The 72,089-nt window shown below is 40.4% G+C and overlaps 2 long non-coding RNA genes across 5 annotated transcripts; one reads left to right on the forward strand and one right to left on the reverse strand.

Annotated features, from left to right (window-relative positions):
• The first annotated feature begins 4,203 nt into the window (after window positions 1-4,203).
• On the forward strand, window positions 4,204-37,478 carry LOC144288223 (uncharacterized). 2 transcript variants are annotated; one of them, XR_013356191.1, is made up of 5 exons: window positions 4,204-4,307; window positions 4,562-4,644; window positions 5,344-5,448; window positions 33,105-33,271; window positions 36,401-37,478. It is a non-coding gene; the product is annotated as an uncharacterized LOC144288223 (long non-coding RNA). The 2 variants fall into 2 exon arrangements; XR_013356190.1 differs by lacking the exon at window positions 4,204-4,307 and having other exon boundaries at window positions 4,351-4,644.
• LOC144288483 (uncharacterized) lies at window positions 12,920-29,596 on the reverse strand. 3 transcript variants are annotated; one of them, XR_013356339.1, is made up of 8 exons: window positions 29,324-29,596; window positions 28,644-28,808; window positions 27,543-27,658; window positions 25,752-25,887; window positions 24,472-24,589; window positions 22,552-22,653; window positions 15,449-15,722; window positions 12,920-13,254 (listed from the first exon to the last, which is right to left on the reverse strand). It is a non-coding gene; the product is annotated as an uncharacterized LOC144288483 (long non-coding RNA). The 3 variants fall into 3 exon arrangements; XR_013356340.1 differs by lacking the exon at window positions 27,543-27,658; XR_013356338.1 differs by lacking the exons at window positions 25,752-25,887; window positions 27,543-27,658; window positions 28,644-28,808 and having other exon boundaries at window positions 29,324-29,593.
• Window positions 37,479-72,089: the final 34,611 nt, after the last annotated feature.

A 72,089-nucleotide genomic window follows, 5' to 3' on the forward strand; every position in this document is an offset into this window, starting at 1 on the left:
CAGTGAAAACAACGCTGGTTTCCTCTCACTTCAGCCTAACACATCTTCCTTTCCCTTTTGACTTAGCCTCAGGCTCTTCACTCACCGAGGGCCCTGTAGATTCTGGATTTCTGATTGCTAACATTTCCTCAGATGCTTTGCCAAGTGAAGACTCCAATTTACTTCTTCTTTCAGGAGGCTTTTCAATTTCCTCAGTTCCATTATTGTTTCTCCCCATGCTATTTTCTTAAGTGAAGGCACAGGTAAAATGAGTAAAACCAAATGCTTCAGCAACTTTCAGAGGATTTGCTGGGAAATCAACGGGGGGTTGATTTTCCCTGTGGCCTTTGGACACTTAGGGCAACAACCGTGGTCCATAGGTTCTAACCTTTCTGGAATTGACATCCGTGTCCAATTTGCTCCCCTTACGTAAACTCTGTGACATAAAGAGTTTCCAAATGCATGCCTTCCATAAGACTGATTAGAGAAGGAAAAATATATAGGGCACTGAATGGGGTCTCACTTCCTATGATAGACAAGATCCAACTTCCACTGCAAGGTCACCAGAGCAAACTTGCTTTGTCAAACTTATTGATGCCATAATCTCTTTAGAATTGTGGTCAGGACAGAAGAGCCTAGGTTTCTTTTACATCAAACTCTTGTCCCTGGGCAATCAGTCAACCTCTAAGACTTGGTTTCCTCCCTTATAAAATGAATATAATATCTACATCAGCTATTTTACCAATTGTTCTTAAAATCAACTAAGATAACATATGACATTTTATTGAAGAGATGTTATGGACCAAGGTGTGTAGTCTTTGGGTAGGTAATCTCCTACCCAGGTGATTTCCAAACCAGTTAATCTCCTGGGGGCAGTAAGGCATAACAATGAATAAGGCTCAGCTAGAGAGTCAGACACATAAATAATGGCTGCTTATCACAATAAGTACATAATAGAGATACAACAAAAATCCATTTACCCATTAGACTCAGACTGATAAAAGGTTGGTTATCAAAATATAAAAATATACATTTCTTGGTCAATCTTTCAATATTTTGTGTAATTCCTTTGAATATGGCTCCACTGATTAAAGTTCTGACTTCCCCCTTTTCCATAAACCTAAGCCATTCTGTATAACTCCTAGAAATTACAATTTTCTTAAAGTAGAATGAAATTTCAAAGATACTTGGAAAACAGACAAGCTCACAGAGACACTTATGGAAGTCTGTCATTTTTTTTAATGATTTTTTCTTTAATTTTTTATTATTGTCTAAATGAGATCTCACTCAATAGAGGTTTTATGATTTGGTTTTCATTTCATTCATATTTTATTGGCTTACATGCTATATAAATAAAGTATTAAATACAAATGGCATAAAGAAGTAGGGGAACAAGTCAACTGCTTCTTGGTAGGATACACCTCCTAGCAGAGGCAGAAGGATGTCGGCACATTGGAGAGAGATTACTCATCACGATCTTTGATTAGGCAGTGGACAACTGTCCAGAGGCTGCAGAGGGAGTGGAGAGGATATTGATGAATTCAGCCCGCTGCAAAAGCTTGTTAAGTATGGTTAAGAGACCTTCACCATATGTACAAAGTGCTTTGAGAACACAGCGAGCTACTGAATATTTCTACTTGGTTTGAGATAGACGCCACAGAAAACATGTCATTTGTGGTCAGATCTTAAAGGAGCTCCACAAGTTACAGAAAACACGCAAATGAAGGGTTGGAGAAGGGCAGGAGGACTCTCACAGCACAGAAGTAGTATGTGGAAACCAGAGAGGGATGCACCATGGAAAATATATTTCAGTCACCCTTTCCTGATGCCCATTGGGAAATGTGGCCAAAAAATAGAGTGCCTGAGAAGTGAGCAGATAGGTGTGATTTTAATCACTAGGTTCAATTTTTCTTTCTCTCATTTTCTTTTTCTTTCTCTTTCTTTTTTTTTATTTTTTTTTTAATTTTTATTTATTTATGATAGTCAGAGAGAGGGAGGGAGAGAGAGAGAGAGAGGCAGAGACATAGGCAGAGGGAGAAGCAGGCTCCATGCACCGGGAGCCCGACGTGGGACTCGATCCCGGGTCTCCAGGATCGCACCCTGGGCCAAAGGCAGGCGCCAAACAGCTGCGCCACCCAGGGATCCCCTCTCTCTTTCTTTTTCTTTCTTTCTTTCTTTCTTTCTTTCTTTCTTTCTTTCTTTCTTTCTTTCTTTCTTCTTTCTTTCTTTCTTTCTTTTTTCTTTCTTTCTTTCTTTCTTTCTTTCTTTCTTTCTTTCTTTCTTTCTTTCTTTCTTTTTCTTTCTCTTAATTCATTTATTTGAAAGAGAGAGAAAGAGCGAGTAGGAGGAGGAGCAGAGGGAAAGAATCTTCAAGCAGACTTCCAGCTGAGCACAGAGCCCAATTCAGGGCTTGATCTCATGACCCATGGTATCATGACCTGAGCTGAAACCAAGAGTCAGATGCTCAACTGACTGAGCCACTCAGGTGCCCCTCAGTTTTTCAATGACTGAACTATTCACACTGGATCACCTAACATCTCTGAACATTCAGCTCATTTTCATGTCATCGTGCTAAAAATTTCCTAACAGGTTCATCTACCAAACCTCCTTGCATTGATGATAAAGGAGGAGGGATATCAAGAAAAACAAGAAAGGTGTATTCCTTGCTTGTAGGACCCAGGGAGCTCCACTCACAGACTGAGAAGGTCAAAAGCCCATTTGTCCTCAGGCAAGGTGCACATGAAAGCTTCCAGCAGTCATCCTGCTGAGAAAGATGTTGCAGGAAAGGTGTCATATAACACTAGGACTGTTAGAAGGCTGACCTTTACCCACCGAGCCTTCCTTTAGGGATCACTCATTACCCAAGTGAAACTTATTCCTTTCTAACACAGACTCAGATGCCACCTGTCCATAGGCTGCTTCCTCTGTCCCTTAGTCCAATGTCAGTGCTCATGTCTTTGCCCACCCCGGGCATATTTCTTGAACCTCCGGTAGAGCAGTTATTTCATTCTGTCTTGAGTCAAGAGCTATGTGGTATGTATCTATATCTGCCAAGAGATTGTGAACTTCCTGGACACTGGATTTTTACTTGCAGGACTCTCTATTTCCCCCACAGCTTCTCCTACAATTAATCAGTGGTTTCACAGCAAGTACTTATGTGCTCAACTGCAGAAATCGAGCTATGAAAAGAGGTCTTGTTGCCCAGAGGAGGAAAACCGTTGCGTTTATGAAACATGCTCCTAGAAATGATTGCAAGAGTTGGAAAGAAGAAAGAATTTGGAGGAGTTCTAGTGTTCGGATACAAGGAGATTAGAGATCTGGAAAACGAAGACTTAGATCAGGGGAACTGGGATAATTTAGCATGAAAACGAAAGGATTTAGGGAAGTTTATGAAAGGCTTTAGTTATGTACATCAAGGGATTGAGCAAAGGAAGATTCCCAGCTCTTTTCTGGTTCTACTGAGGATGAAATTAAGGAGAATATAATATAGTTTGTCCAACATTCCTTCGCTTAGTTTTCAACATCAGGATCTTTTCTTTGTCCACAACATTTCTGTGTAACTTTGTAGAAACAAAGGGAGTAATGATACTTTATAGACCATTAGGATTTCATTAAGCTGATACGTGAGAATAGAGAGTGACCAGCACGTGGGCCACTGTCCTCATGTCTGAAATTGATTTAAACATTAGTCGATGTTGACATTGCTTTTCAGGGATCTCTGAGAGTATTGTTCTCTGGTCTGTGGCAGGGGCCCCTCCCAAATCTGTGCTCTTTGGGTAAATGTAGCTAATGATCATGATTAGACTGGGCCAGGAGTGGTGGTACTCTCTCCGGGTGACACTTTATGGCAGTGCTGGTCTAGATGAGGACAAGAGAAATCCAGCAATGTATTGCACAATTATCCAGGATATGACAAAGAGGGCCTCAGAACCTGCTCCACCGGTCAGAATGAGAAGCCTGGCCAAGCTCTTAGAGATCTAAGAGAATGGAGAAGAAGGTGGGGTCACCATGTATTCACTATTCGGTGGGCCTGCTCTGGTACCCATTGAAATAGATGTTATTTGAAAAATCACTACGACCATAACGTGAAAGTTATTTTTCACAGGAGCATTAATTCTATCTTAAGGAGCCATAACTGGTAACAAATAGTTTTGCTATTGAAATTGGACCGGTGCGGGGGGATGTGGGGGACCCAGACTTATTTGTGTGGTTGTTGTCCGCAGGTGTGTGAATTGCATATTTATTTGTTGTCTGAAGACAAAGCTTCCTGGATGCAAAAGGGATAGACCGTCCCCAGAGTTGGCTGAGCCCAGAGAGAAATCCTTGACGTAAGTCCTCCTCCCTCCCCAGGGCAGCTTTGCACCCCATCACTGAGGCGCTGTAGTGGGGGGGGGCGAGGAGAGAGGATTATTTCTTTCACTTCCGCAGTAGCTTGCCCTCACTTTTTCCTTGAATAAGTGACTCTGTGGTGGTGCCAGCATTCATGGCTTTCCACAACCTGAGTTGTGCAGGGAACCACAGCTATTTCCAGTAGAATCAGACCCCAGCTGAGTAGCATCCTGCCCTTTTCCTTTTTTCCCAGAACTGCAGAAATGCCAACCGGCCTGGCACCAGGCACGAAGGATGCACGCACGTCTCCTCTTCCCTGGTCCTCCCAGAAGCAAGGTAAGCATGACAGCAGAGGCAGCGCGTTGTTGCTCCCCTCCCTGAGGACTCGTCGGAGCACACCAGGTACCACCTGAGTGCTTCACGGATTATTCTGGTTCCTCAGATGGTGATTAAGGTCAACATTATGGCAATTACTCCCGTCTACTGGAAGTAGCCGTATCTTTTTAGATCTCAATAACTGGAAAACGAATCAAAACAAAACACAACAAGACAATCCTCCCAAACACCCTAGAACTAATTAAAGCAAAGGAAAATTAGCAGTGAGGCCTTCTTGATTCCATTTGCGTTTTCAAATTGATGGACGGTGTTCATGAATGTTTTAGGGCTCACTTTAATGCATATTTTATCAACTTTGAATGCATCACAAATTTCTCTTTTAGCCATTTAAAAATAGTAAAACTGAAACCGTCTCGCCCATATTTAAAGGGACATTAGCTCTCCCCTCACATCTCCCGTCTAGTCTTGTGAGAGGGGCCATTGTGCGGCGGACAACGGTTCCTTTGCAGAGCGGGGCCTTCGGCACTAAAGACAGCCTCTCTTCAATGGGGTCACTACAGGGGAAAGAGGAAAATGTCAGTGCATCATAGAAGGGACAATCTAATCCTCTTTGCTAGTACATCTGCTCTGGCAGTTTTGCTCTGCGAATCAAAAGACATCCCATTAATTAAAGTTCCTTTTCCTTTCATTTTTATTCAGCTTGTGAAATGTGACCAGTATTCACAAAAAAAGAAAAGAAAAAAAAAAGAAAGAAAGAAAGAAGAAAGTTTCAGGCCACTTTAGTCACAAATATCTACCCAAAGGGTGAGCACTTTGATTTGTTGTCTGGTTTCCGCTTACTGTTCTTCTTCATTTTTTTTTCTTTCTTTTCTTTTTCTTTTTTTTTTTTTTTTAAGAAGGAGTCCTTCTTCTTTGGCAGAGTGCAATACATTCAGAGGGCTTGACAAAACAAAGCTTTCAGCTCTGAGTCAGCAACAAACTCATCTTTGTTCGTGTGGCTCTATTAAGGAAAGAAGGCCAATTTTCTGCAGGTTTCTATGGCGGGCTCACAAAGGCATCTCTCTGTATGCAAGCTCTCTGGCAGGAACCACCGACTCTGAGATCATCGCTTGCAGTAATGACCAGCTGCGATGGTCGGAGAAAGAAAATCATAAACTAGTTTATATAGTGATTTTATTAAAGAGGCTGAAATATAGATTCATTCACGGGGAGGCACTTAATAAAGGCAGCCCAGTGGCTGTGTTCACATGTACAGCCCAAGGCTTCCTCGCTTTCCTGTATGGCCCAGCACACTCTGGGCACGCACGTCATTTGTCTTGAGGAGGAAGTGAAACTTATTTGCATTTCCTTGGGTTTCCCAGGAAATTCCCAGAAATTCTTGTCCTTCATTCCATGGTGTTTTCCTGTGTTTGGGATCACATTGAATTATAATCTCATGCTGTGTCTCCAGGTACTGAACGTTTGTTGAACAATAGAGCTAGGACACTGTTAAGCTTTCCAGTTTGCCCACACAGAAGTGGATTAAGACTTCTAGGACATGGGGAAAACATTTAGAATCAACAAAATAGTCTCGTACTCCTGATGCAAGTGTTTAAAAAGACACCAACATATTTGTCATGAAGTTTAGCAAGATGAAGTTGGGAGATACAGAACTGCATAAAGCAACCTGTGCTAGCGCTGCATCCGTAAGAGTGTTCTATGACAGGTGTGTACAAGAAAATTACCAGATTAAACAAATTTGGGTTGGAAATGCTGGTCTTAACAAAAGGAAAATTCTCCTGACTGTAGGACTTTTCAGAATCTTAATATGCTAATGTTCCTCATCATTTTTTTGAGAAAGATTCCTTCTTCCTCCCCTACCCCATGGGAGCATCTGCTTGGATTGGTGACCCAAAGATCTCGCTTCTGGGGAAACGCTGCCCCAAAGCAGTGGGATGATTGACAACCAAACACTTCAAAAGCTCAGGCTATCCTGGATAAAGTTTGCAAGAGAAACTTCAGACATTTGTGTTAATACGGATACATCAACTATGTATAGTCCGACGTTCCCTGAGACTAGCTGTTCAGAAATCAATCACGGTGTGAGATAAGAGAGCACGATTCCTTTTTTCCCCAAGATGCTGACTCTCTTTTTTTACAAGTGGAGCCTTAGGAGATCCTTACTGGTTTATAGATGTACTACTGGTTGTATGACTCTCATTTCTGAGGTTTTATGGCATCGAAAAAGAGCCACGATGGAATACCGATGGGACATGGGGTCTGCTTAAGTACATGGAAACCCGGCAGGTACCATGTTGGTCCTTCTCAACTCGTGGCTACCAATTAAAGATGCCAGAAAACACATTTTTTCTCACATTTAAGTATGATTTAAATATCTCTGTTGTTATTATAAGAGAACTGCTAGCAAAGACTTTTGCCCATTAATCCTTTTAATTATTTTTAACAAGACACATTTATCTAGTGCTCGCTTTATGCCAGATACATCGTAAGTAAGAAAGACATGGTCCCTGCGGTCCTAGAACTTGCTGGCTAGAGGAGAGAAAGGAGAAATGCCATGTTTTGTAACTTCTAATCATGCTGTGACTTGTTCATTTTCCCAAAGGGATTTCCATGCATTTTGAACTGAACGGGTGAGTAGAAATTACTGATATTTTGAAAAATTAATGCATTGGAACCTGAAGCTTGCCTGACCCAGGAGGGTTCGTTCTTGTAGCATCAGGCCTGTACTTTGTTGTTGCGAACACCTCCTGTTTACTTGGACTGTACTTTGGGGCAGAAATTGATGATGGATAATGATGGGTCTTTTTTGAATAATCTGCCAGAAGTCCTGAGCAACTGTTTCTGGTTTTTAGTCACGGATGAGTCACTGTTCAGGGGAGATACAATCAGTGTGCCAATTGATGTAAAAAAAAAAAATGAGGATGATTTCTACCTTGGAATCCCTGATACAAGTCTAAACTTATCTCAGGTTGGAAGATAAATCCTCGAGGCACATGCCTCGGTACTTGATATACTACAGCATAAAGGATCTTTCCGCACTCTCGAAGCAAGTTGGGGCTTGGCTTAAGAGTGTTTTTCTTATGAAAGAGGGAAAGATAATGGCTAAACTCTGGAGTAAGACAGTGATAGGGAAGCTGTGGTAAAAAGGTTCTAAGTTATAATACTTGCAAACGTTTGACTCTACAGGGTTGATGATGGCCACCTCATGAGGAACCTGTGCAACCTAATTAAGCAGGGCAAACTTAAAAAGTCAAGGAAATATGTTGGTGTTAATTCAGAACGCAATTTAGAAAAAAACTATATAGGGATCCCTGGGTGACGCAGCAGTTTGGCGCCTGCCTTTGGCCCAGGGCGCGATCCTGGAGACCCGGAATCGAATCCCATGTCGGGCTCCTGGTGCATGGAGCCTGCTTCTCCCTCTGCCTGTGTCTCTGCCTCTCTCTCTCTCTCTCTGTGTGACTATCATAAAAAACAAACAAACAAAAAAACTATATAAATATAATTGAGGCCTCTAGCTCATGACTATGGGTTTTAATGTGTGTTTCTTCACCCTTTTCTATTGTTGTAATAAATAAAGCAGTCATTTGTGTGTTTCCTCCTGTAGTTTTCAGTGTCTTTCTGTTACTGTACATTTGTCCCTTTTTTTTTTTGAATCCAGATCTAGTCAATTCAAGTTCATTTATTTATGTTCAATTTAAGTTCATTTAGTTTATTTATTTATTAGTTCATAATATTTATGAAGAAGTGCCTGCTGGCAGCTAAGCACTAAGGATAAATGTTAAAAAAGAAAAGGATGTGTGTGTGTGTGTATGTGTGTGTGATACTTGAAAAACCAGAGACAGCTTCACATCATCCGTCATAGATTATCAGAGGGGCCTGGAAAGCAATTTGATATTTCTTTATGTTCAATATTATTTCAGTTGCCATATGTTCCTTGGGTTTTAAAGTCCTGTACCAAATATCTAAATTATCTCAACTGTTTATGTGCATGTTCTGGATATTATGCATATTGGAAATGTCACAAATACTGTAAGTAGTGTCATGAATATAATAAATAACATTATGACCTCAGATTTTAAATGTTATATTTCAAAGTTTGATCTCATATAAAATGTACCCTATTTATTTTGAGGAGGAGGAGGAGCAGAGGGAGAGTGAGAGAGAGAGTCTCATGGTGGAGCCTGACATGGTGCTTGATCTCAAGACCCTTGAGACCAGGACCTGAGCCAAAACCAAGAGTCAGATGCTTAACCGACTGCCCTACCAGGTGCCCCATAAAATGTATCTTGTGTTAAATTTATAATATAGGAATTACAAACATGAAAATTAAAGACAACAGCCTCTGATTTTTTCTGTTTTTATTTTACATGTATGTATATATTATGATATATATATTTTATATGATGCATCAGGTAGAGACTGTTTTTCCTCTCGTTTTTATGGCTTCAAGTCCACCCACACACTATATATTCAGTGATAACAAGAAGTCCATGCAAATGCTCCTTTTCCCTCACTCATCGATCTCTGTACATCTCTGAGAAACTACACTGTTGGTTGTTTGAAAGATTTTAAATGGATCAAAAATAAATATCATTGAGGTTTCTGGGTGGCTCAGTTGGTTAAGATCTGACTCTTGATTTTGGCTCAGGTCATGATCTCAGGATCCTGGGACCCCATCCTGGGTCAGGTTCCCTGTTCAGTGGGGAGTCTACTTATCTCCCCCTCTTTCTGGCCCTTCCCCAGGTAGCATACACACTAAGTAAAAATGAATAAATCTTAAAAAAATAAACATCACTAAAAAAATGTGAAATTCTTTGTATTATTGCCAATGAATACACTTAGAAACCAACCATAGTTCACCTTTTAACTGCTCAAAGAGAAAACACTTTTAAAAAGTTAAAGACCATGGCAACTCATTCTTTCTGCTTCACTAAAATTGGTGTCTTGAGCAAGTCACAGTTCGCTAGTATTTTGTGTGAGTGTGTGTGTGCGCGTGTGGTGGAAAGCCGAGTACTTGTCATGAAGTGTATGAGCAGCTGGGTTTATGGCAGTAAATAAAAAGATAAACTCCCTGGCTTTAGGGAACTTAATTCTAGTGGAGGGAAGACCAACAACAAATAGTTATTTGATAAAAGGCCAGGTAGTGTTATGTTAAAAAAAAAAATGCTGTGAAGAGAGTTAAAGTAGTGTAAGGGCGTAGAGGACAATGGGGAAGGGGTATTTGATGTGGTGAAGGAGGATGGCCTCTCGACGGAAGCTATATTTCTGGAGAGATTTAAATAAGGTCTGAGACCAATGTTTTTAGTTTTCTAGGGAAGAGTGTTTCAGACACAAGCACCTATGAGTGCAAAGACTCCGTTGATTGAGTAACAGGAGGGCCACTCACAGGAGCAGGGTGACGAGGAAGAGAGGAGGTGGAGGAGGGGCACTAACTATGTACAGCTCTCACTTAACATGTGGGACCAAGGGCCAAAGCACATGTAGGCCCATGTATGACATGTCTGAATATTTAAATGTTATAAATCAAGCCATCCTCATAAATAAAACATGTTCTAACTTCCTTTTTTTTTTAACCTTTATAACAACCAGGAGGCCAGGTTTAAATAAAAAGTTCTTGGATTCATTACTCCAGGTTGATGAATAAGGAATTGGCCCCGGTCCTCGGTCTGCCCCTTTCTCTCTCCCTTGTCAGCTCTATTCTATATCTTGAGATATTGTACATATACACGGACATCCCAGACCATTGCTTCTAAGGTCCACTCTCACTCCTGCAAACAGCTGCCTCTCAACTCCCTCTTAGGTCTGCATCTTGGATCACAGGCAAGAATAGATTGAGGACTTGGAAGCAGGCTTATAGATGTCTGGGCTGGGAATTCTGGGCCTCTGGGAAGCCACAGCATATTCTATAAGTGGGCCATGGAATCCAGTTGTGCACATTGCACTGACTTTTAGACTCCTCAGCTGGTGGTGGGTGGGTGGAGGCAACGGGTGATACAGTTAGAGAGAAGCCAGGACGGCCCTCCTAAAGCATACACTCCAGGCTGGTTCTAAGGATGGTCCAGTAGGCTTTGTTGGCCTTGGTAAGGGTTTGGCTTTTAGCAGAGATGGGAAAACATTGAAGTGTTTTACTTTGCATATTCAAAGTCTCACTCTGGCTGCTGTGTGGAGAGTACCCTGGAGTAGGACGAGAATGGAGGAGGGATGAAGATGCTATTGCAGAGTTTTAGACAAGAGATGGCGATCTCTCTAGGTTCCTGTGAACACCCATTAGTAACTGATAAACAAAGTGCCCTCCAGCTCTTCAAAGCTCTTGGAGGCGAGAGAAAAAAAATCCTTCTGTGGGAGGAGAATTAAAGTCAGAAATGAAAACTTCTAAACTATACAGTTTACCATTACGTTAGTGTGTCTTATTATTCAGCTGTCCTCACTAACATTTTACTGTTTCACAGTTTTTATCAACATGACTTTATTATTTCAGGAAACTCTTGCCCAAGAAATATAAATTGCAAATAGCTTTATTCTTTGTTCCAAAAGCTACCAAAAACCCGAAATTAAATTAGGTTGCTCAACTTTTCATTGATAGCATCAAATAATTCTTACTTGTCAAGACTCTTTGAAACTCTCCTCTAGAAAACCTCACCTTTTGCATGTTCACCAATTCTAACCAATTATATCATGATCCTTCCACAATGTCAATGAAGTTCTTTGTGTTGAAAGACTGTCTTAAACTAGTCTCAAAGTCTTGTGTATCTCCAACCATGAAAACACTGCCAAAGTAGGGTTCTCCTATATCTCGTGGGGAATAAATTCAGCTTTGTCTCATCAAGAGATTATTTTGGTGATGTTAATAACAAGCCACTCTTTGACAGTTTTGGAGGCCCATTGAGATCTGATCAAGACATCACATTTCTGCAACCCAACTCTCAATCTGGAAATAGAGCAATCCTCTGAGACCTCTGGAGCATTCACCTTGGGGTATTGCATCGGGCCCAACTTCCTGTTTCTCTTTTTCTTTTCTTTTTTTCCCCTTTAGCTCCTCAAATGGTAGCTTGACTAATTGTCTTTTAGGAATAAGCCAAATACCCTCCCACTCCTGATAAGCCTTTAAAGGAACTCTCTGATCATCTAATCAGACTTGTAGACCTCCTATTCTTTCTGGAACTCTGCTTTATTACTACAACATTGTAATATATAAGAAATATAGGTGTGGTCATTTCTTTATATTTGGTCATTTTATATATATATTTAGTCTTCACCCACACTTCCTGGATCACAAAAATGCAAACTCTTGGAATTTCCTGAGATATAAGAGCAATGGGAGCATCTTTTGTTATATTTGGTCTCTTGCTCTCAGTTCCTGAAAATGTTTCAGGGTCATAAAGGTGAAATGGGTATCTCGTTATTCATAACAAGACCTTTTCCACTGCAACTGGTTTATGCTCGTGAGGTGACTTTCTAAAGCACCTATGGATGGAGGTTGATAGCTCAGGGGACCAACCATGAATAAAGATGTGGCTAACGTACATATAGAACCAACCAAGTTGACAGAAGCCTCCATTAGTTTGTGGCTGTTGCCCTTAAACATCATAGGTAGGTGTTTGCCACTGAATCAAGAGGGATATATGGTAAGCTATTGATTCTGATGATTTTAAGTTGAATCAGAACACCAGGCCAACTCTAGCCCCTCTCCCCTCCCAGGAATCAGGGGTAGGACTGAAAGTTCTAAGCATCTCTTCATGGTTGAGGTATAATTGACACAGATAGAACTGTATATATTTAATGTATACAGTTTGATGAGTTTGGAGAAAGTATAAAGCAGTGAAACATCACCATAATCTATGCCATAAACTTATCTCCTCCAGAAGTTTCTTGCTCCATTTATTTTTGTGATGGGAATACTATAAGAGGTCTACTTTCTTAGCAAATTTTTTAAGAATATATACATCACTGTTACCTGTAGGCATGATGCTGTACAGAAAATCTCTAGGTCTTATTCATCTCACATAACCGAAACTTTGTGCCTTTAAACAACATTCCCTCCACCCAGCCCCTAGTAGCTACCATTCTATGAGTTTGACTATATTAGATTCCTATTATCAGTGGGATCTCGTAGTATTAGTGTCAGAACTGAACTGAAATGTAGAATATCCAGACGGTGTCAGAAAATTTCCTGGTGTGGGGAACGAAGGCCAACACATCAGAATTCGTGATGAGAATCAGATTCCTTGTCTCAGTCAGTTTAAGTTTCTATAACAAAAATAACAGACTGGGTGGCTTAAACAACAGAAGTTTATTTCTCACATTTTGGGGAGCTAGAAAGTCTGAGACTGGGGTGCAAGCATCGCCCGTTCCAGGGAGGGTTCTCCTCATGGTCGCATACCGCTGCTTCTATTCTTATCCTCACATAGTGGAAAGCAGAGAGCCTTTCCTAACACTGTTCATTGAAGACTCTATTCTTTCCCTATTGTGTATTCTTGACACTCTTATTGGAGATCGGTTGATCGTATATGCATGAGTTTATTTCTGCTCTCTCTTTTACCACATGGCCCAGTAGATTTTTAATATGTTCTGGTCATTGCTTATTCTCAGGACTTTTGAAGCATTTTCTACCTGGAGAGATAGAAACAGTATAAAAATATTACCTAATTTTGTGTTCCTGACCGAGGAATTTCTTATCTATCTCTCTAGTGACAAAAGTATCTATTTTACTGTAACTGCTGTTAAAAAGCTTTGCAAAATCCCACCACTTAGAAACTTTACTGCTCATATTGCCCACAAGCTCTAGAAAGGAAGAAAGAACATGTAAAACTCAATTGGCAAAATTCTCAGAGATTCTCAAACTTCTAAGGCTTAAGATATTGCCATTGAAATCAACTCCCTCTGGGATTCATTGGCTCTCCCGTATCAATTAATAATGGTTCACTTACACATCTAGAAAAATCACTTGCAATTCTGGGCTCCATTTACTAAAAATAGACATTGTTCGATATTGCAGGGGATTCAGCAAATACATGCAGTGTTTTTATCAAGAGGTTTGAGCAGCCTTTCTTACATTCCTTCTATACAATCATTGAAGGATATAAAAACCTGAGACCAGTTCTTTTAGAAAGAGCCCATTAGGTACTGTTCACAACTAGAAAAACAATAAACTTCTAAGTGATTGATCCTTGGATTCATGTCTCTCAAATAAAGAGGTGCAAGCTATCTCTAAATCACTAGAAATGGCCCTTAGCAGAGATCTCAAGATGAAGATTTTTTGATATCTCCAGAGGCAGACAATCATCAGAAGGAGATAATTTCAACTCAAGATCTTTGGGCCAAGTAAATGACTAAATGATACATAGGCAGCTTTTGCCCAAGAGTCACAGAATAAATAGATTATAATGCTTTAATGTGCATTATTTTGTTCTTTATTTTTCTGGACATTTTATTTCCCTTGTTGCTTATATAAGGCTAGCTTTAAGTTATTATAAGAACCTTATTCCTAATTTTAGTTTATTTTTTATTTTTTTTATTTTTTATTCCTAATTTTAATGCCTGCCACCTTGTCACTCCATTGTATGAGTCCCACGCATGGTTATACTTTGCTAATAAACTTATGCATATGACTAAAGCAAAGAAAACACACTTTTCCATTTGGAGCCACACAGCTCCCTTTGGTACCAGTTCCCTGTAATAGATCCATTGGTTTCCGGGGTCACTGTACTTGACTGTTAGCTAACATTGTGGATAGAAAACCCCACAACAGATCAGACAGTGAGAAATCTGAAACTCCACATCACATTGTACTTAGAAAAGAAAGTTCCTGCCTCCACTGAAACATTCAGTGATCTTTTGTTGAGCCTCAGTTTTGAAATTGAACTTACATAAAAATAGAACTGAGACACAGGCTAGAGTACAAATGGTATACATGGGAAGGCCAACTAACTTTCAAAAAACTTTCAAAGAAAGACATACTATTTTTCTTTTGCTTTAGGTCTACTTAAGGATCTCAATGCCACGAACTCATTGCTTAGTACTCAACTATGCTTGACAAGTAGTGCCAAATTTTACAACACTGACAATCCATTGGGGTCGTTCTAAAAACAGATCATTGATTGGCTCTCAATGACTGGCTGGATTTGTGTACAAAGGACTACTCATTTCTAACTGCCACTGGACAGAAACTTGTTATATTGGTAATCCAGCTCCTTGCTTTAGGGTAGCCTCTGCATCACTCAGGGACCGTTTGGCCCATCAGTTTTCCCTTTCACCATGAAAAATTTCACCACGTGCTTTAAAATGGGCCTAAGAATAGGAAGATTCCAACATGCCATGGTTTACAAACCAGCTAAACTGGAGAATGCCACCAAGAGAAGTGCCACTTAGGATGTTAGTTAAATTGGACAGATGCTGGTTCAGAATAGAGCCTCTACATATAGAATACTGGCTTCTTGAGAGGGAATATGTGATGTTTTAGGGGAAGTATGTTGTATTTATATTCTTAAAGGCCTCTTTGGTATCTTTAATATCATTAAAAAGATTTGGGAAGGAATAAACCACAGAATTGTCAATTTAGCTAACAAACCTCTATCTGTTATGTGGGTTTTTTGGTTGAGAGATGAGATCTATCCTCTGTCTGATTTGGGCATCTTGTCTCCTGGCTAACAAGTGAATTATAAACTCTAATCATAATTATTCCCTTGGCACTTGTGTGGTTGTAATGTTCAGATGTGTGATCACTAGATGTTTGAATATTACTGAGCAGCCACTGTGTCATCGAATAACCCAACAATCGATCTTCCAATAAAAAGAAAACTGACACCTGTGCAGGTTGAAACAACCATCCTTGGAAACATGATACTGGATACCTTGGAGTATCATGGTAACTCAAATATTGATGAGAATTTGGACTGAACATATCCCGAGATGTTATTGAACCCTCTCATAGTCCAGGCTGAAGAACGATCACAGTGGGACGGTGAGAACTGAAACCATGTATATGCATATTAAATATAATCTACATATACATGACTTTGCCCGTCTTCCTCAACTTGACTTTATTGTTCTTCATCAACATGAATTTATTATTCCATTGTCTAGGAAAATAAAAGACACATAATTTTATTTATTTTATTATTTTATTTTATCTTATTTATTTATTTTTTAGATGCAGATAATTTTATAGTTTGTTCAGGGAGCTTTTGAAAAAAAAATTTAAATAAACATCAAATTGTTTAACTGCTTAATAGATAGCACCAAACAACTGTGTAATTCCCTAAACTCCTTGCTTCAAAATTCTCAAAATCCTGCTGCATCCACCAGTACTAAATTCTAATGATCCGCACCAATCCTAATCAAGCGCTTGCCTTGAATATCCACCTTAAGCCAAGCTCCTGATCCTCACAAACACCCTGATTTTTCTGTTCTCCTTTCTGATATACTATTAAAACTCTCTCAGGATTGTCCTCTCCCTAATGATGGTAAGAACACGCTCAGCTTTATGGCATCCACACAAGATTACATAGATATAAATATAGATATTCTTTCTATTTTTAGCCATACTAGTAGGCTTGATGATATCTGTTATCTGTTGTTTATTTTTTTGTTTTTTAAAATTAATTTATTTATTTGAGAGAGAGAGCATGAGCAGGGAGAGAGGTAGATGGAGAAGGAGAGGTAGACTTCCCTGCGGAGCAGGGAGCCCGATGTGGGACTCCATCCCAGGACCCCAGGATCATGACTGGAGCAGAGGGCAGACGTTTAACTGACTGACCACCCAGGTGCCCCTCCGATTTTTTTTTTTTAATTCGCACTTCTCTGATGACTATTGAAGTTGAGACCCTTTTCATATGCTTATGAAAATCTGCATCGGTACTAACTAAAGGAGAGAAAATCAAAAAAATTGATAATAAAGTAAAATGAATAATGATATGGGTATTAAAAACAAAGAAAGAATAGCAACAAGTGAATGCTGTGATTAACTAAAAGCTACATTGACGATACACTAATAATAGTGTGAAATTCTGCTGGAGCAATTTAGGAAGCTTAACAATATGAGGGGATGTGCCCAGTAGGACTTTACAACATTGTCAAGCATAGCACAGCAGCCAGGCTTCTTAACAGAATGCTGCATTGTAGCCTTTAGAAAAATTTTCTAAGAAAGTAATGGTTTGTGAATGGAACGTATTAATAAACTTTAATAGCTCACTTATTAAGTTTCTAAATAGTGAGGAGGCCCTTCATATCAGTCCTTGGGTCATACCTGGAAGATCACTGATCTAAGGCTTCATTCCCAAAAGGAAAACCACTGGGATATTTTCTCAAAGGGCAGATTTATTAATGTGCTTTCCATATCTGTATATTAATAAAGTAGAATCTCAAAATGCTCACCTTGGAAAAAATGTTCTAGGTTATCTGATAGCAATATTTGTTTACAAGGTATTAGCTATTTGTATCCTATATATCCTAGTGGGAATGACACAGTTTTATATTTAGGGAACTTATGTAAAAAGTGGTACAAAGAAAATAGAAATAGCAAGCACATTTTCAGTTATGGATAAATTTCGACTATTAAAAGACACTGATAAGGGATTGGTCGACTCTAAAACATACTGGAAAGTACCTGGCAAGGTGAGCATTATTCTCTTGGGAGGCTAGTTTTTCCAGCAAATTTAGCTGCTAAATGATTAGCAATATAGTTATATAAGAGAAAATTTTCTTCTACCCAGTTTCCGTAACAGTGCTGGAGGCTCTACAGCTTGGCCTCCAAGAGAGACAGCTTGGTATTATTTTGAATTTTCTTTAGAATTGTTAAAATTGAGGCAAACCAATTTTTTTTCTTAAAAATAAAAAGCAGCTCAACAATCTTTACATAAACCATAAGAAAAATGTCCAGTAGTTTCTTAATGAGCTTCAATAGAATTGTCTAACGTGAACTGCCAAAGACACTTTTATTCAGAAACTAGAAATAGACCCATGGGGCCAAATTCCAGTCTGAGGCTCTGCCCCAGCTAGTGTTCCTAAAAGCCTGATCTGAAATATCAAAGCAAAATTTATTTTCATTATCCTTATGAGATAATCCCCAATGACAGCCTAGTGTTACTATTTGTAGCTCCCTGAGGACTCAAGATCTCCCCGTGAATAGTGTGCTTAAGTATGCTAGTTAAAGCCAGAAAATATACTTTTAGTATAAACCATTTTGTAAACGTATAGATGTAAGAGAAAGGCAATATAGAATTTTTTGTGAAACTGGAGTATTTTATAAAAGGCACCGTGATCCTCTAGAGTATGCGGGCAAGTTTTGCTTTAGTATCTGAAATATCTTTAGGAAAGATATTTCCCTTTGGCTTCAGCAAATGTCTTGGCTCAGCTGCTGTACTACAGGTGCTCCTGGAAGCTGGAAAACCTAAGAACTTAGTATCCTCCGCTCGCCTAGTCCTGAGGCTATGTGGCCCTGAATACCATGCTGATGGTGGACAATGAGAAGTTCAAGAAAACAAACAAGGCAAAAAAAAAAAAAAAGTTGAAATGCTTGGATGTTAGTCTGGAACATGCAGACTGAATCTGGGGGAGCAACACCAAAGGCTGCATCGTTGTCATGCCGACCTCCTCTGCACAGTCGGGGAGAAGAGGGAATGGTGACAGCCTTGTAGGGACATGAATCGTCCCTGGATACCGTGTTCTGCAGCATAAAAATTGGCTTGTTTAATAAAAATGATGGTCCCATTAAAGGAAACTCAGAAAAGGCCAGAAGCTTAGTAGAAGGCCAAAGCTAAGATAGAAAATAGAAAAAACCATCTGAAAGAGTATTAAGGTTCTGTTTGTTCATTTGTTTGTTTCAATTGTGCAGAAGTAAATTTCCCATATGCAGCTTACGAGTTAAAGCTTCAGCGAGCCTCGTCCAGGGGCCTGAGTGTTTCTGAGCGTTATTGTGAGTTTCAGGTCAAGGGAAGAAGCCAGGTTGCCAACAAGGAGCATTTCTCTTTTGGTATCTCTGGCAAATGGCCCAAGAGATCGCCAAAGAAAAGGACTCGGATCTACATTAATTTTTGGTCATTTATTTTCTTATTCTACGTAAGTGTCCACCTTTTTTTCCTTATTAATACAATATTTCTTTGTCTTCCCTCAGTCAAACCCTGAGCCAACCACACTCCACAGACTGCCTGGGGAGGTATAGCTAAAGGAACATATGGGGCAGATGAGAAGGAAAGAAAGACCTGTGGGAGGTGGAGAGGGCTCCATCACTTGGTGAAGAGGATGAGAAAGGCCACCATCAAGCAAAGGGTCCCATAGCCTCTGGGAGGGCAAGGCCTAGAATGGAGTAGGAGAAGAGCTATTGCTTCAGAGAGGGTTCCTGGAATACCCAACAATCAGGCTATCAGGCTCCTAGATGCAGTCCCAGTTCCAGCCCCAGAGCCAGCCACCCCACAGTGGCAGCCCCAGCCCCAGTGAACGTGGCTGCTGGGTCAATGTCCCTAGAAGTGGTGCTGGTTCAGAAGCTGCGGCTAGGAGTGAGGTCGGGGGTGTGGGGCTGCCAAGCTGCTGAGGCTCTGATCCGTCAGTGTCTCCGGTGGTTTTAGCACCACTGCAGACGATGACCTGGGCAGCTGGGAGGGGATCCTGACCAAGAAGGGGGTGGAGACGAGCTTTGCACAGGTGCACATTTTCAGGGGATGAGAATGGCAGGAGAACTGTTCCCATTGCGGAGAAGACAGAGCCAAATGTCCACTTTTGTACTTCATACTGTCTTTGTATTCAGCATTTTTTTTAAAAGATTGATTTATTTGTTTTAGAGAGAGAATAGGAGCAGGAGGGGCAGAGAGAAAGGGAGAAAGAATCTCAAGCAGACCCCACACTTCGCGTGGAGCCCAACATGGGGCTACATGAAGCCCAACATGTGGCTCCATTTCATGACCCCAAGTTCATGACCCCAAGATCATAACCTCAGTTGAAACCAAGAGTCAGCTGCCTAACCCACTGAGCCACCCGGGCGGCCCTGCATTTCTGTACTTTTCTGTGGAGGGTCTCCCAGTATCGTACAAGCTTCAGACCAAACAAAATCTGGATTGGCCCTTATTTTGTAGTTTGTTCACAATTTCAAATAGGCAGCTGGACTCTCTTGACACCTTAGAAATACATATCCTGCAAACAGATGGTCAGAACAACGATAGTGTTTGCTATTTGTGTCAGAATGATTGCCTTAGAAAGACCCATCTCAGAGACAAGGTCAGGAGCCGAGCAGAGGTTTTCCGTCCTGAGACTGCCTTCTAACAGCGCTGATTGTACAAATACTGTTACTCGCTTTCCTAACACAAAACTGTTAAGGGGTGAAAAAACCTGTTCATCATATATATTATGTAAGAGAAATGAGAAACTGCACTCACAGGCAGCTGCACACGTCCAGGTCATTGACACTTGCATGTTTGGCTGAAGCTTTGGGGTCAATGTGGAGCCCATAGGTTTATTGCTGTTAGAGAACTGCATGGTAAAACTGATAAAGGGAGGGACATAAGGGCAACCAACAGATCTGTACCAAGAAACTATAAAGAAGAGAGTCTAGAAACTTAAGAGGGTAATTAAAATGTAACAAAATCACAGAGGAATTGTGATAATTTTACTTTAAGAACACTTGTAGTACCCGAAGGATTTCCTTCCATGAAAATTAGTTGGAATCTTAATTAGTTTAATTATGTAAACAGTTCAACTGTAAAAAATAAATATGGCATTCTTGCTTTCAGTTTAAAATATCTTTTTGTTTCAGAAGTTAAAATTACTCTTATCGGTTTCTTTTTCTTTTTTTTTTTTTTTTACTCTTATCGGTTTCTAGAGAATTTTATAATATGGAAATGGAGAGTGGATAAGGCTTTGGTTTGCCTTTGAAGATAGACAGACATTTGTTATTCAGATCATTGATATTATTGTAAGGATGGTGTTGGAATTTTCATTTAGCACAATATTATTAACTATGGAGAGTAATTTTTAATGTTCCTAAAAGCAAGAATTCCATGTCCTCATATATTTTGTCAACATTTTTTTGAAAGCTTAAAATATATTTCCTCTGACAGAGGATACAATAAAATAACAAACAAAAAACTCCCTTCCTTAAGGAGCTCACTCATTCATGCATTCCACACCTAGTAAGTACTCAATGAATATTTGTTGAATTAAGGAATTATTTTAACTCATAAATAATGCCTTCTAGAAATAAAAGGCACATATTTAAATGACCCAATGATAACTAAACTTCAAAAATGACTAGTGCTTGCTGGTGAATGGGAAAATAACTTTTAAGAGGAGCTTTTCAAATCATTGAGCATATTTTTATAGGAGGAGGGTTTTTAAAAATATATCTTTTTATTCCTAGCTGCTGGCATAGTCACTGCCATATAGCAGATACTAAATAAATGTTTGTTGATCTCACGAATAAAGGAAGCATTTTAAGCATTAGTCAATTCATCTGAAATTACGCATAGTTTGTTTACATTTAGGTTGACAATTTATTTGAATAATGATATGGGATTGTCAGCAACATGTAGACTGCTAGACATGAGACCCTCAGGGAAAATAAAAATAGGCTAGATGAGAAGTAGAGGAAATGTTATAGTCTCAGGAATGACAATGCTATGGTAATTATATGGCCAAAGATAGTAAGTATGGCTAGTAATAAGCATGGGCCAGTAAAAAGGACAAAGGAGGGAATTTGAGGTTGTGAGAAAAATACAAGGGGGATGATTAAGATATATGTGGGAAGTGAGTATTTACTTGATGAAGCTAAAGCAATAGTATGTCGAAGAGTAATGAGGTATTTGTCTAGAAAACATGGGGATTGTGGACTCCATTGATGCAGGGCCTTAGAGGCCATACTCAAGAATTTAAATGAGATCTCATAGGTAAGAGGAAGAGAGTCTAAGAGACTGGCACGATAACAGAAGTGATAAAAGAAAAAAAAAAAAAAGAAGTGATAAAAGAGATAATGCTGGCAGCTGTGTGCAGCACCGAATGGCAAGCTCAGGAGCAGAGACTTAGCACATAATTGGGGACCTCACAGCAATTCCAGTGATGAGATGAAGGTCTGCTCTGGGGAAAGGAAAAGGAAGATACAAATGCAGAAAGGGTGGGGCCAGGACAACATTTGATTGATTGGGGGCAGATGAGGGTGCAAGTAAATGGGTAGGGGCATTCGGCTGGATTTCATGCTTACTGACATTTCAGATGTCACAGGTTCCCTAAGACATGCTCTCTGACACAGAAGATGGGAAAGGACGAAATGCGAAGACATAAGTTGTACATTTTGGGAATCACCAACATAAGTGTGATAGTGGAAAACTGCTAGAATTGGTAAGATAGAGAATCTACAGAAAGAGAAGAACAAAATATTAAACTAAGCTTTGACTGGCCTTGCGGGATGGGTCAAGAAGAGAGGAGGAGATGGGAGAGATGAAACTGTAGCTGGGGAAATAGGAGTATCACATTTTCAAAGGCGAAGGAAGATTTCAGGGAAATAGGGACCAAGTGGGTCAACTATAGTCAAGGAAACCAAAAGCAAAGTTGGAAATGTGAAAGCTCAGGGGAAAATCCATTCATCTGGAGGCAGAGGAGGGGGAAGAAATTGTTTTTTCTTTTTTTTTTTTAAATAAGCTTTTTGATATTTCACTGAAAAATAGGAGAATGGACATTGTATTATTCATGCTTTCAAAGAGATTAATACAAATCTTAATATGGGGGATTATAGACGAGCTCAGGCACGTTCAGCGTGGTATGGCCGTAGACAATGTGGGGGATTATAGAGTGATGAACAGACTTGGTTCTTAGAACACTGCTGCTGAAAACTGTATTTCAAAATAAATCAGATGATTATGATCTTTGGATGCTGGAGATAAGCCATTCAACCCAACTTCCAGCTGGAAGAATTAACTATACTCTTACCTTTAGGGGGCTGAGTCATTGTGAAAGAGTTGGACTCTTCTTAGTGACTTGATACAGAGGCTGGTGGATATGTTTCTGTTGCCTTGCTTAGTTTTCAAAGGGCTGGAAGTGAAAAAGAATAAAGAATTTAATCTTGTGGAAAACATAAAAATAGCTCATTTTTACGCTCACTCAAAATACATAGGAGAGGGATGTGAAAACCAGTCAAAAGTTGAAGTTGACACTTACACTCTTGGCTCTGTGACTTTGACATTCACAGAGGAGGTAAACCAGAAATAAACTTCAGGTTGGCTTTTTTTTTTTTTTAATAGGCATCTATATGCATTTGATGACAAACAGTAAATTATGTTTAAATACATTTTTGTAATACTTAGCAAAACATGAGTACTACACTGAAGATTTATGGCCAATTTTCTTACCCAGGCTTATTGGTAATGTAAGTCTAACAAGGCTGAAAGTTATTTGCGGTTAACTCTTCATGGTACTATTGTCAAATATATATTTGATGGTGTTCAGTGTTTATGTAGGTAACTGGTTTATTAAATATTTCAACCTAGTGAAATATAAGCATAAAATGATTTTATTTTTTCTACAAAGGCTATTTTCAACCATGCCCTGTCAAATCACTCTTTCTAGTCCTCTTAAAATTAACTTAGATTTCCGTAACTTTTCATCCATTCCAAGATATAAAAAATCTTTTGTATTCTGGAATGACATAAGTTCAACTTCATGGCAAATTAACACAGTTCCTTTCTGTATGTCTTGCGGTTAGAAGTCTAAGGAAACTGCACTGCGGAGGGTGTGTAAGTCCTGTTCTTTTATTTCTTCTCCCTTCCTAATTCTTCCCATCCCTCTCTGGGTTTACTTTACTCCTCTTACACTGGAAACTGGGAAGGGAAATATGAGAAAGGCCAAATATTTACGCCTCCATTCCAAGACTGGCTCTCTTACCTGAAATGCAAATATGAGTTTTTTAAGAGTTCTACCCAGGTAGAACTTTTTCTAGAACTTTTTTCTTAACCAAGTAGGCCCTGAAGGCAGATTCCCCAAACCTGATGCAGTCTCCACTTTTTTCTTTTCACTTGGCTTATGGTAGCTGACGGAATGGAATCACCACCTATTCCCTTTGCCCTTCGGGCAAGAGATGGCAATAGCTCGCCACTCACTGTGGCTAGCTTTCCAGGTCCTTCATCGTCACCTGTTGGCTTCTCTTCATCCTGTCACACCCTTGTACGTTGTCCTTCTATTAAACCCTGACTAACTTATTAGAGTGTGCCATGTGTGTTCCATCATGGCTCTGACTGAAGCAATAATAAACAGAATTTCAACAACTCTGTACTCTAAGTATTTTAAGGCAAAAATACGATTTACCCACATCATCTTAGGAAATTTGCATATCTGAATATTACTAGAGAGAAGGAGAACTTGAATAGGATAACCTGAATATTTTAGTTATTTATCTACTTTAGAGAGAGAGAGTGCAAGCAGGGGGAGGAGGCAAAGGGGGAAAGGAGAGGGAGGGGTAAAGAAACTCCTGCAGATTCCGCACTTAGCATGGAGCCCGACATGGGGCTCGATCTCATGACCCTGAGATCATGACCTGAGCCAAAACCAAGAGTTGGACACTAAACCTTTGAACCACCCAGCAGCCCCTTGAATTGGATAACTTGGATTAAAATCCCAGCTCTAACATATATTACATATAACATATAACATATATAAGCTCATTTGTAAAGTGAGCACATACATGCCAACTTCACGAAACTCGCATGAAGATTCAGGGGGATAAAGGAATCTCCCACACAGATTATATTCAATAAATATTCATGCAACGTCTCCATGATGCCGGCACTAAATTCTGTCTAAGCCATAAAGTGCTCTATAAGTCAACTTAATTTAATTCTTAATCGGATACAGAACCAACGACTTGTAGCCATGGAAAGATTCCTCTTGGTATAGGCTGAGCAGACCGTATGAGGAAGCCCGGAGCGGAGGAGGGGCAGCTAGCTCTTCTTAGTGTCCTTCATTTGATCCCTTACTGTAAAACATCACATCATTATAGATATCTGGTATATACTCTCTTGTGATGAAATTTAGTAGCAGAATATGTTTTTAAAAATTAAAATTACTGGGAACTTATTTTTATATACGAGAGCAAAAGAAGTAAAGAAAAAGTATCAACACAATCCAATATAGACTATTTTTAATAAGTGAAAATATAGCAATTATATTAAGTCCCCGTAACTTAACATTTTTTAAAGTAAATTTAAAGTGGTAATTTTTTTTTAAGATTTTATTTATTTATTCATGAGAGACACAGAGAGAGAGAGAGAAAGAGAGAGGCAAAGACACAGGCAGAGGGAGGAACAGGCTCCCTGCGGGGAGCCCGATGTGGAACTGGATCCTTGACCCTGGGGTCACACCCTGAGCCAAAGGCAGATACTCCACCGCTGAGCCACCCAGATGCCCCTCAAATGGTAAGTTTATAATTAGCATTTGAATAAATATTCAAGAAACTTTGGTTAAGGAAAGAATATTGTACTGCACGTCAGAAGGCTTGAGATTTAGATCTGTTTCTGCCATTAACTGGCTGTTGGCCTTTAGTAATTTAATTCTCTGAGGTCTTATTTCTACTTCTTTGGTTCAGTTAACATATTTTTATGACATATTAACTTATAAACAATATATTTAATGCTCCCAAATTCGTTAATTCAATACAAGTGAAAAAATATGCTAAATTCAGTGCTACTGTTGGGGAGAGAATGGGATAAAGAAGAGCTAGTCCTGTCCTCAATGATTTGGAAGGAGTAAAATGTCAGTGCCAGTAAGAATTAAATCACTTTTGTAACTGAGATTAATAAAGTACTTAATGAAACTGTCAGAAGGAGCATTTTTTCCCCTACTTGAGGAAGGAAATGACATTGTAGATAGCTTTTATAGATCAGTAATTCTAGCTAAAAATTGTCTTTCAGAAAAATTTTGCATTAAAAAAAAATGTTTCCTCAAAACTATTTCCAGTCTTTTTTTGTGGGGATGAAAAGAACATATTAACTTGAAAAATTCTGATATGTGGTAAAAGTGAGTATTTGTTTTTCTTTTCTTTTTTTTTTTTTTTGTGTGTGTGTTTTTCTTTTAATAGATTTTGATCTAATGTTTGGGAAGTCCATTAGTTCATTAAAATAATGCTTTAGAGTTAACACCAAAGTGGAGGCTTCTGCTTTTCCAATTCAATATTCCATCAAGGATCCTGGCTCTGCGCTTCAAACAGGGGAAAACACAGGTTGTGCGTAGCTGCCTGAGGTCCCCTACTTGATGAGCTTGGTGATACACTTGGACCTGCAATAATAATAATTTTTTTTAATGCTCAAATGTAACTGTGCCACTATGATACGACTCTATATATAAATTATAACTATTGGTATCAGGAGTCTTATATTCAAATACATGGTGAAATGTCAATATTTGGAAAATTTTAAATTCTGAAGGGAAGATGATCCCTTTTTTAATTGAAGTATAATTAGAATACAATATTCTATTATCAATCAATATGTGTACCACATATTGATTTGACAGTTCTGTACATTACTCAGGGCTCACCATAAGTGTAGTCGCCATCTGTCACCATACAACATTATTACAGTATTATTGACTATATTCCCTATACTGCACTTTTCATCTCTGTGAACTTAATTTATTTTATCACTGGAAGTTTGTATCTCTTAATTCTCTTTGTTTTTCCCATCCCCTCACCCAGATTATTAACTATAGAATTCTTTAGGTCCCCACTTATAGGTTCAAGTATATGATGTGATTGTATGATACATGTATTTTATAAATTAATCTCTTGGAGTTGCAGTTCAACTTTGTTATGTTAATACCAGTGTTTTTTTTTAAATCATGGATATATTTATTCTATATTTAGAATTATATTATAATTGTACCAGAATAGCTACTTACTTAAAGAAACATGTGAAGTACCCCTGTATAAAGTGAGAAATAGTATCTAATTTAATTTTGAATCAGTGCATACTTGATGCATTACCTTTTGCTTAAAACAAAGGCACACTGACATGGTCATTAAATTTTAGGGTCTTGAAAAGGCCTGATAAGAGCTTTCTCCTTTGGTATATATGACAGCTGGGCCAACGTGGTGGTGGTGGTGGTGGTGGTGTGGTGTGTATTTTGGAGACAAACTACTAGTTCAGAGCATTCCCTCTCCCTCCCTCTGGGAAAGAACAAGCAGGTACAGCCAGTTATCTTGTCGCCCCCTCCTGCCCTCCGAAATAAGAGGAGTGCAATTCTCTTGAGTGAAGCTGTCATTGAGGAAGACTAACTGCATTCTCGCTGGGAGTGTGGCATGAGAGAGACCCTGGTCAAGGGGAAAGAAATGATCTAGGGAACTAGATCGTAGAAAAGAGTGAGTCCTTTTGCACTAAGAATGTGAAAGTTACCTGAGCATTTCAAAGTGTTAGAGACGGGATTATAATTAGCATAGTTGCGTATCACATACTGGATTGCTTAATGTTTTCAAAATAAGCCACTCACGATTAGAGTTTGTGTTTAGGCCATGCTGTCCTAACTCACATGGATCATGGCAATGAATTATAAATATACATGGAAGATGTAGTCCCTTATAATAAAGGAAGAGAAGTCCTTCCAGATGCATGACACAGTAGGCACTCAATACATGTTAGCAATTATTATGCAGGGCCACCTCAGGAGCCACTGGGTCCAGGGCCACCTCAGGGGAGACTGGGTCCAGGGCCACCTCAGGAGGGACTGGATGATGTTCACCTACATTGGTGAGAGTGATCTTCTTTACTCAGTCTTTGGATTCTAGTGCTAATTTCTTTGGAAACACCCTCTCAGACACACCCAAAAATACTGTTTCTCAACTATTCGGCCATCCTTTAGCCTAGTCAAGGAGACACATAAATTAACAATCACAACAGCACATTCCCATTTTCCGTTTAATGAAAGTGCATTTATACCTCTGGTAGTTTTTCTTGTGTATCTGTCTTAAAACCTTGTCAGAGTTCTTCACAGGGACAGTTCTGTGATGTTGCAGGTATATTTTGATAAGCATCTTGGGGTGTTGATAGGAGACCTGTCAGGGGCAGTTTTGAGAATGGTCTTTTCCCAGAGTTCTGCCCCAACGTCAGTCACTGTAACCCTCTTCTGTTCGTTTGTCTAGTCACGTCAGCTACATCTTCTTCCTTTTGTGAGCCTCCCTCCACACCTCCTCTCTTGGCATATCTGACTCTACTTATGAAGTGAAATTTGGCTTTCTTTCAGTGTCTTTAAATTTTACTTTCATTACCAAACTTGATGAAGGTTTGTTCTTGGATCCTGTTCCCTTTAGAAAACCTGGAAGTATTCTAAGGTTTAAATAATTCTCCTGATACATGTGGATATAATATATTCATCTTGATGTGAACATCTACATATACAGATGGTTCCTAACTTACAATGTCTCCATGATTTTTTGACTTTATGATGGCGCAAAAGTAATATGCATTCAGTAGAAGCCATACTTCAGGTTTTGAATTTTGATCTTTTCCCTAGCTAGCAACACGCAGTAGAATATTCTCTCATGATGCCGGGCAGTAGCAGCTGGTCAGCCACACGACCATGAGGACCACGGGGGTAAACTGTGATCCACTTATATAAGTTATGCATTCTGTGCCCACGCAACTGTTCTGGTTTTCACTTTTAATAGAGTATCCAATAGATTACAGGAAATACTCCACACTCTGTTATACAATAGGTTTTGTGTTAGATGGTTTGGCCCAACTACAGGCTAATGTAGGCTTGTCTAACTGTAACCCCATCATAAATCAAGGAAGATTTGTGTATAAAATCATATACAGCTACACACGATTCATATATACTTGCTTGGCCTTATAGGCATGGATAAGATAAGTAAATTTAAGAATACTCTGTAAGATTAAGACATCGCTCTGAACACTCCTGAGAGAACCCCTTGATGAAAGGCTACTGGGACTTGGCAACCCATGGGGAGAATGACATGTCCTCAAAATAACAATACCCATCTAAAAAACTTGCTTTTTGTTCCAGTTCTCTTTCCTTACCACACTTCTTTGTATAAAGGTTAGTAGCTGGGGAGCCCCCGGTGGCCCAGTGGTTTAGCGTCGCCTTCAGCCCAGGGTGTGGTCCTGGAGTCCCACATCGGGCTCCCCGCATGGAGCCCGCTTCTCCCTCTGCCTGTGTCTCTGCCTCTCAATCTCTCTCTCTCTCTGTCATGAATAAACAAATAAAATCTTAAAAAAAAAAGGTTAGTAGCTTACATTAAAGTTGATTCTATTGATTAACTGTGAGAGAGTGAATCAGATCAATCAAGATTTTCTTCCCCACTGAGAGTGACATGAGATGGAATCACAAGGGACACTTCAAAGACGCATGTGGTTGATGAATTAATGAAGAAACAGTAATTACTACTTCAATCAAAATACGGCTGTTTATTGTCCAGCCCATTCATGCAAATCCTGACACTGTGACTACCAATTACCATCAACTGCAAAGGAATAACAAGGTTTTGTTAATATTAGCATCTTTCAATCAGCAGGACGTATTACAAATAATAACATCAAAAACATCACTTGAGGAATTCGAAATTCCCCTTTCCTCTGGTCCTATGCAGCCTCCAGAGGGACCATTCTGGGGAGGACAGGAGGCACAAAGTGTAGAGGAGACATGAATGGGGAAGTAAGAAGTTGACAAAACACTTCATTCTTCCTGTGCGCAGACTTACCCACGAATGTGCAAAAACCATTACTCTTGGGAGGAATTAGGCCCTCTCAGGGCTTCTGTCAAGAAAGTATATCCCCAGCTCAATTTTCAAGGCTTCACCCCCCCATAGCAGGATCATAAAGAGCTATGGGGCACCCCAATAGGAGATTACAGCCTCGATACCAAGGTCTTTCCTGCTGGTGTTCCTCTGATCATTCCTCTTCTTGTAACATGGTGTCTACTAAATGGCACACTCATGGTCTCTTCAGGTATGCACTGAGATTACTAAAAACCAGAGAGTTTAGGTTGCTAAGCAGACTGATTTATGACATTAATTGCTCATTGTCTAGTCGTGTGTCTCAAAAGTGCTCCTGTTGCATCCTATGGCCCCTGGAAATATTTCTGGGTACTTCCACTCAATCCTGCTCCTTATGACTTGCCTGTTCTTCATTTCAAGTCCTTTGCTATGGATACACTTGTCATGGCCCTGCAAATCCTGGGACAGGGATTTGGACTTCAGTGACTCTTTACTTAAGAGCAGACATCAACAGAATCCAATGCATACTCTACAGACTCCAGTCTGGGCAAGACTCTACTCACACAGTTAGTCTAACTAACCCAAATTCTCATTATATTTTCTTTATTTGGCTCAGATACATTACTATGGACAGGAACTGCCTTCTTCTTTTTTTAATTTAAATTCAATTTGCCAACATATAGTCTAATACCCAGTGCTCACCACATCCCATGCCCTCCTCAGTCCCTGTCACCCAGTCACCCCCATCCTCCCGCCCACCTCCCCTTCTGCAACCCTTTGTGTGTTTCCCAGAGTTTGGAGTCTCTGATGGTTCATCTCCCTCTCTGATTTTCCCCACTCAGTTCCCCTCCTTTCCCTATAACCCCTTTCACTATTTCTTATATATTCCCCGTATGAGTGAGACCATGTGATGATTGTCCTTCTCTGATTGACTTACTTCACTCCATAATACCCTGCAGAAGAACCTCCTTCCATACTCAACTTTTTTTTATTCTCTTTTCTGTTCCCAGAGATCATTGCACATTCACATTCATTTCTAGATTAACCTTTTTTTCTTTTCTGACCTCAGATCCTGGAGAAGCAGGATCTTATATTATATTGAGTTCAATTATATTGAGTTATGGATTCAAATACCATTTTCCTAGTACTAGGGCTCATATGATAGTAAGTTTTATCATAAAGCCTTAAGATGAGGAAAGATGCAGGAGATGAAGCTGAAAACTTTCTACTTGCAGGACTCTGTCTTGCCTCTAGATAACCTAATTTGACCTTGGCTACTATCCCTTTTCTTCCATCTATTCTTGGCTCTGACACTCAGGCAACCTCTAGAGGTCCTGGTTTCTAGGCCACAAATAATAGCTTGCTTTGTATTGGTCCTTTTACCCCACAGCTAAAATATTTGGTAAGATTCAGAATAATTTGAGTTCAAATCTACTTTGTGCTTTTTACTAGCTCAGGCAATATGGGTAACCTAACTCTTATGAACTTTAATTCTCTCATATGTAAAATAAGGGTGGCAAGGGGTAAGTTTCAGGGTTTTAAGGGCATTAGCAGAAACTCAATAAATAGTAGACGTTGATGTAATTATAATCATATTTATTATAATTTTCTGCATCTCCATTTACTACCTCCAATTTTTAAGCAGGCTCCATACCCAGCATGGAGCCCAACTCAGGGCTTGAACTCAGAAGCCTGAGATCAAGACCTGAACTGAGATCAAGTCAATTGCTAAACCAATTGGGTCACTCAGGTGCCCCCTTCTCCCAATTATTACCTCCAGAAACCGTGTTCAATTCTTTCTGGCTCTCTACACTTTCCTCCACTCACCATTTATTCCTTACTAATCTCCAGCAGCATTAAGTCATAACGAATAGTTTTGGGTTCCCATTTCGGAAATTCTGTCCTCAAATACCCTGACTTTTCTGTGAGAGCAGATCACACAGTAATCTTCTAGTTTGGAGTGACTTTGTGTCCCATTTCCTGGTACAGTCCTCGCAAATACCTTTTGTCTTCGCGTATCATTAGCACACCTCTTTTCAGTTCCTGTACTCAATTTTCAAAGTGTGGACTGGGGGCTTCCAGATATATTCAAGCAATGCTTTGACACCAGTTGCATGTTCTATAATTCAACTCAATTATGATACTACCTGTCCAGAGGTAGCGTCAGATTCCACAGGCTGAAGGCTTAGTCCTATAAGACTGTCCCACCCCTTAGACATCAGTCACAAATGCAGGTTGTCACTTGTGCTTCTGACCCACTGGCTATAAATCAGAGGTTCTCACAATCCCCTCCTCAGATTCAATTAATTTGCCAGAGCAGCCCACAGAATTCAGAGAAACATTTTACTTAGTAGATCACCAGTTTATTAGAAAAACATACAATTTGGGAGCAGCCAGATAGAAGAGATGCACAGTGTAAGGCATGTGGGAAAGAGCCCAAGCTTCCATACCCTCCCCGAGTGCACCACTTGCCCCACATGTCTACACCTTCACCAACCCAGAAGCTCTTTAGACTCCATCTTTTTGGGTTTTTATGGAAGCTTTATTACACAGGCATGATTGATTTACTCATTGGCCATTGGTGATTGATTCAATCCCCAGCCTCCCTCTCCTCTTTCCAGAAGTTGAGAAGTGGGAGTGAAAGTTCCAACATTCTAATTACATGGTTGGCACCACTGGCAACTGGCCATCATCCTTAGGTGCTTTCCCAAAGTCACCTCATTAACACAACAAAGGACATTCGACCCCTCCTCATCAAAGGAAATTCTAGGCCGTGGTTCTAAGCTCTATATATGTCTTAATTTTTCCCTGACTTAAACCTGCTATTTTGATAAACACATCCTGTTCTCTCTTTAGTTTCTGCTTGTTTGTGTGACTTATATAACCGTCCTCGAATCTTGCCTTATAATTGTGGGTTCTAGTCCTATGTCTTCACATTCCCCATCCATGAGACCTAAGGAGACAATACCTTAAGCTTCAATTTCTGCATCTCTTTAAAATAGAGTGATGATAATGTTACTTTATTTCTCATAGGGTGGTTATGAAGCTAAAGCTACATATGTGTGAAAGAATTGGGTAACTGATAAAACACAGTACAAATATAAAGAATATCCTGGTGGACCAGTTCTTGGACTCCTACTACAAGAGGCAGTGCTACACGCAAGGGGAACACTTAATGTTTGTTGCTACGTGATTCTATTACTAAGATGTGCAATAAGAAGTGAAAGTGAAGCCTAGGTATACACTCCTAGTTGTTATATTTTAGGAAAATTCAGCCTCTTCCATTCTAGAAAAAAATATCTCCTTTCATATAAGGAACTATTTTTTTTTTAATTCTCTTTAAATTCAGTTAATTAACATATAACGTATTGTTGGCTTCAGAGGTAGAGGTCAGTGACATTAGTCTTACGTAACACCCAGTGCTCACTGCATCACATGCCCTCTGTAAGGAACTATTTTTGTTGGTGGAATCATGAGCAATGAAGAAAAAAGACTGGAATTTGTTAAAAGGGAAAAGCTGAGAATGAAGGAGGATCTGGACTTGGTGATGCTCTGATCCTCTCCGGTTGCCTTGTTTAACTGCATGTTGCTGGATGATGACAGGCTGATGAGGTTTCACACTTGATGAGAATCAGGTCAAGGATCACAATCTCACACGAGTGTGTGTAGTTCTATCTCCGCACTTCTCTCCTGGGGCTTAAATATTAAGTTATGACGAAGCCATGGTATTTCCGGACCGCATTAAACCTCTATCTCTTCATTCCAGTTCCCTTGGCTGACAACCCAGGGCACAACTCCTGCTTCCGTGAGTGCCTAATACAAGAGTTGAAGCTCCCGGAGCCTTCTTTGAAAAATGCCATGCCTAATGTTCTACTACAGATGTTTGCCTTGAGTCAAATATGGAGCTTATGTAAAATTATATGTGGGTTGGTGGTGAGTATTGCTTTTATGAGATAAAGAATCATTTCACATTATTCTCATTTTACTTTAATGCTTGGGGTCATTTAAACTGAGCAATAGCACTTGACTCTGAAGAAACAGTGGTAGAAATGCAAATAAATGCCCCCAAAATAGAATATTTTGACCTCAAGAAATTCATCTAAGAGTAGAAAATTATATTCAGAATCAAACATTTCCTCAAGCAATTGTATTATCATAATGTCTTATATAATTTCAAACTTACTTTTACTTTGAAATGGACTGTACAGTAGTATTTCTTAAATATACATTTAGTGTAGCACATGATTTAGAAATTTTTTAATTTTTAAAACAGCAAGAGTCTTGAACAATTGGCAATGGAAACCAATGGTAAGTTTTTTTAACCACAGTAACACCAATTACTTTAAGAAATTCAGTGAAAAGAGGTGCCTGGGTAGGTCAGCCAGTTAAGCATCTGACTCTTGATTTTAGCTCAGGTCGTGATCTTAAGGTTGTGGGATCAAGCTCCAGTTAGGCTCTGTACTCAGTGTAGTCTGCTTGTCCCTCTACCTCAGCTCCTCTCCCACCACTCGCTATGTCCCTCTCTCTTTTTCTAAAATAAATAAATAAATAATTAAAAAAAAGAAAATTCAGTGAAAAAAATCGATAAAATATGATGTGATTTTTCTGCATCTATATTATTCTCTTTTCCCTTGGATCCTTGTGTTGTTCCTTACTATTTGTAAGACATTGGGAAAATTATTAGTTTCTCACATCTTAGTTTCCTCATCTGTTGAATGGGCTGGTTTTAAAGATCAAATAATTTAATTCATGTGCACAGCACATAATCATTTCATGTGTCAGCCATTATGACTATTTAAGACAAGCGCATAAGTGTCATTCTTTGATATGATACTTGTATTTTTTAAGACTTAAATGTCAGTGCAAATAATTCTTTTTTTTATAATCATTTGAATGTTTTATGTTTGCCAAATAAAATCTACTTTTCTATTGGAAACTGTATTTCCTATTGCCTTTAAACTACTTGGGTGTTAAAAGTGTAACTAATCAATGTTTTTTGAATGCTCCCTATGAGTCAAGTACTTTCCAAGACATAAAAAAACACCATCACTTCCCTTAAATTACTTAGGATTTATTGGCAAGGAGAATAATGTTAATAAGCAAGTTTAATCTAAAGCAGAGTGGGAAAAATGCTTTCAGAGAAACATAGATCAAACTGCTCAAGGAGGCAGACAAGGTATGGATTATACTATTAGAACAAGGAAGAGCTTCAGATAGTAGTAGAATTTTGGTTCAGGAAGGCAGAGGAATAATGAAAGCAAAAGCATTGATTGACACCTGAATGTACGGAGCACGTGCAGGGAACAACATCAGGCATTGACCCTGAAGCATGGCAAGGAACGGGGTGTCAACGTTGGGAGGCTGGAGCATTTCTCAAGCCTGGTCACGTCCAGATCCAAAAGGATGAGGGCAGGAGTAATATGCTCATGGCAGCGGTGGGGGTGGAGTGGTGGGGGCAGCAAGGGAAGCTTTGTAGAGAGGGAAGCTTCCTGCTTCATGGCTAAGGGAATATGAAGGCAGAGGAGAGAGATGAAGATGACCCTGATTCTCCAGCCCTGTTTCCCTGGAGTAAGGATGATGCCACCACAAAGAAAGGGTCAGTGCAGGTTGGTGCAGCAGATGATACCACGTCAGCTTTAGCACGTTAAGTTTAAAAGGCACCGGTAGGATTTTCTGGTGAAGGCATCTGAGGGTTGGAAACCTGATATTTGGAGGAATGGTCAAGCGTCAGTGATTTGGGAGTAATCCACGTAGTAGTGATCGTGACGCTGCAAGAATAAGTGAATGAAAGTCCATCGATAATTCCAACAACCTATATGGTAGCTAAAGTCCATTTAAAAAATTGATTTAATTCATAAAGTAAATCATATGATTATTTTAGTTCCTGCTTAATAATTCATGAGCTCTTATTTTAGTTATATTTTATTTGTAGTCTGTGACTTTTAATTTTTTATTTCTCTTCCCCTGTTTCTTCTCTTCCTCCTTCCATTCCTTCACTCTAAGTTTCCTTTTCTTTCTTTCTTTCTTTCTTTCTTTCTTTCTTTCTTTCTTTCTTTCTTTCTTCCTTCCTTCCTTCCTTCCTTCCTTCCTTCCTTCCTTCCTTCCTTCCTTTCTTTCTTTCTTTCTTTCTTTCTTTCTTTCTTTCTTTCTTTTCTTTCTTCCTTTCTCTTCTTTCCTTTTTAAAGATTGTATTTATTTATTTGAGAGACAGAGAGTGAGAGAGAGCACAAGAGGAGGGGAGGGGCAGAGAGAGAAGCAGACTCTCCTGCTGAGCAGGGAGCCTGATAAGAGGCTCCATCCCGGGACCCTGAGAGCATGACCTGAGCTGAAGGCAGATGCTTAACTGACTGAGATGCTCAGGTACCTCTGTTTGTTCTTTTTGACTCCTTTTGTCCTTCTTCTAATGCAATAAGAAATAAATTTCTTCTTCTTTTTTAAAGATTTTATTTATTTATTCATGAGAGACCCAGAGAGAGGCAGAGACACAGGCAGAGGGAGAAGGGAGAAGCAGGCTCCCTGCGGGGAACCCAATGCGGGACTTGATTCCAGGACCCCGGGGTCACGCCCTGAGCCAAAGGTAGACGCTCAACCCCTGAGCCACCCAGGCATCCCAAGAAATAAATTTTTAATTTGAGGCCACAAGTCCATGACATCCTGTATAATTCACTATAATGTTTCAAACATCTGAATGTCAAAAATGGAAATGTGTTAGTATATTTTTGAAGGATGCTTCCAAAAGCCTACAATCCAGAACCTCAGTCAAATACAGACGTAGGAGACTTTTCTATTTCTGAATACCCCAAACCTAGCTTTTCTCCTTAGAGATAACAGACAGTCAGCAGACATTAACTGTGTACTATGTTCTGGGTAGTAAGGATATCAGCTGAATAGCACGTGACCCCTTCTCTGAGCAGCTCACAGGGTAATAGGTTTTCTTCCCCGGAGCCCTCCTTACAGCCACAAGGGTTTACCAATCCATTATATGCAAGTGCACTTAATTCCAAGAGTTAAAATTGTCTTTATGACCTGTGGTTTGTCGTCTCTTCATTCTTTCTTTGCCAGATTATTCTTGAAATGGATGGCTACCCTTTCTTTATGTTTTAAGCGACCCGGCAAGTATGACCTGATACCACTGAGAGAATCACGAAAACGACCAATAGCTAAACATTTAAAACTCTTGAAAATTTCCTCTTTTGTACCTTTTCATCTTAACCACAGTATTGCTGGAGATTATTCTTTGTGCTTAATATTAGATATTTAGCCCCTCTTTGTTTGATAACCCAAATGTTCTTTTAAAAATCATTTTACTGGTATTTGAGAAAGAAGGAAAATTTTGGATTCTCTGCATTTTGAGATCTTTCCTAGAACTACAGTAAGTGTGCAGAAAATCAGGTTTTAATTTGTTCACAAAGGCCAATGTGACACCGTCAGACCAGAGTTTTCCCTCTTTAGCTCTCATGGGTCCTGGAGGCGATGCTGTAGGGCACTGACTGTGACAGCCGGGGACACTGGGTCATGTGCACCCTGAGATTGTTTTCTGAGTTCCTCCCTTGCAGCTCCCAGGTGAAGAGAGTGCTGCTCCTGGCATTACCCATTCACTTGATGTAAAGAAGTATGGGGTCTAAAATGCTGCATTTCACGTAAAACTGTTTGATTAAAAATCTTGGTTGTTTCCTTTCTTTTATTTCCCTTTTAAATCCTTTTGACTTGCGGATAGCCATAAAGGAAATGAGCAGAATAAACGATGATGTGACACTATCATAGTTTGTAACTTTCATTAAAATACATTCAATTTAAGGGTCATAAACGATGCTACAAAATGATATTTGGGAGGAAAATAGCGTTTTTCACAGCCTGGTGCTGACCTCTGTAGCTGACGGTCATTTTAGCAGAGTCACTGTATTGTCTGTCTACCTATCTCACCCGGAAAGATTTCAGTCTTTCTGGTCCCCTCCAACAGAACCAGATTTGGTTGGTTATAAAATTTGAGAATGGACCCATGGATGCTGGCTAGATTATAGTGGACTTTTCATTTTTTTCTAGCTTGCCACATGCCTCTCTCCAGCACTAACTGGTAAAATATTATTCTCTGGTCATTTTGAACTTGAATTTAATTGTACATTGATGTGATCCATATTAAGAACTAATTTTTTTTAATCTATTTATTTATGATAGTCACAGAGAGAGAGAGAGAGAGGCAGAGACACAGGCAGAGGGAGAAGCAGGCTCCATGCAGGGAGCCCGACACGGGATTCGATCCCGGGTCTCCAGGATCATGCCCTGGGCTGAAGGCAGCGCTAAACCACGGAGCCACCCAGGCTGCCTGAAGAAAATTAAATACAATGACAAAATTATGGAAGAAAGATTTGGTGATAAAAATAACATTTTGGAGAACTTTGCTATATTATTTATTCATTTATATATAACACCACTAAATCACTAAATCTAAATAAGTTTCTGAACATAAATAAGCCTGCTTGTGCATATTCCTATTTATCACTTTTTAGTACAAGAATTGAAACAAGAGTAGAAGAAAGTTGGATTCAGAACATTAAAAACTTGTTCATTTACTTTGTTGTTTGTGGTTTAACTTATGCTGTTGGCCATTATGTTCATTGTGCCCTAACTTATTACCAGAAAGATTCAAGAGAGCAAACTAAAGCTAATTTTAAAAATGCTTTGATTTGGGCTGAAAAACAACAGTGAATCAAAGGTAAATACTGTAAAAAAATATTCTAAAGATCTCTCTTTCCTTGTTTGTAAAAATCATTAGCTCTTCTAAACACTCCATTAACTCGGGATGTCATGACTTTGGTACCTGGAATATTGTTTGAGAAAGGTGTGGAGTATTTATTTAGTTGTACTGTGCTCAGAATTACTTAATCAGAATCCCTGGACGTGGTGGTAAGAATACCAGTATTTTTTGCAAATGGCAGGATTTCCTTCTTTTTCAAGGCTGAATAATATTCCATTGTATGTACAACCCACTCTTAAAAACCCATTCATCTGGGGTTTCCCGGGTGGCTCAGTGGTTTAGCGCCTGCCTTCAGCCCAGGGTGTGATCCTGGGTTCCCGGGATCAAGTCCCACATCAGGCTCCCTGCATGGAGCCTGCTTCTCCCACGGCCTGTGTCTCTACCTCTCTCCCTGTATGTGTCTCTCAAGAATTCATAAATAAAATCTTTAAAAAAAAAACCATTCATCTGAAGATGGGCACATATGGTGTGGTTGCACAACATAGTGTCTGTAGTTAACAATATTTTGTTAGATGCTTAAAAATTTTTTAAGAGGGTAAATCTTGTATTAAACATTCTTACCACAAACAAATAAAAATTAGAACTAGGAAACTTTTGGAAGTGACTGATATGTCTATTATTGTGCCTATGATTGATGGTGGTGGTAGTTTCAGGGATGTATACCTATGTCCAAGCTTATCAAATTACATACATTAAATATGTCTATTGCGTCCATTATACTCCCAACAAAGCTCCCCCCGCCCCCAAGAATGCTAACATCTGAAAATTAAACAAATATGCTGGGGACTCCTGGGTGGCTCAGTGGTTGAACATCTGCCTTCCACTCAAGTCATGATCCCGGGGTTCTAGGATCAAGTCCTGCATCGGGCTCCCTCTGGGGAGCCTTTCTCTTCCTCTACTTGTGTCTCCATCTCTCTCTGTCTGTGTCTCTCATGAATGGATGAATAAAAGCTTAAAAGAAAAAATAAATATGCTGAATGGAGTCTTTGGCATATTAAAATTTGTTCTGCATTGACACAATCATCACTTTGGTCTAAAACCTATGTAAGTGGGATCCCTGGGTAGCTCAGCAGTTTAGCGCCTGCCTCTGGCCCAGGGTGTGATCCTAGAGTCCCGGGATCAAGTCCCACATCAGGATCCCTACATGGAGCCTGCTTCTCCCTCTGCCTGTGTCTCTGCCTCTCTCTCTCTGTCTCTCATGAATCAATAAATAAATTCTTTAAAATAAATAAATAAATAAAACCTATGTAAGTATGTGTACATGTGCTTCATTTTTATTCCCATGTTCATGCAGCCTAGAAAGGCACTGAAGAGTAGTGTGGGGACTATTTATAAATAATTTAATGTCTCTAAGATACGTATTGTATTTAAAGGTTCATCATTTAAAGAAAAAGTTCATCATTTTAACTTGAATTTAAAATCAAGTGAATTAGCAGTAACATAAAAGGTGTGTTATGAATTAATTTTTATTTGCTTAAATATGTTAACTATTTGGATTTGAGCGTACCTGATAATGGGGCAAGTTCACATAGATTACAATTTATCTTTAACAGAAGTGTAGAAAAATCTTGTACTTGGTCATATTCCCTTAAGAATATCCCAGGATAAAGAGTCTCCATGCTTCCAGGTAGGCTGCTCTCATTCCCTAAGGTAAATGTGTTACATCTTTGAAGCCTGACGTGGCCCTCTGACTGATGTCACTCCCCTCTCTTGCATTCATAGTTTTGTTCCCCGGGGCCCTGGTCAGTAAGAGCCTGCACTTTATGCTTCATGTCGGTCTGCTTGCAGGAGAACCCAGCCTGTACCTGTGTCCTGCTAGCACTCCTTGGGCCACCCCAGAGGCCTTTTTTAGGCAGCTCCTGACCATCCGGGCAGTTTCTTGTGTGTCTCTGCCTGAAGGTGCTCTCTGGCTGTGGAAGCATGCTCAGCTCTTTTGGGTTCAGATAGAAAAGCTGGGAGTTAATAGCCAGGAGCAGCTCCCAACCTAATGAGGATGGAAATGGAAGGGATCTGGTGGTCATATATCCCAGCCTTCTCACATCTTGGAGAGAAAATTGTGTGGTAGGCACCCCAGTCTCTCGGGGCGGGGGTGGGGGGGTCCTCAAGGACATTTACCTACAGTTACCTACAATGGTAACATGTTCATAGGACCAGTTTATGACCACTCTCTCTTTCATATCTTAACCTCCTAACTCGTTCACTGACTGCCTGGGCTTCTTACTCCCATTGTGAATTCCAGGGTCTGCTTTGGGGAATCCAAACTAAGACAAGATCTGAGACTTTGTAGTTCATTTTTCACGCCACTTGGTTTGTACACATTTTTTTTTTTTTTTTTTGGTTTTGGTTATTGTATCTCTCTCACCTTCCTTTTGTTGTTGTTGTTGTTGAAAGTTTAAATAATTTAAGTCATAAATAATATATAACCCTGAAAAAAGAATAGCATAGGACTCCACATACAGACTATGAAAATAGCACTCTGGGGCTGTAGGAGGACTGTTTTAATAATCCTCTTGCATCTGGTCTCAGTTCATATGTAGAGAACGTTTTGAAATTAGTTGCACTTCAAGAAAATCCACTGTGTCAACTATACTCAAATTTTTAAAAAATTGTTTTTTTTTTAAGATTTTATTTATTTATTCATGAGAATGCACAGAGAGGAGAGAGAGAGAGTCAGAGACGCAGGCAGAGGGAGAAGCAGGCTTCATGCACCAGGAGCCCGACGTGGGACTCGATCCCGGGTCTCCAGGATCACGCCCTGGGCTGAAGGCAGGCGCCAAACTGCTGTGCCACCCAGGGATCCCCAAAAAAATTGTTTTTAAGATTTATTTATTTATTTTAGAGAGAGAGAGGGAGTGCGAGCAGGGGGAGAGGCAGTGGGCAAAGGAGAGAGAGTCTTAAGCAGACTCCTTGCTGACTGGGGAGCCCAATGTGACTTGATGTCATGGCCCTGAGACCAGGACCTGAGCTAAAACCAAGAATTGGAGGCTTAACAGACTGCACCACCTAGGCTCCCCTAAAAAAAGTTTTTGAAGAAAACCCATTGTAGAAGGGTCCATTTAGAACTGTCTAATCAAGAGGTGTGAGGGTGGCTCAGTTAGTTAAGCCTCTGACTCTTGATTTCAGCTCCGGTCATGATCTCAGGGTCGTGGGATCAAGCCCTGCCGTGGGCTCCACACTGAGCATGGTGCCTGCTTAGGATTCTCTCTCTCCCTTTCCCTCTGCCCCTCCCTGCCCCACTTACACACACACTGTCTCTCTAAACATAAACTAATTTAAAAAATGAAAATAAAACTGTCTAATCAAGATGCCAAAGACCAAGCACCCACTTCCTTTGCTGATTGCAATGAAATGTGTTCTTATTGTGAATATTTTTATGACTTTTATTAGAAAGGGAGATAAGATGTATAAAGGTAATACGTTTTCAGTTAATGTGCTATTACCCGTTTTCCTTGAATCACTTTTTAAAAGATTTTATTTATTTATTTATAAAGATTTGATTTGTGTGTTCATGAGAGACACACACAGAGAGAGAGAGGCAGAGACACAGCAGAGGGAGAAGCAGGCTCCCTAGGGTGGTAGCCAGGTGTCCCTCCCTCTATCATCCTAATTTAAATGACATCAAAAAAGTCTTGATTCTGTGAGTTAAAAGAAATATAATTTGGGAGTACTTGGGTGGCTCAGTCGGTTAGCAGATGACTCTTGGTTTTGGGTCAAGTCATGATCTCGGGGTCTTGGGATCAAGTCCCACATTGGGCTCTGTGCTCAGCAGGGAATCTGCTTGAGGATTCTCTCTCTCCCTCTACCCTCTCTCCTTCTATAAAATAAATAAATAAATCTTGAAAAATAAAAAAGAAATACAATTTGGCAACAAGCCATTGAATTTAATAAGAAAAGGCATAACTATTCAATTAAAATATTTAAATTAATTTTTTAAATCATGCATTTATTTCAAGGTGGTGGAAATGCATTAAAAATTTTACTATCATATAAGGTATCATAACTGAGTAATTGATTCTAAAGGGAGTTTAGGAAAGAAGGGAGAAGCTGTTGGTTATCTTCCTGGTCTTCTACAACCTCTGGTTTTGTTGATTTTAAATTTAAGTTAAGTTCACATAACATAAAATTAGCCATTTTAAATGTACACCCAGTGGCATTTAGTACACTTACAATGGTGTGCACATCATCACCTATGTCTAAGTCCGAAATGTTCCCATCTCCTCCTAAGAAAGCCATATCATCAAGCAGTCACTCCCTGTTGCCCCCTTTCCCAGACCCTGGTAACTGCCAGGCTGCTTTCTGTCTAGGCGTTTACCAATTCTGGATATTTCATATGAGTAGAATCACACAATACGCGATCTTGTGTGTCTGGCTTCTTTCACGTAGCAAAATGTTTTTGAGGTTCCACTATGTTGAAGCAGGTATCAACACTTCATTCTTGCAATTTTGCTATTGGACGTGTACACCACAATTCACGCATTCATTCGTCTGTTGGTGGCATTTAGGTTGTTCCTACCTTCACGCTATTGCGATGAGGCCTGCAATGAACATAGGTGTGTAAGTATTTGCGTATGGTTTTCAATTCCATGGGGACAGATCCAGAAGGGCAATGTCTGGGTCACACAGTAATTTTATGTTTAACCTTTTGAGGAACTGCCAGCTTTCCACAGCAGCAGTATCATTTTATGTTCCTACCAGAAAAGTTTGAAGGTGCTAAGTTCTCCACATGCTCCCCACCCCTTGTTCTTTTCTTTTTTCTTTTCTTTAAATTATAGCATCTTAGTGCATATAAAGTAGTATCTCATCGTGGTTTTGGTTTACATTTCCCTAATGACTAATGATGTTGAAGATCTTTCTATGTGCTTGTTGGTCACTATATACACTTGGAGAGATTCTCAAATCTCCTGCCTATTTTTAAATTGGGTTATTTATCTTTTTGTTGTTTCATTGTAAGAGTTCTTTATATTTCTGGACACTAGATATATAACGAGCTTTATATATTATGGACATCATCAGATATATGGTCTGAAAATGTTTTCTCCCATTTGATATGTTGTCTTTTCACTTTTTTGATTATGTCCTTTGATGCACAAAAGTCTTTAATTTTGGTGAAGTTCAGTTTATTATTTTTTTCTTTTGTTGCTTGTGCTTTTGGTTTCATATATAAGAATCTAGTGTCAAATCCTAAAGATTTGGGTCCTAAAGATTTACCTCTATGTTTTCCTCTAAGAGTTTCCTATTAGTAGTTCTTGTATTTAGGTTACTAATGCATTTTGAGTTAATGTTTATGTTTTTCAGCATTATTGAGGTTTAACTAACAAAAGTTGTATACATTTAAGATGTTCAACTTAATGTTCTGATAACACATACACACTGTGAAATGATTGCCACAACCCGGGTAACAAACATATCCATCACTTCACATAGGCACTATTTTCTTACTTTTTAAAAGGTTTAAAAGGCCTATTTTTTTTAAGAGCAGTTTTAAGTTTTAAATAAAGCAAAATTAAGATGAAGGTATAGGGATTTCCTATGTATGCCCTATTCCCACACATGCATAATCTCCTCATTATCAACAATTTCTACATCAAAGCAGTATATTTGTTGTAATTGATGAACCTACACTGACACATAGTAGTTACCCGAAGCCTGTGGCTTACATTAGGGTTCACTCTTGGTGTTGTATGCTCTATGGGTTTGAACAAATGTATAATGACATGTATCTCTCATTATAGTATCATACAGAGTTATTTCAGTGCCCTAAAAAAAAAAAAATCTATGCTCTACTTACTTATTTCTACCTCCCCTCAAAACCCTGACATCTACTGATGTTTTACTCTCTCTATAGTTTTGCCTTTTCCAGAATGCTGTATAGTTGGAACCATACAGTGTATAGCCTTTTTGGATTGGCTTCTTTCACTTAATAACATGCATAAGGTTCTTCTCTGTCTTTTCCTGGCTTAATACTTCATGATATATGTACATTGACATATGTATACATTGTGAAATGACCACTACAATCAGGCTAATTAACATATTTATTACCTCACATAGTTACTATTTCCTTCCTTCCTTCCTGCCTTTCTGCCTTCCTGCCTTCCTTCCTTTCTGTTGTGAGTGCTTTGGATCTACCCTCTTAGCAAGTTTCAAGTATATAATACTGTATCATTAACTATAATCACCATGTTGTACATTAAATCTCATAACTTACTCATTTTGCATAACTGAAATGTTCAACTTCATTCCTTTGTGTACGGCTGTTCAATTGTCTCAGCACCATTTATTGAAGAGATTATTCATTCCCCATTGAATGATCTTGCACCCTTCTCAAAAATCAGTTGGCCGTAAATGTACAGGTTTGTCATGCCAAGAAGCATGTTCTTGCTCTTGGAATTATAGGTTATAGAGGAAGGGTATCACATCTGGCTAGCTCAGGGACTTCTGGATACTTTCTAGCTTAGTAGAGGCCAAAGTTGTGGCCTCCTCAAAAAGGAATGGTGTTCCTTCTCAGTCAGCTTCAGAGGCAGGATCAAGGCCTTGTACTGGCCTAATTCTGTATGCTGTTTGGAATTTTCTCAAAGCTGTCTCAGAAACAGAGATTTTGATGGATGGTGTTTTTCCAAAGCCCCAGGGCCATCCATAAAGGAAGAAATGTTGTCAAGTGAGACTGTAGGTCTCACTGGAATTTTTTCAATTGATTCCATCTCTTTACTCTTTATAAGTCTATTCAGATTTTCTATTTCTTCTTATGTCAGTTTTGGTAATTTATCTATTTCTAGGAACTCTTCTATTTCATCTAGGTTATCTATTTTGTTGGTAAGCTGTTGTTCATAGCATTCTCTTATAATCTTTTTTATTTCTGTAGGATTACAGTAATGTCTTCACTTTCGCTTCTGATTTTGGTTGTATGTTCTCTCTTTTCTCTTAGTCTAGCTAAGGATGGGTCAGTTTTGTTAATCTTCTCCAAGAGCCAATTTTTGATTTCGTCAATTCTGTCTATTGTTGTTCTGTTTGCTATTTCTTTTTTTGTTTGTTTGTTCGCTATTTCATTTATCTCTGTACTAATCTTTGTTTTTTCCTTTCTTCTGCTAGCTTGGGGTTTAATTAACTCTTCTTTTTCTAGTTCCTTATTGTGTAAGGTTATGTTGTTGGTGTGAGATATTTCTTCCTTTTTTTCCCCAAAGATTTATTTATTTATTTGAGAGAGAGAGAGAGACAGCAGGGGGAGGGACAGAGAGAGAGAGGGAGAAAGAAATTTTAGCAGATACCTTGCTCAGAGCAGACATGGGGTGGATTTCATGACCCTGGGATCAGGACCTGATGCGAAACCAAGAATCAGATGCTCAATTGATTGTGCCACCGTGGGGTCCCTGTTTCTCTTTTTTAAATGTTCAGCTAATGTTTTCCTCTGAGCACTGCTTTTACTGCAACCATAAGTTTCAGAATGCTACATTTTCAGTTGTGGGGGAAGGCAGGAAGAAAGAATATGAATTCATCTTGGGATATTTTAAGTTGAGGTACCTGGGAGACATTAAAGTAGAGGTGCTGACTAGGGAAATGTATTCATATCTGGAATTCAGGAAAAGCAAGGTATGGACTCCAGATACAAATTTGAGACTAATTTGCATATAATTAGAGGTCATATAGGTTCAGAATTATTAAACCTATGTGCATAGCTGAGAGGTAGCAAGTATATACAAGAAGAGAAAAGTCCCTTAATGCCAACATTTGAAAATTGGTTTGGGTAGAAATCAGCAAAAGAAGTTGGAAAAGAGATAGCAGAGAACTGAGAGTGATGTTGGGAGAAAAAAAAAAGGGGGGGGCATTTCAGGTAAGAAGTAGAACGATGTAACAACAGATGCACTGGGTTTGGTGATCTGGGGTAAACAGCAATCTCAGAGGCTGAGTTAGGTGGAGCGATGGGAAATGTGACCAGATTGAATGATTGGAAATTCTGAGGTAGGCATTGGATTGAGAAGTTTAAGTGCAAAGGACAGGAGAGGCATAAGGTGGCAGCTGAATCATAACATAAAGTTGAAGGAAAAGCGTTGTTGTTTTTAATGGAAAAAGTTTAGATCTTGATAGGAAGAAACCATATAAAAGGAGGGAAAGAGGTTCAAGGGGACAAGGGACAATCAAGATGCTGTCATTCCTGAAAAACTATTATTTATTTCCCTGATGGATTGTTTGAGCTTTCTGTGCATATGTGTTTTAGTTCTTTAGTGACAGGTCATTCTCCTGTTTGGCTTTTCATGCTTTCAATCCCCAAACTCACCCTCTGCTGGACACACATGCTGGAGACGTGCTGGAGAGACACTGAGGTTTACAGACGCACACACATTCTCCGCCGGTGATCGTACACAACTGATAACTTCATAAGCATTGGCTTTTTGCTTGATATGCAAAATATTTCAAGGCTAGTGACCTGGGAAAGACATTTCTCAGGGATCCTGCCAATAGCTTTCTCTGCTATTATAATAGAAAATGATAAACCACGATCTCATTTTCTCATTAGTATTCAGCAGCAATAGATGAATACTAAATCCTCACTGAATAATTTAGCTGGAAATGTTTACCCTTTGAAGTACAAGTACAACATAACTGGAAAACACCATGTCCTGAATCTATTCTCAGAAGCTACTATTTTAGTATATTCGACACTTTAAATGCCAGATTAGACTGAGAAACAAAACACAAAAAGCTTCAAAGAGAGTTTCAAATTCCTGTTTGTGCGTTTCCTGCAGGCTTCCTACTCCGCCTCCCACGCCCACCCCATCTCACGGTCTCTGATATTGGCGGTTTTCAAAAAGATTTTATTTCTTTATTTTAGATAGAGAGACGGAAGAGCAGAGGGAGAGAGAGAGAGAATCTCAGGGAGACTCTGCACTGAACACGGAGCCTGACATGGGACTCAATCCCACAACCCCGGGATCATGACCTGAGCCAAAACCAAGAGTCAGACACTTAACCAACTGTGCCATGCAGGGGCCCCAAGGAGTTTTTTTTGTTTTTGTTTGTTTTTTGTTTTTTTTTTCTATCTCCAGCTACATTTTTGAGATCCTGTAATTGTCTGAGCACTAGGATTCACCACCGAGGAGACACTGATAGACATGTTGCAATTAGTAGGAATAGAATGAACAAAAAGAGATCCGGCTTCGAATCTTGCCTCTGCCATTTAAAAACTCCAACTTGGACAAAATACTTGCCTGAGCCTCCATGTCCTTGTTTTTAAGGTGAGAAAAGGTTTCTGTACCTTTACTACTTAAGGTAGTTACTATTTAACTATTGTCAAGGTTAAAAATAAGTGGCCTGGTGCACAGTGAGCCCTCAGTGACGAGATGCGTCTGACCAGGCAATGAGCACTGTTCCTTTCACCTTGCTCCCTCCTTGACCTTCATCAGGAAAATTATGTGATTTCAGTTCCCTCTCCCCCCTCCTGGATTTCTCATTTGGGAATTGATGCTCAAAACTGTGATGTGCTGATGGAAGGTCCTGGACCATTTTTCCTGTTCTTCTGTATAGTGATAAATGGAACATATTATTGAAATAAACTGACTATTATTATAGCAACTTTACTTGGCAGCTGATCTCATTCTATTCTTTCATGTCTTAGAAAGTAACTTTTATTAATATTTAACATTTATTTATGTGCCTACCTGGTGGTGTGTGCTGTACAGATAATGCAAAAAATGCCCACTTTCTGGGCTTCAGGAGCTCGTCCTCTCCGATGATGGACAGCTAGCTCTATCCATGTCCTTGAAGGGTAAACAGTAGAGAACAGTTGTGCGCTGGCAGGGGGTGCCACTGTCTGAGCCCGCGTGCCGTCCAGCCCTGTCCTATATATATGCTCAGTCTGTTTCGTGCACGCATTCGAGATTCCGAGAGGTCTGCACGGAAGCATTTGGTCAGCCCGCGATGCGGTTGGTGGCCTGAAGGGTTTCGCCCAGGCTAGGGACACAGGGGCAGACGCCCTGTTAAGTTTTCTCCCGCCTGTGATTCCTAAGGGCCATAGCGCTAGTGGGCTGTAAGGGAGGGATCCTGCTTGGGTCCCGGAACCAGGCAGTCCCCAAAAAGCAACTCACTAGGAGATGGAAAAGGTAGAAGTCAGGGTTGAGGCCTCTTAGGGACTTAGGGGAGACGAGCCTGACTCCTAAGAGCCTGGCTGCAGCCGCAAGCCGAGAGCAGGGAGAGCTTGTTGCCTAGCAACATGACACCAGCTAATAAAGGGGATTCGCAGGCTTTTTATTTTCCTAGACTGCAGGTAATTTGTCCAGGGGGACTTTGGAGAGTGTTTTCCTGTATCTTTTTTTTTTTTCTGGAGTCTTTCATTTTCTCTGCATGTCAATTAGACAACAAAATTTAGTGAGTTCTCCCTGTGTGCAGAGTGATCTCTCCTTTGGGGGTTCTGTTCCTTCAACAGTGTGCGTGTAGATACTATATTTAAAACTGAAAGCTCAGGAGTAAGTCAGCGAGCAGCACTTAATGCAAAGTAGCAGTGGCGGCTGCATACATTTCTGAAATAAGAAGGCAGATGGAAGCCAGCAGCTGGGACGGGAGACAGAGTGCTCAATGAAACGTCAGCTAAGTTCTACAAGACTATCGTACCAAAGAGGGGTGGCGTCCTGTACGCAGGAAACATTTCTCAGTCCTCGGTGTCACTACCGTGCAGCTGCCCAAGCCGCCCGACGGCAGGAGCCACCCGAGGAGCGGTGCACGGGCAGCAGGAATCAGCCCGCAGTAGGTGCAGACATCAGGAGAAAGCCCTTGCCTCCTCCCATTCTTAGCAATTTGACAAAGTAATGTTATGTCTGCTGAACCTCATAGGTAACACAATCAGGCTTTATATTTTTGCATCTTTTTGTTTTATAAGAATTCATCTTTATTGTATTTAAGCAAAAGTGTTGGTCCACTGTTGACCGGAAATGAGAAACAAAGAAAGAAAAACAACGGGCCCTTCGACACAGAGAAGTACCTGAAAGGCACTGCTCTAAATGAGGGGTCAACACGCTTTTTTGGTAAAGGCCTGGCACTAAATCTTTTAGGATCGGTGGGCTGGAGGTCTCTGTCGTAACTAGTAACCAGCTGTTGAAGGGCTCAGACTTAGCGAATCACAGTCTCCGGCAGGGGTGGCAAGGACGCTGGCGTCTTTCACAAATGACAGGATTTTCTTCTTTTTGCCAAGTTTTGTCAGGGTCCCTGCAAGGACAAGAATGGAGACGGCACCTAGCTTATACAACAGGCTGCGTTGACTGTTTTAGTGTCGGCCTGCTGATGGACAGGTGCATAAAGGGCAAGAGACAGGGTAAGACTTTCCATCACTTAGTGAGGTTGTTGGGGGGGAGATCCGTGCTCTGTCCACCTCGGATTTCCCAAACCTAACATGGCCAGTTGGCCCGATTGGCTTCAGACACGTTGTCACCTAAAGAAACGTTGTGTTTACAGCACCGGGCGCTGTGGTGAGGAGGGAAGTAGGAGGAAGCCACCTGAGATGTAAGGAGAGGAGCTGTCCCCACCCATGAGATCGTGGAGGAGAAGAGCATCCTGTGCCACTGAGACGGCCGCGCTCAGACGGCCGGGGATAGGGCGGCGGGGCCTTCTGCTGACGACGTGCACGTAGAAGGGGACCCTTCGTGGCTGGCAATTGCAGAACACAACTTTATCTAGTATGGAAAGAGGGGTGCTTCCCCAGGACTGAAAATGGAAAAATTGGCAGATCTGAGCAAGACGGGTTCCCTCGGGGAGACAGGAACGAGATGGGAAAGGTGGAGCACGGCCGAGCCCATTGGGACCCAGTGTCTCAAGGCCACTGGGAGGCTCAGGGTGCAGCTCTGAGAATGAAGCCGAAGCGAGGAGGCGCCGCTGCCCTGGGAGCACCTGCCCGGAAGGAGGACTGTAGTGAGGACGGGCCTCCACCCCGCATCCCAAGCCCGGATGGCCCGGTCCCTTTAGGACACACTCTCCGAACTCTTCCTTGTATTTGTAGCAGGAGATGAGTCGGAGCCACCTTAGCCGTGGGGTCAAGGTGACCTGGGAAGACAGAGCAAGGCGTCCCCACGGAGCCAGGGGGAGGCTGTCAGACTCAGCAGCCTTCTTGAGGCCGGGGGGTAACCTGAATGAATGAATGATGGTGTAGGCCCTAAAGGTTGGGCTCAGTGCTGCAGACGTGCCGGGTCCCCTAGGCTAACTTGGTCTGAGACAATCAGACCCTCCGTCTGCAGAGATTCTCAAGGTCCTGGAGAATCTTCTAGCACAGCAGCACCGGTTCTCAGGGGCGACACCATGTGGCAGAGAGAAGAAAAAGCAGCCTGGACTGAGGTCTCCAGGGTTCCCCCCACGTTCACGGGAGAGTTGCACTGACCTGTCCTTGCCGCGCCTATCACTGTGCGGCCTTTGACGCTTCATGCGACAGAAACACACAGCCCTGCAGAGTGACATGACTGATGATAAGGCGGACAGGACATTTTGTTATGACTTAGAAAATAAAAAAGATGTGATCATCCCGGCCTCCTTCATTTGCGAGAGTTCACGGTTTACTATAGGAATCGAACGAATAGGGATCCCTGGGTGGCGCAGCGGTTTGGCGCCTGCCTTTGGCCCAGGGCGCGATCCTGGAGACCCTGGATCGAATCCCACGTCGGGCTCCCAGTGCATGGAGCCTGCTTCTCCCTCTGCCTGTGTCTCTGCCCCTCTCTCTCTCTCTCTCTCTGTGACTATCATAAATAAATAATAAAAAAAAAAAATTAAAAAAAAAAAAAGGAATCGAACGAATAGCAGATTTTTTTGAAAAGAACAAAACAGAATAATAACAATATTCATAAAGGTATTACAGGCAGGACACGTCACAATTATTATCATAGGCTGGCGATTTGCTGTCGGATAAATTCAGTGCCCTTGGCAGCTGTCGTCCTCCTCCTTGCCTCACTTTGTGCCTCTTAAGTTTGTATTTCTGGAGGGCTGTTGTTCTCCCGAAAGATAGGTGCCAACCCTAACCTCCCAGGACCTGTGATTGGGACTTTACATGGGAAAAGGGTCTCGGCACCTGCAATCAAGTTAAGATGAGGGCCTTAGAGCAGGACTGAATCCAATAGAACTGATTTTATGAGAAGAGAAGAGACACAGAGAGAAACACACGCGGGACAGTGTGTGACACTGAAGCAAACATCGGGGCTATGCTGCTATAAGCCTAGGAATGCCCGAGCCAGCAGGAGCTGGAAAAATCGAGAAAGATCCTCCCCTAGAGAAGTCACAGGAAGCGTGGCCCCACGAATAACTTGATTTCAGACTTCTGGACTCCAGAACTGGGAAAGAATGCATTTCTGTTGTTTTAAACCATCAAGTTTTAGTGCTTTGTTACAGCGGCCTTAGAAAATTAGTACAAAAAGTAAAACATTTTTTAATGTCTAATGAGAATTTTTATAATTTCTAATTTTTTTAAAAAGATTTTATTTATTTATTCGTGAGAGACCAAGAGAGATAGGCAGAGACCCAGGCAGAGGGAGAAGCAGGCTCCATGCAGGGAGCCCGACGTGGGACTCACTGGGTGATAGTGCCAAGAAGACACGGACAACGTACTGATAAATGTAAAAATATAGACTTTGTCCTGTCGGTGGAAGGTGACCAATGAGCTTACTGGAGGCTGGAATCTCGTTGCAGAAAGTACGTATGGCAGCTCCCAGCACATGGGACTCTTTTCGAGCCTTTAAGGGGAATAGGAATGGGACATTGTTCAATTCCTGCCTCCTTATGACTCTCCTCTTCTTCCTGCCTCCTGCCTCTTCCCAGTTTTCCCCCTTGTCTTTCCCTTCCTCCTTGTCCCAGTAACCTCTAAAAAGGTTCCTCCCGCTTTCCAGTGTCTTTAGTGGAGTACTGAAATGCGAAAGCTCATTGAGATGTCTTGCTAGCTGACGGATGGCCGAGTATCTCCTAGAAACCTGTGCTGGGACTCTGACCTTGGGGACTGCAGTGTAAGTCCCCAAGACCCCGTGATTCTCCGGGGCTTCAGCTCAGAAGCTGAATCCCTGGTTGTTTATCAAGGTTAGTTAATAAATGTACTAGGTGCTTGGATTCTTTTCCCACAGACGGGCCTAGTGACGCGCCTAGATGCCCTTCAAAGAAAGGGGGCTGAGAAGGTGGTCGGTGCCCACCTTGTTCTTCATGAGAAGGGGACTAGAGGCAGGTCAATGAAAGGAACGTGGAGCGTCCTGGAAAGAAGCATAAAGTAACTCCTGACAAGAACCTGAGCAATTAGAAATGAGAAGAGGAAACGCTTACCGATACCTAACATGTCACTCAACTTCCCTATCTCAACAGCAAAAATAAAATCATGTAATGCCTGGATGTTCACCACTCTGTGTCTTTTCGGTGATCGGTTAGGGGAGATTCTGGATCTACAATTAAAATCGTAAAGTGAGTACATTCTCATTCGGAGCCTTGGGTCATAGACCAACCCGCGCCAATTTGGCCACTCGCCACTGGGACGCAGCAGCAGAACCTAACCTTGGAGATGGGGAAGTCTACAAACTTCTGCTTCCACGCCTGCTAAGGGAATGTCAAACCAAAGCAAGTTTCAGAACAAACGTGCCCCGGCGCTAAGATTCATGAGTAAGCGGACACCAAAGCATTAACTGTGCTGGCCAGTTCCGGGCCTCAGTCCTTTAATGCATCCTCAGGTAGTTTGCATGAACCGTTTGTTCAAGACAGATGTGATACCATTCTAGAAGGATCTAGCTAGCCTTTCGGTCGGAATTTAGGTCCAGGAACTTGAATGCGATCTGCGGTTTCCTTAAGTGGTGAGACTCGGCACCAAATTGAAATCCTCGCCTCAGGCGTTCATAGAGTTTACGCAAGGAAGTGCTCGTATGATATTTCATGCCAGTTCCTAAAGCTCGGACACATTCAGTTTTCCAGTTAGAAATCATTCCTGATATCCTTCAGGCCGTTGAGAACCTTCTAGTGAAGACTCGGTATGAAGTGTTGAAGTCTTTAGAGGCCGCCTCCGGATCTGATGAGAGCTTTTCTGATGCTGACGACCTTCCTGGAGGTATGTATGGCTGAGGAGAGGCCTTAGCACGCCCCTAACTTAACCCCCCATCCCTGGGGTGTACATAAAATCAACTTATATATGTATACATCACACTGTTTAAATTATTCTATTTTATTTATTTTTAAAGATCTTATTTATTTGAGAGAAGGAGAGAGAGAGAGAGAGAGAGAGAGAGAGAGACGGAGGAGCATGAGGGTGGGGAGGGGCAGAGGCACAGGGAGCCCGACGTGGGGCTAAGCAACGGCTCCACTTTGGTTTAAGCAAAGCCACAGGCAGTGATTTTATGCTTCGCCTCATGACCACGTCACGTCTGGCAGAGCGAGTGACTGCGGGCACGTCTTGTTGCTCACGTAGCACTTCCAGCTCCTGATCCACTTCTGGTTGACACCGGAGAAGCACAGTGACCCGCTGAGGCCAGGCGTGGGGTCTGGGAGGAGAGCCCCTGGGAGAGCGCCGGGCCTCGGCGTCAGCCAACAGCTGCCAGGTTAGTGGGCCGGTGACCGCCATCCACGCCAGGTCTGGAGGGAACTTTTTTTTTTTTTTAAGTGATGACCCAAAGGCAGGGGAGACTTCAGACCTCAGGGTAGGCGGGCAGGGCTCTGTCCACACTGGCTGTTCCCAGTGGCCTTGCCCGGTAAGAGGGTACGGATGGCACCCACCTGCCAGGAGGAGCCGAGGGGAGATCTCGAGGGGGCCTGGGCCCCGGGGCCTAGTCGGTGCTGCCCCGGCCCCTCGACCCCCCGGCCCCCAGCCCGGACGCCCGGGGCAGAGCATGCAGGGGCAGAGCTTTAAAGTCAATTGGCAAAGAAGGTAAAGTGCTTGGGTAGGTCGGGGAGCCGCGGGGGGCGCTTCTGCAGGCCGGGCGGGCGAGCAGGTGCGCACCCGTTAGGTCAGCTCCCCTCCCGCGAGGATCGTGGGCTTCTCCCCGAAACACCGCACCCTCCTCAGGGGCTTCAGCTTCACTCGAGGGCTTCGAGGGCTTCGCTCTTTGCCAGAGCATCATGCACTTAGCGCTGTGTCCTGCGTCTCGGCCTCAGGGAGGGACCTCAGGCTAAGGAGCCTCGTTTCGGCCACTTAGTGTTGCAGCCTCTGCCCCGCTCGTCCCAGTCCCACCAGCGCTGGTCCAGGGCACAGAGGCTTGTCTGGCCTCCGACACAAGGCCGTGGCGCCGAGGCTGGTTTGGGGTCGCCTGCAGCGACACACCAGCCACAGAGCCCGGAATATCATACGGTAACAGTCCGGGAGAAGGCCCGGGGCAGCCTTCTCTAGAAGTCAACATCAAGGCCCTGGGTGGTTTGTTTGAAACATCTTCTGTGTTTGTTGGCGGGGGGCCGGGCCGGTGGGGCTCCATCAGGGCCCGGGGCGCCCGGCCAGCAGGTGCTCTGGGTGCGAGTCTTCCCTCTCGGCTCCCCAGACCCGGGCGCCCTCCGCGCGGCCTCCCTCCTGGCCGGGCCCCAGCACGCCGGCCTCCCCGCCCGACCCCTTGACCCCTTCCTCCGAAACCAGTTGTCGATGATGATAAAGGTGAACGAGTAAGGCGCCACTAGGCAACCCCATTTCTAAGGCGCGGGCTGGGGTGTCTTCTCGGCCCTCATCTTTCACCAACGTCACGCTCGCCGTCTAGGCCTTGGCCCCAGTAATTTCTTCATGAATTTTTAGAATTCTGCTGCTCCGCAAATGCCGTTTTCACGTGGTTGTGGCCTTCGACTCAGAGGGTCATATTCCTCCTTTGTAAACACGACTTTGAATCATCCCAGCATCACCTGTTTAACAAAACTTTTACTTTGCTCCGTGCTTCAGGGCGGATCCCTCAGAACTGTGTTTAGGGAATGTCTCGTCCTTACCATCTTTCTTTTCTTTGTTATCATTCTTTATTCCCAGTTACTCCACATTGGAGCCCATCTAATGCAACAAAAGGTACAAGACAGAGAAAACAAATGGTATCATCTATTAATTTCATCAACTATTTTCTCTGCTAAAACATGTTCTGAGGAGAATCCGCTAGGCCGCTTTGGGGAGACGTGCAGGGGGTGGAGAAAGAATGTGAGAAAAAGATGATCATTCGTAAATGTCCACTACCAGAGACATTTAAATCATTGTAATGAAAGCATTCACTTTTTGGCTACTTACTTCATATTTCAAAATTTTGAGTCTTGATCCGTATGTTAAAAAATATCAGATTTGATTTTTTTAAAAAAAATTGGTAGTTACAAACCATTTTCTTTCATTACAACTTAAAATTAACTATTACATAAAGCAGCACACATACCTGTACACATATATATTGTAATCTCTGCCGTCTAAAAACCGATTCAAAAGTAAGTTACCATATTTCTTTAATTCTAAGATCTCGTTTTGGATAAAGAGGTAAAAATACTACCTCATTTAGTGAATGTACTGATTGTAAAGCATATCCTAGTTTTAGAACATTAAATGCATAAAAATGAGCACTTTGAAATCAAAGATATACTATGTACTTTTTCATGGTACATAGTACATGCCGGAAATCAAGCTTGATTATGTGGCCCTTGCCATACAAGTGTATCCTACAGTTTCTCATTTAAATGCATAGAATGGACACAGTGAATTTCAGCTGGTTTCTAAATATGACTAAAGGAAAAGCATAATTTCTCCCATGAAGAAATGGCAGTACTTCCAATGACTCTTACCAAAGCTGTGCTGGTTTTCTGTCTGCATTTCGGTATTGGGATTTTGTTACCAGTCCATCATTTGACTCTGGTGTATTTTCTTATATCTCTCTTTTTTAATTTATTTCTTATTTTAAAAAAGATTTTATTTATTTATTCATGAGAGACCCAGAGAGAGAGGCAGAGACACAGGCAGAGGGAGAAGCAGGCTCCTTGTGGGGAGCTCGATGCAGGACTCGATCCCTGGACCCCGGGGTCACACCCTGAGCTGAAGGCAGAGGCTCAACCACTGAGCCACCCAGACGTCCCTTCTTGTAGGTCTTATTTTATTCAGAAGTGTGTCAAAGCCCAGACTTTATTCCAGAGTGGAACAGAAGTGTTACTTTAGGCTCAGGAGTATAACTTCAGTATCACATTGATCTAAAGGTTGGCTTATTCTCATTCCTGCCATTCATTTAATATAGGGACTAGTTAAACAGATTAATGTCATCTCTATGGTCCAGTGTTTTTGTAGAGTGTGAGTGAAGGATCACCCGCACTCGACACTCCCTGGCGCTGTCAGAAATGGTAATTCCTGGATCTCACCTTTGACCTGCTATGCTTGAATATTAACGATGGGGCCCTGGAATCCATATCTTTGACAAGCGCTCCAGGAGACTCTTATGTGCTGAAGGTTGAGAATCTCTGCATAGTGCAGCATGGACTTAGGGGCTAGATTGTCTGAGTTTGAACCCCTATTAAGAACAGAGTAAAGTGGGATCCCTGGGTGGCACGGCGGTTTAGCGCCTGCCTTTGGCCCAGGGCGCGATCCTGGAGACCCGGGATCGAATCCCATGTTGGGCTCCCGGTGCATGGAGCCTGCTTCTCCCTCTGCCTGTGTCTCTGCCTCTCTCTCTCTGTGTGACTATCATAAATAAATTAAAAAAAAAAAAAAAAAAAGAACAGAGTAAAGTGAAAAAACAAAAATAAAAAAAGCCAACCAAACAAACAAACAAAAGAACAGGGTAAACTCAGACAAGTTACCTATACTAAGCCTCAGTTTCTTCCTCTGAAAAATAGGTTAATATCAGTGCCTTCCTCATGGGGATGTTCTGAGAATTAAATGAGCGAATATTTGTAGAACACCTAGAACAGTGTTTTTAGCATGTAATAAATACGTCTTTCTAAATATAGAGAGACTATAGAAAAATAATAGATATTCATTAAAAAACACCCGCTGTGTGCTGGCCGCCAGTCCCCGTCTACAAGACTCTTGCTTCTGCTGGAGGGGTTTTACGTGAGCACACGTGCACTTGGCATGCAACGAAATTACCTGACCGATCCCCACGGTCCTGAGAGGTGGGTAATGTTATCCTCCTCCTTTTGCAAATGAATAAACTGAGTCACAGAGACGAAGTAGTCTGGCCAGGTTTGGACAGCTACTCACGGTTGGCATTAGCTATGAGCACGGACAGCTGGATTCCAGCACGTTCCCACATCACTATCTGCACAAGCGTATGATTCCACTAAAAGAAGTGCTCCCTGACCTGAGTTGACTCTTAGTGGAATGACGATTTATCTGAGGCTCAGAAAAGAACTGGACTACAAAAGATTTACTTCTGAGTGGGGTGGGGTGGGGCAGGCTCTTAATCCTCCCTTGAGGGGTAGGCGCAGATGCTATTATAGTCACAGTAAATGAAGAGTCTCAAAAGGCGTATTTTAAATAGATACAAATCTAACTCAGAGTTAAATCTTGTTTAGACTGTTCAGTGAATGATCAAAACCCTAATGGTTCCAAATAGCTATGCTAACCTTCCTCAGTCTATCATCACTGTCACCTGGTAGCCAAGTCCATCAGCAGGCTTGGGGGGGGCGGGGGTGGTTGGCTCGATTGCATCTTCTTTTCTATTGAAAGGAGAAAGCTATTTAAGGTGTGGTATCTGTGAATAGGACCTTGTATTTACATGAAATCTCTCTCTACGATGTTGAAAGACTTGCATTCATGCCGACTTTATTTCAGTTTTTTGACGGATGGTTAGAGGTCACGATTAAGAATCAAGACAGAGGATTATTTTCTGGTTACTTATCCAAGTTCTCGGATGACGTTTGCTCATGTTGGGGATGGGTTTCTTCACAGCCATGGACAAGAAGAGAGTGTGTGCGGTGATTCACCCCTTAGCTTCCGAGGAGAATTCTTTCTTTCACAGCTACATTTGAAATGATTTGGTAAGGAGACGGGAGGAGTGTGTCCTTCCTAAAAATTTGGTGTATGGCAGGTGGAGAGGAAGGTGCTTGAAAACCAAATGGGGCCAGGAGACAAGAACACCAGAATATCCATTTGCTATTCAATATAGGGATGAAAGTATATATTTAGTAATTTTCACTTTTCTTTTAACATAAATTGTATTAAATTTAAGAACAGGGGTGTCTGAGTGGCCCAGTCAGTTAGGTGTCTGCCTTCGGCTCGGGTCATGGTCCCGGGATCCTGGGATCGAGCCCCACACTAGGCTCCCTGCTCAGCGGAGAGCCTGCTTCTTCCTCTCCCTCTGCAGCTCTCGTTGTTTGTGTTCTCTTTGTCAAATAAATAATGTCTTAAAAAAAAAAAAAACTTGAATAGTTTGGCTCCCTGCCCAGTCCTTACTGCTCCATGTTGTTGCTGCTTCCTCAAGAGTGTTGCCATGTGGACATGTGAACAAAATATCACCAGATTTCCAAAATTTTAAAGAAATTTCAGAAATCTGGATTTTTCTGTGAAATTCTCTGAATTTTAAATTTTCCCCATATTATTTTAAGCAGTAGATGGGCAATGCCAGATGCAGTTCACTGGTCACCAGTGTATTACCTCTGGCCTGGTCTTCCTGTAGTGTAGTCAAGATGAATACTTTTTAAAAAGTGAGCATCAAAAAATAAAAAAAATAATAAAATAAGAAGTGAGCATCATCTTTACTGCTAACCATGCTCTTCCTCTATAGTCTCTGCTGTTTTATTTTTCAAATAAATGAAAATCCACTCAACTCTTCAATGCTCCTCAGTGCCCACAGTCAAATCTAAATTCCGTTAGTGAAATTCAAGATCTATTTGCTGCTCCATGCTCCACCTCTACCTTCGTATGTGATGGTCTTTTCACCAGCTTGCTCTTGCCCTCCTTGTCCTGCAAGGACAACACTCCACCAGCTGGAGTGTTGCTTGCTGTGTGGGACCTGCCACGTGAATGATAGGGTGGTTATACGATTAACCAGAATAGAGGGCAAGGGGAGGTACATAAATACAAAGCTAGTTTTGTGATTGATATCTACCGGCCTACTGACCTTGTCTGACTCACTTCTGATATTTTAAAAATCGATTCAATAAATACATATTGGGCCACTCCTATGTGCCAGTCACTCTGTGAGGCACTGGAATTATGAAAATTGAAATCAGGGTCCGTCTCTGTCTTCACATTGCTCACAGGCTAGAACAGACATGCCATCAAACAACTGAAATACAGCATTGAAAGTGCTTTAATGGAGTTTGTTAGGAGATGCCTGTGGAGAGTAGACAAAGAAAGGAACACTCTCCAGAGGAGACACATGAAATAAATGGAAGGGTGAGAAGAAGCTTTCCATGGGGCAGAAGGAAGGAGACCATTTCAGGCAGAAGAAAGAAATTTCAAGCAGAGGAATCAATATGTTTAAATAAGAAAGTCTGGAAAATTCAGAAAATGGTGTGTTGTTTTTTACAATTAAACATTCCTAACGATGTTAAGGTATTACTGTACTCTGTGCTGCAGTTTACATGGAACTTGGCCATGATATCATTTTCCTGAGTCTTCCTGGGATGAGCTGTGAGCCTCTTAGCTGAAGCCCTTACCAACTTAGTAGATAAATAATACTTTTCTAGTCTCCGGGCTACAACCAAATTAAGGGACCATCTCCACATACCCAAGGCCTTGTGTTAGAACAAGAATATATCTTTGTTTACAAGTTCTCTCTTGACCAGTTCCTTGGCTCAAAGTATGAGAATTTCCATGCTACTCTCCATGTTCTGCTAGATCAAACCTAAACATTTCCTTTAGAAATTTTAAATAAACTCAATGAAAGTAATAAATTTGAGTTAATTTGTTGGAATTGAGATCCTTTTTTGATGTCTGGGTTTCTTCTGTTGCAGTATTTAAACTTAAATCATTAAAGTAATAATGATCCCTGGTCACTTAGTCTCTAAGAGCCTCATTGTTATCCTATATGGTTTGCAATTAAGTATGTGAAATACCCCCAAGGCATTAATAACAGTCTCTTTGAGTGAGTTTTGTGTACTGCAGAAAAATAAACATCCTCCCTCCTGTTCTTCTTAAATAAGTAAATGACATTATTGTTGTAAAGTATAAAATTTTTGAAGTGTAAGATTGTGAGATTGTGTTTAATTTAGAAAATATAAATAACAACTAGGACTAGCTTTTAGTATCTAAGATTACTTGCAGCAAAAGTCTTGAATTTGCTTAGTTCTCAAGAGATGAGGTTTCACCAGCAAAGTAAATCTCCTTGGGGCACGTTGAGTCAGCTCATGAAGAGGCAGTGAGCCATGCCATTGCCATTCATGGTTTCAACCCCATGAAACTCCTTTTCAGAATTAGATCAAGCCCGAGCGTAGGCAGGGTGAGGCAAAAATGTCCTTGAATGGCAGTTGGGATAATTGTTGATGACATGCTACCTTATCTACACCTTTGCCTCTCTTCACCTCCCTTCTTTTCATCTAATTTTTTCTTCACGGATATACTTTAGGCTTGCCAGTACAGCCAGAGCCATTAATTCAGTCCAGTGGTCACCTTGAATTAACTCTCCCCTCCTGCGATATTACAAACTACTGTAGCCAGGGATGTGTCACTGTGCCTGCCCACCTGTCTCTAGGTTTAGCAGAGAGCCTGCCATGCTACATTCAACAATTCGATGAATATTTGTTAAATGTGAATGGGGTGAGGGTGGGGGATATGGTCAAAAGGTAGAGACTTCCAGTTATAAGAAAGTTCTGGGGATGTAATGCAAAGCATGGTGACTATAATCAACAATACTGTGTTGTGTATTTGAAATTTGCCTGGAGAGTAGATCTTAAAGCATTTCATCACAGGATAAAGAATGTGACCATATGAGATGATGGATGTTAACTAAACTTATTGTGGCAATCATCTCACAATATATACACACATCAAATTATTATTTTGTATACCTTAAACAGCGTTATATGTCAATTACATCTCAATAATACTGAAAAAATGTGAATAAAAAATTCTTTTTTCAAATATTAACAAATATTTGAAATATTGGCTAGGCCTTGCTTGTACTTTTTAAAAGGAATTGTGGTTAGAAATTTACACATATAGCTCAGTGCCAAATGTATATAGTTTTCAAAATGCTCCATAACTGATTTTAACTTCCTTATGGGCCTCAATCTGTAGTGGGATGGGAAATAGAGACAATTTTACCAAATAAAAGAAATTCGGAAAAAAAGAAAAGAAATTCAGGTTCTTTTAGTACACTCCCTAGGTAGAGAGTATCAATACTCTGCGTTGCATGCTTGCTTCCATCTCATCCTTTGAAGATGGGCTCCAGAGAAAGAAGGAAGTTAAGCTTTACGCGCCTTCTGGTGGTGGGACAGGGCCTCATAATGGCGAGCTGGCTCTTATTAAGCTTCAAGGCATCGCAGATTGTGGTGCTAAAGTCCACGGTGATGAAATGTTGGCAAAGCTCTCAGGTTGTTTGGCCGTTTATCTCCTCTACTGCCTCAGCCCGCTCTCGGCTTTCACTGTGTCTCACTCAACTCTCCCCATGGCTTGGAGGAAAGTCTCATTCAGGGCAGTGGGGTCGGGCGTCTCATTATCTAGCCACCATTTTATTCTGATGTACTTCTGCATTTGGTTTCCCATGAGGCACCCTTCTTCCAGAGCCTGAGCAAGGACACTGGAGCTTTACCCTATATACCGCTCCATCCTTCTTTTGTCACATGAATCACGGCTTTTCCATACATACTTGAGGATTTAACTTGACAGTGCATATGGGAGGAGGGGTTTGGAAGTTAGTTACCTGCCAGATTCCCTCTCTTATAACCTAGTCCCTTGCCCTCCTCTTCTAGGGCCAGAAAAGCTTTCTTGTCTTCCCCATTATTATACGTCAGGGATTTTCCCCGGCTTCTTCCTAATGGAGGTGGCATCAAGGGAACTTGATTTATAGAAAGAAATAAGAGCACAATGATTTAATATTTTCCAAGTATTATATTCATTTTACCCAAGAGAAATTTAAGCTCAAAGAGGTTAAAGTAACTTGATTGCAAAGTAGCAGATCCTAGCAGCTTCAAAGCCCAGCTGTAAAGCTGAATGATAGCATGATGAAACTTGAAGTTTTTGAGTGTTCTAATTCAAAGTTAGCAAGCTTCTTATTTCTCTTTGCAACTTTTATCATCAGATATTGCTTCTTAACAAATTAAAAACGTAATTTGATAGCACTTCTCCAACCTCATATAATGTTCGGCACATGAGACCAGAAGCAATTGCCCTAATTAATTAATTTGACAAAACATAGTTTATGTGTGAGAATGAATTAATGATCAGGTGAAATTAAAATCTAAATTAGAGGAGCATATTCTTCACTTTTCACTCGTGGCAGGAGACTCGTTTCTGTTAAGTATTATCCCTGATATAAAATATAATCGCATAACTATAATTAGCAAAATTCCTTCCATTTGACTATAAGGAGAAGCAGAGACACACTCTTTTATTTAAGGCCACTAATCTAGAATAACAAACTAGAATCCATATTATTAAAAAGCAATTGACTAGTTTTTAAAAATAGAAATGTGAGATATAAAATTCATTTTTAAAAACAAATGTAAAGACCTGACTTTCCGATATGTACTACAGATAAGCAATAAGTAGACCGTCCTCCCCGACCCCCCGCCTTAGGTTGCCCCAGCTTGGTGTTAAAGGCAAGGTCCCTCAGACAATAGCAAGAGAATGGCTCTGGCTCTGTCCCCACCATGTTCAAGGACATGCCGACTCACTCTTTAAATTAATTCTACCCACCCAATCTCACATATCTTTCACTAACCAGTCATCTTAATGTCTCTAGAGCACTTGCTACTTTCCTGGTAGTAGGTCCAGTCTAAGCTCGTCCAGGGCCCTGCCATTCCTCTGCTGATGCTGCATATGGGCCATGTGAGCCAAGACCTGCTAACGCCTGATGTTTCAGGGATTTATGCTGGGTCTCATGACGCCTTCCATTATTTTTTTTAAGACATTCTTTATTTATTTGAGAGAGAGAAAGAGAACAGGGGAGGAGAAGGGGAAGGACAAGTATAAGGAGTCCTCTTCTCCCCCCCCCTGCTTTCTCTCTCTCTCAAATAAATAAACAAACAAATAAATAAATAAATTTTTAAAATATTTTTTTAAAAAAGATTTTATTTATTTATTCATGACAGACACACAGAGAGAGGCAGAGACATAGGCAGAGGGAGAAGCAGGCTCCCCCCTGAGCAGGGAGCCCAGTGTTGGACTCCATCCCAGGATCCTGGGATCATGACCTGAACTGAAGGCAGATGTTCAACCACTGAGCTACCCAGGGGTCCCAATAAATAAAATCTTTAAAAAAAATAGCTTTGGTGAGCACATCTTTGACTCAAATGAAGATCTCTCCAGTCTTTCTTCCTGATCTTCTACTTATATTTGCAACTGCCTACTGGATTTGTCTATTAGATATCTCACATCTTCCTTGAATCCTGAATACCTGAGTTGAACTCATCATTTCCCCTGATCTCCTGTCTAAGTTTCCGGTCTCAATAAATAGGTCTACCTTCTACCTGGTTACCTATCAGCAACCTGGGCCATTTCTGTGCCTTCTCTCTCAGAATCTTGCCACCACTCATATCCACTTCCTTACAAACTTTATTCTTTCCCTAAATGTCTTCTAAAGTCATCCACTTATTTTCATTTTCACCATCTTATGTCAGGGTACCGCCTCTTACCTAGATTTCTGTAATAACCTCCTAGTGGTTCTTCTCACATTTTTTTCTTTCCCCTTCTCTCCAATGTACCTCTACATTGTGCACCAAAATAATATATCAGAAAATTAAGTCTGAAAAGCTATTCCGTGCTTAAAACTGATACATTTCTTCTTATTGTTCTTAGTCCCAACCTGGTCTGCCCATAAGGACTTCTCTCCCTTCTTCAAATGTCCATATCCTCTCTCATTTCCAAGCCCTTTCAAATACTGTTCTTTCTGCCTGGAATGAGATTGGTAAATATTTGTTGAATGAATGACTAAATGAGTAATTTTTTCCCAGGACAGATTACATTAAAGCCTCATCAACAAGTAGATTCCTTGAGTCTATTTACCTTCAATTGAATAATTTCACTACATTTTAAAATACGTTTAATGTTTTACAAACTAAAACATGAACTGGCAGTTCAGTATGCACCTTGTAGATCTATTTTGAGGTTTTAGGAGGAGTGTTTAGCTAATCCTATTGCTTGGACTACAGAACGGTCCTCCTCCATCTGGGAGTATCACCCTCTTTGACTTGAGTGACATCCTGAGGATGTGCCCAATGCCAAAGGCAGGATGACAAATATAGCACAGTGAGGGAATCACTGGACATCTTCCTGCTAGCCAAATCCCTCAAATCAAACTTGGCATACAACGGAGTGACAGATGTCACTGTCAGATTGCTCTAACATCCTTGATATGACCTACCACTAGCTGCTCTAATTTCATTTCAAAAACTCTGAGTGATCTTTACAAGTTTGCATAGTGAAAAAGAGAAAATAATTTTAAGACTCGGCAAGGCCGATGGCATGCAATCCATCTAGAAACGAGCCTAGCAACCCCATCATTCATGAGAGCATCTGGCTGCCATCTACAGGAGCTGGGCACACGCCAACTTTGATCATTACATCCAGCTTGCCCACCTTCCTTCATCACTTCAACTGGATGACACACATTCAATTCTGTTCAAAAGATAGCATCTATAATTGCTGGTAAATTCCACAAGGCAAGTATCTTACTCTAGAAACTGTGGCACTTTATGGGTAAATGAGGTAAAATAATTGCACAATAAATTTAGAACTGCGGTTTAAAAATGGCAAATTGTGAGATAATAAAATCACTGATTATATTACCCAGGAAAATTTAAATATGTTACCTGGCATTGCTTTTCTGGTTCATTAAAGGAGAATTTTTTTTTTCACCTAATCTGGCATTTCAATTCGGATTTATGATACTTAGATATTATAAGATCACACACAGGCACACATACATAAAAGAGATTTTATTTGGTATGAGCCGGATCTATAGAGTTTAAAATATAATTTAGATAGCAGATGGAATTAACTACATCAGAGTATAACAATAACTACAAAATAATGATGCTCCTTTGTCTACATTCCCTTAAGCTTTTTATATTTATGACTTGCATAGTTTTGTTAAGCCTGATATTTTATTTGAAATAGTTTGTGTTTCCAGAATTCAGACATTTTAAGAAATATTCTTGGGATCCCCAGGTGGCTCAGCAGTTGAGCATCTGCCTTCGGCCCAGGGCATGATCCTGGGGTCCCAGGACTGAGTCCCACGTCGGGCTCCCTGCATGGAGCCTGTTTCTTCTTCTGCCTGTGTCTCTGCCTCTCTCTCTGTGTGTGTCTCTCATGAATAAATAAATAAAATCTAAAAAAAAAAAAAAAGAAATATTCTTTCATGTTATTCTGAGAGTTTTTGAAAGTGAAAGAATATTTTATGGTTGGCTGCTGTTTCAAAAAAAAAAAATCTACCATTCAAGGGAAGGGAGACAGGAATGTATGCTAAACATCACTAACAGCCAGTACCTACATACGCTTGACCACGTGCAGGGAAATGTTCGATGTGATTTGCCTTCATTTACCCATTCATGAATTCATATGAGTTCAATTTGGTGGATACTTTGAATATTCCTATTTTACAAATGAAGAAGTTAAGGCACAGATAAGTAATTTTCCCAGGGTCATGTGACTAGCAAGTGGCAGAGCCAGGATTCAAAACCAGGGAGTCTGGCTCTAAACATCATGCTTTTACCTACCATGCGTGACTGCCTGTCACTGAAAACACCACGAGAACCAATTATTCTTCTTGAAAAGCATTAACTACCCTCAGTGAAATGAATTTTGTGTCAGAACATTGAGAATGTCCCTGGAGCAGCATCATTAACTCCAGAAATGAGATCTGTGTGGAGCTGACCTCTGAGATTCTCTCTTCCAATAAACTCCATCTCCAGTCAGAGTAGCACTAACGAATCAGTACAACTCGCCCGCATGAACTAAGCATAAAACAACATGATATGCAAAAGTAAACACCTTGTTCACTTGTAGAAAAATCTTGGGAAAGTTGGCAGTATAGCTGAACAAGCATCTCTTTGGAGACCACTACGAACAAAGTGTTATGCTAAATGCTAGAGAAAAATAAGTGAAGTCTAATTTCCTTGTTGAAGGACCTCACAAACTACTGGAAACATAAGGAAAGTACGTGATTACCTCTAATGAAAGTTCTACCATGATAAGTATTAAAAGAGGAGTAAAATAAAAATGTCAAGGGAGCACCAGGAGGAAACTTAGGTGGAGGTGGGGGATTGGCTGTTGAGGAACTTGCAGATGACAGTAGAATTTTGGGCTAATGTTCCTGGGATGGAACTCCAGGCAGAAGGTATAAAATGACCAAAGTCACAAAGTATAGGGGTGTTGGCAATGAAATTGGAGAGATGTGTTGGTGTTAGATTTTAAGGAGCATCGTGTGTATATATGTGTTACACACAAAACACATATGTGTATCCCCAGTTAATATCTCATTGTGTTTATAGGATTCTGTATCCACACAGTGTTCACTGAGGACGAATCTTTGGGTCTGTTTATTCAGAAAAATATTGTGCTATATGTGGTTAGCTCCTCTCTCCAGACTAGTGTGGCAAAAAGTTTAAAATCTCTGTTCAGACGTGCAATCACTCTGTGACCTCAGGTTCCTCATTTAGAAGAAGGAATAATAGTATCTATCTCATTTGGATCCCAGGAAGGGATGTCTTTCTCTCTCTCTCTCCCTCTGCCCATCCCCACCCTGTTCTTTCTCTAAAATAAATAAATAAGTTTGGGGATCCCTGGGTGGCTCAGCGGTTTGGCACCTGCCTTTGGCCCAGGGCACAATCCTGGAGTCTCAGGATTGAGTCCCACGTCGGGCTCCTGGCATGGAGCCTGCTTCTCTCTCTGCCTGTGTCTCTGCCTCTCTCTCTCTCTCTCTCTCTCTCTCTCTCTATGTCTATTATGAATAAATAAATAAAATATTTTAAAAATAAATAAATACGTTTTTAAAATATGTATATTTTAGATTGACAAATTTTGGAAGTGGGTTTGAGGGAGAGCTTACAGTTTTCTAATGCTAAGAACTGGCTAGGAACAAGTGTATGTGAACAAGTACAGCAAAGTAGCATGTTCTGTTTTTCATTTATCAAAATGCCCTAAGAGTAAAAAAAGAAAAAAAGATGCTCATATACAGCAGAGTACTAAGCTTAGGTAAACACTGGATAATACTTGTGCTTTTACATTTTATTAAAATATGATCAGGATACAAAGATAACAAGGCTGTTAAAAGGAGAATTCATAAGGTAAAAGCGTATTGTCTCATTTCTATGCTTACTGTTTTTTTCTATGTGTTATATTTAAATGCCCCCCCACAGATTCAGCCATTTTGGGAGGAATTTTCTATTTGTTCACTTGAAATGTTTTGTTTTCCTGGTTCATAAACCAGTGTGTAATGGCATCTAATAGCAATCAAATAGTGGTGTTAAAAAGTCCTGTACTAGAGATGGTTTCCTAGGGAAATAGCTATGTGCTTGGATGAGTCTGGCACTCTGCCCTGAATGTCAACAGTATTCAGGTTATGTCAGAGATCCTAGGAGAAAATGTGTTCCAGACTCCTAAGGATGACTTGGCTCCCATTACTCTGCATTTCAAACCTGGGTACTGTCAACAGAGGTGCCCCAGCTGTTTCTGCCTACATGAATGAAAGAGAGGAACAGAAGTTCCTGAAGGAGCCAAGAATCAGAACCTGCATAATTTTACATAACAAATTCAGAAGCTTAAGTTATACACAGGGATGAGCCAGTGGCTCTTATCAGCTCTAGAGCACAGGCACTACATGCTTGGCAATGACTAGAAACAACCAGGCCCCCAAAGAGTCTTTATGGCGCTGGGCCCCTGAAAGGCAGAAAGACCTGGCTCTTGGAAAGGAAGTAATACAGAAAAGAAACGGGAGTGAGATTTGCTTTTGTGCCTGTGGAGCAGATGTAGCATGAACCATAAAAGAGAAGAGAACTATTATGATCATTAAAAACAGTGATGTGAAACTAGAAATAGACTCTTTTTGGGTTATTTTTTGTATTGCTGTCCACAGTTCTGAAAATCACAAATCTCAGAGAAAGACAGGCAAGTTATAATGCTCTAATGTCTTTTATCATTTGGGATGGATAAATGAGGTACAGATTTATAAGACAGATGTAGCTACCTCAACTAAGCCTTCTTTCCTCTCCTCTCAAAATAACCATGAGAATTGATAATAACAGTAAAAGTTCTATTCTTAGTGAAATTAGAAGACAAACTACAAGATACACATTTTTTTTACTACAAGATATTTTAAAGTATATTTAAGGCTTCCAACTGAATGTAGGAACTAAACAGATAGATATAGAAAAGCTGAGGAGAGAACCCAGCAGCTGCAGACTTCAGAAAACCCCCAAAAGAATACATTTTCTAAAGGCAATGGCCATGCTTTTATACATGCTCATGCATAAAAACTATGCTCTGTACTGGAATAGCAGGTGAGAACAATGTGGTGAGCAGCTTGATACCAGAAGTCCTTCAGGATTGAATTACATTCAGAGAGGGAGGGGAGATCTATTCATGAAAATCACATTTGCAGGAAGAAGTATGTCTTTGTGGCAGCTTAGAAAAAAGCCCTTAGGTTTTGAAATATAAATATGCTACAATTTTATTTTACCCCAGCAGGTTAGAATCCCTTGTAAATAGCTATCCAACTCATCCAAAGACAAGTCACAATAATAATTTGCAAAGAACTAGTGCAACTCATTTAAAGGTAAGTGAAAAAATGATTAGCACATTATTCATATAAAGATGCTAAAAGGAAAAAAAAAGGGAAATGTCAGAAAATTTAAAAATAAATGGATATGCCAGGGGAAAAAAGGTTGACATGGAGTAAATGAAAAGCTGGACCAAAAATTTCCCCTGGATTAAAGCAAAATAAGCAAAAAAACAAAATTTAGTGAAGGAATTGCTTCTTTTCTTTTCTCTTCTCTCTTCTTTCTTTCTTTCTTTCTTTCTTTCTTTCTTTCTTTCTTTCTTTCTCTTTCTTTCTTTCTTTCTTTCTTTCAATTGTTTCTGTGATGTAGGAACACAAAACAAAAAATAGAACTCAGGGAAAAGATGGCAAAAGAGCAGAAGAGATGTAATTGTGCTCAGTGAACTTAGGTTAAAAAGGAAAAGTATAAAATCAGCAAAGAAATAAAAAGGACATGAGAAAGAATAAGCAGATACAAACTTTGGAAAATGTAGTAAAAAACAGAATAGAAATGAGAAAAGTAGAAAAGATGAGATAAAACTGAAGACAAAATTAAATAGAAAAAAGTTAAAAAAAAAAGACAAAGATGATGGAACATACACATAATTAGAGATCCTAAAGAAAACCAAGATAAAATGATAAAATAAATATTTAGAGATATAATTCAAGAAAATGTTTTGAAATTAAAATATATATATATATATAGAACACATCACATTCCAAGGATAAGTAATCTAAAAAAGTCAATACTGAAATATAATCTAGGAAATATTGCAGATTGCAAGGATCTTTCTGCATAGTCAGGCAAACTAATCATGTCACTTAAAAAGGTAGCAAAAATTATGCTCCTTCAATGTCCATTGCAATGTGTAAGATCAGAAGACAATGACAGGCATCTAAAGAAAAAAAATATGAGTCAGATACTTCATATGGCCAAACTGACATGTGTGTATAAAGACCACAGACAAATAGTTTTCAACATGCAAGAAACCAGAAATTACTATTCTCATGATCTCTTCTTGGGGGAAACTACAGGAAAATAACTTTAGCCACTGTGAGATAATGCAATTGGATATATTCAACAGTAGAACTAAAAGTTTTCAGTGACACATCAGAATATAAATATTATAATGCCCCATAAATTAGAAATATTACCGACAAAAATTATAAGAGGAAAGAAGGAAGGAGACGTTAAGTATACTGACGGGTAGTAGCCTGACTCTGCTATCCCATCTCTAATCACTGGAAGTCAAATGGTATTCAAAATTGACAAAGTAATAGATTTATATACATATCATAATCACATGAAAGCAGAAACAACAAATAATCTTATCGACTAATATAAGGTTGTGCAGGGGAGAGAGAAGATAAATAGGAAGAAAAAACATGCCAAGTTTATTATTTTTTTCCTACTGGGGAACTAACATAACACACACACACACACACACACACACACACTGTGAAAGGAAACAAACCACATACTGAAAGATAAAATGATGATGATGATGGTAATCATGACTGCAGCAAATATAACTCAAAATAATATAATAAATGTAAGGTTAAACATATCTGTGCTTTAGATAACTAAATCCACTATTAAAAGGAAAGTAATTTTAGATTAACTTACAGAACAAAACCCAATTCTATTCCGAATAGGGCTCAAGTAGACAAAGGATGTTGTGCCCTGAACAACTCTAAAGATACCAGCACTCTCTGTAACTGAAATCTAGGATCCACGCAACCATCATAAACGAAGGTGAAGTACATGATGCTAATATAAGGAACACACTTGTAACAAAAGTTGGAAGTGAAAGGACAGGCAAACCCATATTACATAAATGCAAACAAAAAAGCAGAGGTCATGATGTCAATGCCAGGCCTGGTTGAATTCAGGATAAAAAAGCATTAAACAAGCAAAGAAAGGTGTGTTATGATCCCAAAGCGTGCAGTTAAAAATGAAAAGACACATTATAATGCTGGAGCATGAAGTTCAAAATGAAAACAAAATCGTAGTGAATACCTACCAGTAGGGCATCATAGTTTCCTCATGTGTCAAAAACTGCACAAATACCGGGGATAAGTAGAAACATACTGGTAATAGGAGATAAATTTACTAGTATTTTTCCATGACAGTTCAACTAGACAAACAGAAAGCCACTGTGTGTGTGTGTGTGTGTTTGTATATACACATATATACTAACGATACAGCTATGTGCTATTTATAATTTATCAATATATAATTTACAAATTATTTGTAATAGTACAAAAATTGGACATATATGCTAAATAATACAATTAATAGATAAAATATCAAACACTATATCTTGAAAATAGAGGTTATTCCCTTTTCTCAAATGCCTATGGAATATTCATCATGAACAAAATAGCAATAATTTTCCAAAAGTAGCGATTACAATCCCAGTGCACCAGATCTTAATATCAAAACCAAAAACCCTTACCTAGAAAGGGCTCTTGAACATATAAAATCATATTTTTCATTCATAGCAAGTGTATAATTGAAAAACTATATTGGGACCTCGCATTGTACCTATAAGGTTTGTGAAATAAAATTTCAAAGTTTGGTAACACAGAATTGGTAAAGATGTAGAAAACAGATACTCTCACGCATTGATCAAGAGATGACAAATAGGCACGATATCCACGAGTGGCACCTTGGCAGTATGTAACCATATTGCAGTGGTTTGAATTCTGCAGTCTAGCAATTCCACTTCCAGGACTTCACCTAAGAGATCTACTTGCATTTATATCTATGAATTATATACAAAGATACACATGTGAAACACAGCAGCTCTGTTTGTGACAGCAGACATTTAAAAACAATCTAATTTTCATCTATACAGAATTAGTTAAATAAATTATGCTGTATCCCTAATGGAATACTATGTCAACCTTAAGAAATAATAAGGAAACTCATGTATTGACTGCAAAGCCTTCAAGATGGATTTAGTGGAGAACAAAAGGAGTCCATGACAGTACAGTGCATGACCATCATGTCAAAATATGTATGCATGTTATCCTTACTTAAAAAAAAAAAAAAAACCCACCCCCCCAAAAAAAAGATGAAGAAATCAGCAGAGTGGTTCCTCACAGGAAAATTACGGGAATGGTGCGGGTGGTGGACGGGGAAGGGAAGAAGGCTTTCCAAGGCTTACTTTGTAAAACGCTTTGATACTTGCTCCATGCTTATTACACAGCAGCAGTT

The sequence above is a fragment of the Canis aureus genome, chromosome 18 (assembly GCF_053574225.1).
Source record: "Canis aureus isolate CA01 chromosome 18, VMU_Caureus_v.1.0, whole genome shotgun sequence".
In the NCBI taxonomy this organism is placed as follows: Eukaryota; Metazoa; Chordata; class Mammalia; order Carnivora; family Canidae; genus Canis; species Canis aureus.